The 72,089-nt window shown below is 40.7% G+C and overlaps 1 pseudogene across 1 annotated transcript; it reads right to left on the bottom strand.

The window, feature by feature from the left end:
- Nucleotides 1-15,331: 15,331 nt before the first annotated feature.
- Nucleotides 15,332-46,932, bottom strand: LOC310634725 (vomeronasal type-2 receptor 26-like; annotated as a pseudogene). The gene is made up of 6 exons: nucleotides 46,623-46,932; nucleotides 45,490-45,708; nucleotides 40,296-40,583; nucleotides 17,410-17,481; nucleotides 16,871-16,925; nucleotides 15,332-16,242 (listed from the first exon to the last, which is right to left on the bottom strand). The product of its transcript is annotated as a vomeronasal type-2 receptor 26-like (transcript).
- Between the last annotated feature and the right edge of the window lie 25,157 nt (nucleotides 46,933-72,089).

The raw sequence follows: 72,089 nt of genomic DNA, 5'->3' as shown, positions 1-72,089 counted from the left end.
GAAAGATTTAAACATTACAGTAAGTTACGACCAGTTTGTTTTGTCTCATGGCTATATTAACATAAATTCCTCCACTCTTCATGTACCCATGATTTTAACTATGATGGCCTATTCATATTCATATTTAGAATAAAATTTATTTTAGAAGATTTAGTTTATGCTCTTAGATTTATAAAAAAAAGACTGGTATCATGAGAAAACCTTTCTGAACTATGAAAAAATTGCTAAGCTTCTTGTTTTTGTAACAGCCTCCTATTTAACATGCCAAGGAACAATTCCTTTCAAATTAGGGCTGTCAATCTGAAAGGAGATGCTGTTTATTTGTATATGTATGGACATATTGAAATAGGACTAAAATTGGCTGCTTATTGTCTAGAACCCCAGTGAGATGAGATGGATGTGAGATCATGAGAACATATCCCACAAAAAGGGTTAGGTCAGGCATCTTTTGCTGCAGCATATGAGACATAAGTCATAAAGGGATATTTCTAAAGACCAGTTTTGTATCAGAGACAAGGCGTTTTCTGTTGAAAGACTACAACTAGGTGACACCAACTGGCATTGAAAGATAGATCCACATTTAATGTTACTTAATTTTTTAGCCTTCTTTTTGCCCAGCAAGACTTAAATTAGCTAGCAAACAAGATAAACAATTTCATGAAGTGTACCCTTACAAGCCAAAGGCCAAAGCAAATTATCATTTATTTTAAAATTTTCTCTCATTAGTTCTGATATCAGGAGGGACTTTTTTTTTTTTTTTGGTGGGGTGTTTGTCAAAGTCATGTTCCAGTGCTTGAATTTTCTTTATCAGGGCATTATCTAACATCCTACCAGTCATTATGATTACATCTGTTCTGAAAGCCTTGGATCTTCTTCCTAGGAGCAAAATGCTTACTATTTATCCCAATAAGGCAAAAGAGAGGAATGGATAACTCTGGCAAGGTGTGACTGCTTTAAAACTTCACAGACTATGGACCTCCCCTTTTAGGACAAGATAAAGCTTATTTCCCACTAGGATCAACAGCCCCTCCACCAGTCTTGATTCAATTCCATCTGATTCAATCCAGACATGAACTTGGGCACTGAACAAAAAATTGTGTTTTTCTCTGCAATTTGAGGACAAGGAATAAGCAAATGTGACGCTATTGGCAATACAATCCCTGGCATGTGTGGGCCACCCTCAGCAATTTTATGCAGTGGGAACACAAAAAGGCCACGATCTGCATCCTAAAAGAATAATTATCCAGCACTCCAGAACCCCATGTTGACACGGCTAAATCAGTTTCAAACTGGGTTCCGTATTATTATGGCATCTGAAGGACACTTTAGTCATTAGGACTGAAACCTCGCAAGTAGTCTAGTAGAACAATAATTATTTTATTATTCCCCACATTCAGTTCTCAGTGACAGTCATCCTTCTCGGTGACTAGGCTTAGCCTACTTGAAATGGGTCCTCAGGCTTTGGAAAACAGAAAATATGCCAATATTTCACCCACCTTGGTGAGCATCTTCAGCTCTGGCAGAATATCTTGGTTGATAACAAGTCTCTGTCTTTCAAAACTCGCTAGTGGCCTTCTGATAAGATACTTCTTGGGGACAACCACCCAGAGTGTAATATCCAGATCTGCTGCTATATCTCCATTTTCGTCCAAGTACAGTTTCATCTGAGAAATATTGCAAAAGTCATTCTTCTCCAGAAAAGGGTGGAACTGGAATTAAAACATCCAGGAATTTTAAAAGTAGAAGATTTGGTTTCCATGTAGTCTTTTCACATTGGAATGTTTCTTTTACAGTTGTCTAACTTGCAAATATACTTACAATATAGCGAGTGCTATCTTACAAAGTGAAAAATATTTTTTTATCATATACAGTATTATATATTATATATTATTATAAAATATATATTGAGAAAATATAATTGTAAAAATTGTCAATTATAGGGAAAATTCTTCCCACCGTAGCGGTCCCTATTTTTCTACTTGCATTTTTACGTGCTTTCGAACTGCTAGGTTGGCAGAAGCTGGGATGAGTAACAGGTGCTCACTCTGTTACGCAGCACTCGGGATTCGACCCACCAAACTGCCGACTTTCTGATCGACAAGCTCAGCATCCTAACCCACTGAGCCACCGCGTCCCTTCAGATATCATTACACCCCCTTAATAAATTGTAAGGATCCTGGTGAAATGTCTTGATTTCAACAAATTAATAAACTAATTCCTGATGAGGTGATTAGAAGCCTAGTTAGGTGAGGGTTGGATTGTGTAATAATGAAATTGATAAAACTGTCTTAGCATTTATAAAGGTAAACGTTTACAATTTTAATCACCAATAAATATATACAGGAATTTATTTAAAGCTGCATACATGTTTTATTTAAAGTAGAAGTGTTTAATATCAAATTATAGATGTCATGATGCCTGCACTGTGGAATATTGTACCCTAAAAAGATTGGCCTTCTGTAGCTCAGTGGGTTAGGACGCTGAGCTTGTCGATCAGAAGGTCGGCAGTTTGGTGGGTTGAATCCCGAGTGCCGCGTAACAGAGTGAGCGCCTGTTACCCGTCCCAGCTTCTGCTAACCTAGCAGTTCGAAAGCACGTAAAAATGCAAGTAGAAAAATAGGGACCACTACGGTGGGAAGGTAACAGCGTTCTGTGCGCCTCTGGCATCTAGTCATGCCGGCCACATGACCACGGAGATGTCCTTGGACAAGCGCTGGCTCTTCGGCTTTGAAACGGAGATGAGCACCGGCCCCTAGAGTCGGAAACGACTAGCACGCATGTGCGGGGGAACCTTTACCTTTACCTTTTGGCAAAGTAGAGTGAAATGGTGCTCCTCCTTTTTCCTATGGATTCTTTCTCCAAAGGAACTAAACCTGATGGATCCTTATCAGAACCCCATACCTGCCATGGCTTTAGCCTTAGATCTGCGATCCTCTCTTCGCCCTTCTCCCTTCTCCTCCTGAATCTGGAGAAATACACAGCATTCAAGGCATGGGCTAGAGTCTTAATGACACTGTAAACCGTGTGGTCATTTGTCATTTTATTTTTGTTTTGGATTTCCAGTGGTGCTTTCTGGGTGCATCTTCTCCGCCCTTTGACAGAAAAGAAATGCTTTGAAAACAAACAGTGAAAAGACCTATCTTGAAATTGGGCATCCACAAAGAAATTGGGTTGAAAGGCATCATCTTTTGGTCTTTTATTCTCCTGAAAAGCAAAGGTCAAAATACTATGGACATATTTGAAAAGACCATAGTAACTGATTTGCCAAGTCACAAAGAGTGTCATAATCCAGATTTTTTTCCCCAATGGGTCCTGGCATAGCTTCGAGTGCTAACTGGAAATAAAGAAGTCTGTCCAACCAGGAATGATGTTCTATAAACTGAACATAGACATTGACTTGTCTCCACTTAGAGATGGCCTCCCTGATGGGGGCTGTATTCCCAGTTGTTGAGAATCGTTGTGATAGAACAACACAAATTCCATTCCTGACAAGCATAGGAGTCAAAGTCTTCATGAAATTCTCTCCGTTTTCTGTGTCTGAAGTAAAGAGACCAATCAAGGTCCATCTGAAATGGAGAAGTAGTTGGACAATTCCTGGGAACTGAATCCCTTGTTTGGGGTGCATCCGGTGGAAAAATGGGAAATAAATTTTATCACTCAGAGCCTCTGAAACAAATCCATGACTGATCTGAAAAAAACAGTGAATAATGCTGTGTAATATTTGGGGTTAAGTAAAATATTGTAAATATAAATAAATAAATAAATAAATAAATAAATAAATCCAACTTGATTTGCATAAACATATCAGACTAGTTAACCATTAGGCCATTTCAAGATATTGAATATAAAACACAGAACTTTAATAAGACCATATATAAAACAGAAAGGAAAATTAAACTGAAAAGAAGAATAGAAAATCATACTTCTGTATCACTCCTGCAATTTACCAAAATGATATCCATATAGCATAAAGGTAAAGGTAAAGGTTCCCCCGCACATGCGTGCTAGTCGTTTCCAACTCTAGGGGCTGGTACTCATCTCCGTTTCAAAGCCGAAGAGCCAGCACTTGTCCGAGGACGTCTCCGTGGTCATGTGGCCGGCATGACTAGACGCCAAAGGCGCACGGAACGCTGTTACCTTCCCACCGTAGTGGTCCCTATTTTTCTACTTGCATTTTTACGTGCTTTCGAACTGCTAGGTTGGCAGAAGCTGGGACGAGTAACAGGCGCTCACTCTTTTACGCGGCACTCGGGATTCAACCTGCCAAACTGCCGACCTTCTGATCGACAAGCTCAGCATCCTAACCCACTGAGCCACCGCGTCCCTCCCATATAGCATATGCAGATGTAAATTAAAATAAAGGACCATATTATGTGTAATTTTTGAATTCTGACAAAAAAAAGAATATGTTATTTTAATATAAAGATCCCAACAGGTTGTTGATCTCATGTGAAGTCCAAGTTACTTATTTTTTTCATTCTTATACATTTCTAATAACAGATGTGCTATGACTTCTGTCTCTGGATCTTTGCAAATACAAGTGTGTTTATTTTAAGAGAGATAATTAAATCTTCCATATTTAACTATTGTGCACAGCTTCTAAAATGTTGTCCCAGGAAATACTGCCCTAAGATCTTTAGATATTTCTGTATTTAAATACCTGACAATTTAGTAGTTAAGTTTGTAGCCATTGATCAATTTGATGTGCCACAATGTCTCTTAGGATGGTTATATATTTCTCTGCTTTGATATGCTACGGTAATTCTTTCTGCAGCAATCCTTTTACATTTCTCTCCAGTTATACAAGAGACTACAGCTCCTAATATAATTTGCCAGCTGTATAATGCAAGAAGTCTTTGTTTGAAGTTTTGTCTGTTGTAACAGACACAATTTTGAGAGTCTATCAGTTTCCATAGCTTTAATTTTACACCAAGAATTATAAATCCTCATTTTATACAAAGATCAATTTTTGTAAATTCCTAATTTAGTTCTGAGGGCAGCAGCTGAAATATTTTTAACCACCCACAAAATATTTCTGACATCCTGTGATGGGGTTTATTCTAGTAGTTATATATATTTTAATCCCAAATTTCAGCTCAATATAAGAGCATAGGGATAATCTTGGCATTATATATTATATGAAGCTGGATTGATATTTTTTTTAAAAAAAATTAAGCCAGAAATTCACTAATTTTCTGGCTATAAATGAGCTAAATGGAAAGTTGTTAAGTTCCTATGTTAGTTCACATTGAATCTCCATCTATAGCTATCACATCAGTTTCCAAACACCATAACATTTAACTTTGATTTAATCAGAAAATTATTATGAGAGTAGGAGACAAGGGTTCTCAACAGCCAACTTAACCCAATTTATATGTATGATAATAATATCATTGTGGGTGCTCCATCACCGGAGGTTTTAAGAAGAGACTGGACAGCTATTTGTCTGAAATAGTATAGGGTCCCTGGCTTGAGCAGAGGGCTGGACTGGATGACCTCCAAGATTCCTTCTAACTCTGATGATGTTCTATGTTCTATCATATCATTGGTGTATATCGTTACCGTATGTATTTAAGGTCTGAGATATGTGCATTTCAGGATCCTTGATTAATCCAGGAAAGTCATTAATGTTTCAACTTAATAGCAATGGTTCAACTGTGCACCCTTTTCTTATCCATTGGTGAGTATCAATTCTTCTCCTAATAGCTCCTTTGGACTCAAACTGCACTCTCAAATAAGTACTTGTAAGGAAGCTTTGATCAGGGCCAAAAGACTGAGTTCCATTTTAAGGTCAATCAATTTTATCCATAATTTTCTCTGTTTATAACATGTTAAATGTTGCACTAAGATTTATAAAGGCAGAAAAGCCTATTTTCCCCCAGACTCCTATATTTTGTCATTAGTGGCTCAAGAGAAAGCAATTGCAGATTTCCTCTGTCTAAAACCTGCTTGTTCTTCTGCAAGAACTGAACTTGTCGTCTACCCACTCTCAACTCTAATCAAGAGGAACCTGGCATATATTTTAGCCACAATATCTATTAGACTAACTGGCCTGTAATTGATAAGGTCCTTTTTATTCCTTTTCATGTATGTAGGAAATACTATTGCCATCTTCTACTAAACTGCGTATGGCAAGTGTGATTTACAAGTGTAAATGAACTTGCCAATACAGAGCCCAACCAACTGAGATATTTTTTAAAAAAAAAAAGTTCAGATAGTAGACAGCTCTGTCCAAGTACCTTTAAGGCTTCTGTGATTAATTTGATCATGAAAATATTAGAACAGAAAAGAATAAAAGAGTTGAAAGGGACCTAGTCCAGCACCCTGAGCAGGAAGCACTGTACCATTTCAGACAAATGGTTGTCCAATCTCTTCTTAAAAACTTCTAGTGTTGGAGCATTCACCACTTCTGGAGGCAGGTTGTTCCACTGATTAATTGTTCTCACTGTCAGGAAATTTCTCCTTAGTTCTAGGTTGCTTCTCTCCTTAATTAGTTTTTATCTACAGTATTACTTCTTGTTCTGCCTTCAGGTGGGACATCGCATCAATTAAAAAACAGGATCCACAAACACTGGTTGGCTGTCAAATGTCACGATCCCAAATCCTTAAATCTCACAAATACCCACAATGACACCCAACAGCACCAGTTTGACTGGAGCAATATAAAAATTATCGGCCATACTACCACCAGCCATGCTTGTGAGTTCATTGAAGCCTGGCACTCCACTAGCAATTCCATCAACAGACACATTGACCTACAGCCAGCCTACAAACCCCTCAGAACCCACATCAACCACACAGCCAACCAGAGACAGCACTGACCCTCAACCAACCCACACAACCCCCCCAGCATTTCACCTCCCAATGACCCTCACCTGATGTAATCTCCTTAACACAAGACCCATCACACAACCCATCACAAGATCACTGCTGATTCATAGCTGACCCATCACAAGACCCTCAGTTGACACACCTACACCTGAAGCCCTTATAAACAGAATACTGACAGTGACATCCCAAACCTCCACTGAAGAGGTTACCTAGCCTGGTAACGAAACATTCGGAAACCAACACACAAGCTTGGAGAACAAACCTTCATCATCAAGGCTGATATTCTTAGCCACACAAACATTTTTTGTAAGAAGTACTGATAATGCTATTAGTTCTGGGTTGCTGAGGACAAAAATGTTCTGTATCAATTAACTCTCTATCCCCAATATTTAGTTTAAATATTTCTCCAGAAAACCACTGAATTTAGTACTAAGATTGAAAACAAGTTGATGTGTCAGCTAATATGGCTGTAATTTTCTTTAATAAAGTAGTTAATTAATTAAGTGGTTCCTACAAGTCCATAAGACATATACTTATTTTTGACTGTAACTAAGATAATCCATTGGGACTTTTCATGAATCTGGAATTTGAACACCACTGAAGATATTTTGGTTAAGACTATGTTCCAAATATGAGCTTCCCATCACTGTGCACCTTTCTTTTGTACAAAAGACCATTTGATTGGACCCAGAACTTCTCCTCACCCTCGCAAATATGTAGCAGAAAATCCTGAAGGAGATGGTGTCATGAGAGGACATACAGAATATGTAGTTAAGTCTATCGTTCACTCACCGTCACTCATTCTACTAGATAGATAAACACACAAACAAACCTGTGGGACTTTGTGGGTGCCTACTAATGTTGACATCTGGATGGAGATGTCCCTTTTAGCTGCATCAAGAAGAGCCAAGAGGTTGTCCTTCCTTCCACAGCTGTAGTTGGGAACATTGACTTTTCCTGTAGACAGCATTTCCAGCAAGGCATCTGAAGTGCCAAATGTGTTAAAATAGTTGTCATGGATATTATAGCCAAGTGTAAGATTTGGCAGGAGCCTTGCATTCTTGTTGACCACTTGAATATTCAAAATGAAGCATAGTAATTTTGACTTGTCAAAAGGTAAGCTAATGTAAAAAAAAAGTTTGTTTTATTATCGTCATCATCAACAGCAATAACAAAATATGTTTTCAATTTAATCCTCTTTGTTTCCGTAGGTCTTCTGAGTCTTAAGCAAATACTGATCCAAAACCAGAGGAAAATTATAGTCACCATTTTATTTGAACATTGGGAAAATGTCATGGTGATAGTTTTCTACCAAGGTTGATAATCACAAATTCATTTTATTTTGTAGTACTAATTCTCATCTGCCCAGTAATAGGATTTATAATCATTCAATCATTAAAGTAGCACCATTATATAAAAAAGGACCTTTTAGAACCTTGAAAAGCATCCTAAAAACAAGTCATCCTCTATTCCTATAAGGACAGAAAGTGATTATATATACTCAGAACGGAGTTCCGGCACCATTTTTGGATGGAACCTTGTAGGGTAGGCAAGGCAGGCTGTATGACATGTGTGAGTTCCGGCACCTTTTTCTTTTAGAAAAAAAGCACTGTATATATATATATATGTGTGTGTGTGTGTGTGTGTGTGTGTGTGTGTGTGTGTGTGTGTGTGTGTGAGTGAAATGTTTGTTAAGCATTCAGAATACACTTGCTTAGTCCCAGACACAGGACAAATCTTATTTCCTGTTTCAGCCTAGCCCTTTATTCTTTGTCAGCAAGCCAAAAAACACACACACACATATACATACATACATACATACATACATACATACATACATATGTATATGTATATATATATGTATATGTATATGTATATGTATATGTATATGTATATGTATATGTATATATTTATTTATTTTTATTTTAATTCCATTGATATCCTGCCCTTCTCTGAAGACTCAGGGCGGCTTACAAGCTTAGCAGTAGCCTTCATTCTATGTATATGCCTGCTTATTAGGGCTTTCATACACCCCCCAAGCGGCATTATTACAAAGTCAGCTTATTGCCCCCAACAGTCTGGGTCCTCATTTTACCTACCTCGGAAGGATGGAAGGCTGAGTCAACCTTGAGCCTGGTGGGATGTGAACCTGCACTAATTGCAGGCAGCTGGTGTTACTTAAGGAGGCATTAGCCCACCGCTCCACCAAGGCTCCTTGGTGGAGCCTTGTGTGTGTGTGTATATATATATGTGTGTATATGTATATATATATGTGTGTGTGTGTGTGTGTGTGTGTGTGTGTATATATATATATATGTGTGTGTGTGTGTGTGTGTGTGTGTGTGTGTGTGTGTGTGTGTGTGTGTGTATGTTAAGTATTTGTCAAGGCTTTTGAATGCACCTTGCTGCTTTGGCCTGACCCAAGGCTATCCACAGGATATAGTCAACTTATGACAGCTCATATTTGTGTAAATTATTCAAATTGCTAATAAAGAATTTGGGAGGCTGAGATGATGTTCAAATCTCAGATAAAGGGTATGACTGACTGACGAGAATATAAGAAGTTCGAAATGATCATCTCAGCCTCCCAAATTCTTTATTAGCAATTTGAATAATTTACGTACACACACATGTATATGTATATGTATATGTATATGTATATGTATATGTATATGTATATGTATATGTATATTTATTTAATCTTGTTTTAACTTTTGTAATCCTGTATTTTTATTCTTGCCCTGTTCACCGCCCTGAGTCCTTCGGGAGAAGGGCGGTACAGAAATATTATTAAATTAAAATTAAATTAAATTATATGTATATGTATATGGAAATGGAAATGGGCTGGGCAGGGGCAACCCATTTCAATCAAATCTTTAAACATTCGTCCCTAATAAAGTGATAAACTCAGAATTCAACAAGGAGAGGAAAATAATCTGGACTCCTTTAAGGTTTTTTCTGCACTGTATTTGGATTTCAGCATCTTCCACAAAATAAGACAGAGAGAAGCCATAGAAATTGAAATGGTTAGTAAATTAGACAAGTCCTGCAATATAGGAGTAAGTGAAAAAAGAAGGAAAGTTTTATAATTGCAAATGGAGAGAATACAACTCTATCACACTGAATGACTTACGAGTCAAATTGTGTATAAGGAGCCATGCTGAAAGGCAATCTTATACTAGATAATTTTCTTCCAGTAATGACTACCCCAATGAGATGGTCTCCTGGTCTGTAATAGCTCCATGGTTTTATTCCATCCTGCTTCTGAAAACTCAGTGGGCACTTTATTCTAAGCTTTCCACAGACTGGCTGGGACACTGGCAGCATCAGAAACAGAAATAGGAGGTCCATAATTCCACAACACGAAGAGTTAGAAAAATTCAAAGCAAGTGTCTTTCCTGATTCAGACAGAGATGAACTAAGCTTCACATGGAAAGGAGAGATAAGTACCTTCAAGAGCACAGATCCTCCCTGTCTCAAAATTTTTGTCACACAGAGTGTGATCTGAAGCATTTATTCTTTCCTGGTGCAAGATTCCTTCTATGTTTCTTCATTCTGATGTTTACTTCAAATACAGTGACTGCAAAATCAAAGCGCTCTCAAAGACCTGGATGATGGTAATTACAATGAAAGCAACTTCTCCCCTGGGGATCCTGAAATTTTACAGGACTCCTTGTGTGGAGGGGTAGCTGGAGAAAAATGGTGAAAAATCACTGATACACCCTTGAGGGAACTGTTTTATAGAGATTGTGGTTCTACCTGTCAGTACGTGTGCAGAAAGTGATGCTGGAGAAAGATAGTTCAGCATTCGGGAAATTGACTTCTCCTGTCCTTCAGTGTGGCATTTTGTCTGGAGACAATCTCTGGAGATTGTTAGGGAAAGTCACCATGAGCTATGGAGTTTGGTGACGCTCTAGTTTGGTGCCCTTATACTGCATCATTGTTTAAATTGGTGAAAAGCTTTAGGGTGGATAGAATTTGTTGTTGTTAGTGACACTCTATATACGTTCTTCTTCCATATTAATGCAAGATAGTGAAATCTTTCATATTTTGAAGTTTTCTAGCTTATTAAATAAACAGAGTACAGGCCTTGGTTTCAACTCTCCGTGCCTGGCTACCAGATCCTTGGTTGCTTTGGGTTTATCAGGTGCAAGCAACCAGAACCATTTGTGGATAGTCTCTTTGGCTTTCTTTTTATAAAATAAATGATGACAGGATGTAATATTTCATGTGTTGTTGTTCATCTGAAGTTGTAATTACTTACTTTTAAGAACTACTTAAGACCAGATGGCTTTTACTGTGTCCTGATGTGAAAAACCATAGAACTCAAAGAGGTGTACTTACTTTTTCATATGACTGTATAGTCCTAAAATAATTTTTTAAAAAGAAAAGAAAAGAAAAGAAACCAGCAGATATCTGATGAAAAACAATTGAAAAGAGCCATAATACAAAAAAGGGGTAAAATCCCCGCTAACACAATGACTGGGGATCCAATCAAAATTTAAAGAGTCCCTTGAAGAAGGTCAGAATTGGGTCTCAATAAGTCTCAGGAAGGATATTATTTTAAAGGTCACATGTGCTGTGATCAAGAAGGCCCACTTTCAAAGTCCTCCATTCACAAAATTGAGTGGTATAAATGACAGAAATAAAATAAGAATTTGAAAATGTGTGATAAATTTCTGGCTAGGGTTTGTGTTTCCTTCTGGAACCAGCCACCTTCCAGAATGGAAATGGTCCCTTCTGGACCAAGACCACAGTTGTAGTAGCAAATCTGTTTCCTTCCTGAGACACCTTAAAAAGTCCTGATGGGCAACTTTCCACCCAGCTGGATTTTGCTAAATAGGAAAATGAGGAGCACCAGGGCTTTTTTTGTCATAGAACACTCAGAACGGAGTTCCAGCACCTTTTTTGGATGGAACCTTGTAGGCTAGGCAAGGTGGGTTGTATGACATGTGTGAGTTCCGGCACCTTTTTCTTTTACAAAAAAAGCACTGAGGAGCAAAGGTCAGAGAAACTACACTGATAAACCGTAAGATCAAATTTAAGAAACCCAACCACATGTCTGACTGACACCAGATCTGAATCCGACCATGTTCAAGTGAAACAAGGCAAAAAGGAGTCCTGTTCATTCCAGATTTGCTTCTGGGTCTTTGTTGGTTGTCCTTGGTCCAGATTTTGGACAGGAACCTATTCTTTTCCACTATGCAAATTACATTCATGCTGAAGAATAATCATCTCTAAAGAAAAATAATATTTTAATAAATAATTAAAATAGGGGTTGGAATTTGCAGCGAATAAAACATAACCTTGTGTTTCATCAATAGAAACCTTGAAGAGGACAAGTTGATGAGAACCTTGACTTCAGTGTTTCTCTAAATTGAATTTGTGTTGTTTTCCCACACGGAATCTCAGTCAATAGGATGGATCCCATCCACCTTTCTGATTTTTCCTCAAATGAAGTCACCCTTTAGAATCATTATTTACTTCACAAAGACTATGAATGACTTCAGTTTCACAATCCCTCAAGTGTTCTTGCTTGATGCATAGTTAAAATCCATTGTACAATACTTGAGTGGGATTGACTATCCACATTACAAATGTAACTGATTGTATTTATAATACAACAGACTAGACTAGACTAGACTAGACTAGATTAGACTAGACTACAATAAATAGAATAGAATAGAATAGAATAGAATAGAATAGAATAGAATAGAATAGAATAGAATAGAATAGAATAGAATAGAATAGAATAGAATAGAATAGAATAGAATAGAATAGAATAGAATAGAATAGAATAGAATAGAATAGAGCTGGAAGGGACCTTGGAGGTCTTCTAGTCCAGCCCCCTGCTCAAGCAGGGCAACCTATACCATCTCAGACAGGTGAATGTCTAGTCTCTTCTTAAAAATCTCCAGTGATGGAGCACCCACAATTTCTGGTTGATTGTCCTCACTGTCAGGAAATTTGTCCTTAATTCCAGGTTGCTTCTCTCTTTGATCAGTTTCCAACCATTGTGTCTTGTTCTTCCCTCTGGTACTCTGGTGAACAACCTGACCCCTTCTGAAATCACCATGGGATAATTTAACAATTAAATTTAATTATTTAAAATAAGAACAAAATACTTTAGATTTTGTCATTAGCATTTCATTCTGTCCCTCCTTTTGCATCCTTTCTTTAATGATTCTATTCCACCATTTCTTCGATATTAGTGTAACTCTTGTGCTGCAGCGAGCTGCCCCATGGCGAGTTGGCCCACAGTGAGTTGTTCCAAAGTAAGTGGTCCATGGCAAGTTGGACATGGTGAACTGGTTGTGGCGAGTTAGCTGTGGTGAGTTGGCCATGGTGAATTGTCATAGACCCATTTTGAAGAGACCTTGCCACTGATGGAAACTCTAGATGGAAAATCAACATAAAGAGATGTTCTTGCATAAACCATCTGACTACACAAACAACCTTTATTTGAAATGCAGTTCCAACTATAACTAAAGTGATAGAGGGAGGGATCTTTCCATTTCTTCCTTCTTCTCAGAGTTGTTTTTTGAATTAAGAAAGGAAAGCAAAAATGGGGAATGTACCAACCAGTTTCCTTCCTCTCCTGTTTGGGCTTCAGCCTTTGTCCTTTCCGTACCATTGGATGAGGCAAAGACAGTTAGTTTCTAGGCAGATCCCAGAGAAGATGGGCTCTTGCTGCAACCGCCTAGTTAAGAGTGGATAATGAAGCTTCAAAGATGCTCTCTTGACATTTTCTATCATAATTTATTTTCCCATTCACATGGCAAAATGCTGAAAACTTCCCATTTGGAGACAATCAGATAAGAGACAAATGGGGGTCTCAGGCTGTTTTCTACATTCGTTCCTGGATCAAATTTTCACACATGGTGTTGAGTCTTCCAGGTGCTGCTTTGTAGTGGAGTCAGTCCTTTTGGGACATGTCTAGAAAGGGTGTTGGAAGAGTGATTAGTCAACACTGAAGTCATGGAATTCAGAGGCCCCACAAGGGTTATGAAGTTACCTAATAACTATAGAAGTAACTGGGGAAGATCATACTGAGTGTAACCACTGGGGAATCATTTGCATGTTCTTGATACCTAGCTCTACTACCATCATCTACTTTCAAGAAAAAGTCATAGAGAGAAAGAGAGCATGTTCACATAGACTTAGATTTTCATATTTATCCCACCTAAGGAAAAAGACTCCTTCTCCCTCTTTTGGGGGAGTCTCATGTCTTCTGCAGCTGTATTATGTTAATATAACTATCTCATCTCTTATCCTGTCCTTTACTAGCTGCATGACAGTTTTAATTATTAATTTGTTTATTTTACTGTTTAATTATTGTTTTGGAATTTAATTTCATTAATGCTACATTTTTATAAGGTTACTTCCTTTGATTTTAAATAATTTTAATTGTCAGATGAATGTAAGAAAGCCTACAAGTCCAATTATATATGGAATAAAAAAATAAATTTTATGAACCTAAGAAACAATTTTAATATTACATCCCAGCTTTTATCATTAGATATTCCTTAGTGTTGAGATCTGGCCTCAGAATGATAATGTAGCACTTGAGGAAGAAGATGCAGCCTAGAAGTCCAGCACTGGAGGTCAAGATGGAGAAGACCTGCACAGCCATCATGTATTTCCCCTTTTTGCTCAGATAGGTGGGCAGGAAGTTTTACAGATGGAAGTTGCAGGTCCTTCATTTCCCCTCCATTTTCTGTTGGCTCCTACACAGAAGCCAAAACACTTAAGCCAGGTCACCCACATCACTCTGGATATAGGATCAGTCATGCAGATTAAGGGGTGAAGGACAGAGGTTTTTCTTTTTTCCAAAATCTTAGTTTGCATTCAGACTACCCGAACAATCTCAAGTCAAAAGGATTTCCAATATGACCACATCTCTTCCTGTGAAAGTCCTCTCGTATTTTTTTCAATTTCCCAGTGCATGGCATGGGTTTCAATATTTCCATTTCTCCATATATATAACCACAACTGCTCCACGCCAGTGTTTCATAAACCAGCAGGTACACCTTGTGGATCCTCCTGCAAGATTCCTTAAGTTTGCAAATTTCCAATTTGCCTTCCTCCCAGAGATTCTGATATTTCTTGTTCAGATATACTTATCTGTATGATCTCTGTCCATGTGTGGAATTGGAGGGTACTTCTGGATGACATTTCCCTTTCCTTCCCTGCATTGATTATAGTAATCCTTGGATTTACATCTCAGGATGTTTATCTTCCAATGGAGGAGGAACAGTTTTGGTAAAACATACTGAGAAACAAAGGTGTCATGGTTGCCACATGTAATCCTTCTGTATTTCCAGCTGGTTAATACTCTCCCACTACTGCAACATCTAACTTTCCTCACAAAGCTATCTACCAGTTGCTCTTTAGTGATTTGAAGCAAAAAAAGATGGCCTAGTCATCCATGGAGAAGAACTTGGACCATTTTTGAGGTTTTGCCTCTTCAAACGTGTTGAGAGTTGACATTCCCCTGTCTCTAGATTTCTACATTTCTTCTAGTTGTAAGCTGCTCCTTTTTATTTAGGTCTGGCCTCAGAATGATTATGTAACATTTCGGGATGAAGATGCAGCCTAGCAGACCAGCACTGGAGGCAAAGATAGAGAAGACCTGAACAGCCACCATGTATTTCCCTTTGGTGCTCAGATAGGTGGGCAAAAATGTCACCCAGACACTGCAGAAGACCATCATGCTGAAGGTGATAAGCTTGGCTTCATTGAAGGCCCCAGGGAGATTCCTGCCTAGGAAGGCCACCGTGAAGCAAATGGCAGCTAAGAAGCCCATGTAGCTAAGGGTGGTGTAGAACATGACAACTGAGCCTTCATTGCATTGCAGAATGATCTCTCCAGGCTGGGAGTGGAAGTCAGAGTCAGGAAATGGGAGAGAAACTCCCAGCCAGATGGAACAGATGATAATTTGGACAGCAGAACAATAAAGGATGATGGAGTTGGCCAAGCTCTTCCCCAACCATCTCTTTCCTCGGTTGCCTAGTTTTGTGGCCAAGAAAGCCAGCACCACTGTGATTGTTTTGGCCAAGAGAGAAGAAATGGCAACTGAGAAGATGATGGTGAACATTGTTTGTTGGAGAAGGCAGGTGACTTTCTTTGGTTGACCAATGAAGAGAAAAGAAGACAAGAAGCAAAGCAGAAGGGAGATCAGAAGGATATAAGAGAGGTTCCTGTTGTTGGCTTTGACAATGGGAGTTTCTCGGTATTTAATGAATATGATTAACACAAACATTGCGGTTAGGAAAAAGAGCAGGGCAAAAGAGATCAGGATGATGCCCAGATTTTCTTCATAAGACAGGAAGGATATAACTTTGGGGATACATTAGATATGATCCTTATTTGGATATTTATCATCCGGACACCTGGTGCATTTTTCTGTATCTGCAAAACCCCAAAAGAAACATTTCTTTAATATTCTATCCTTTTACTTTCCAAGAAATAACTTTTTTGGAAAACACTTCATACCAGGAGGATTTCCTAAGATGCATTGCTTAACATCTCCAGATGTTAATAGCAAAATAGCAAAAAAAACAAAAACTGGAAAAACTAATCTCATCATTGGTAAAATTCATGTAAGGAGACACATCCATCAATGTACACATCACCTTACTATGGACCTGCAATTCCTTCTAGTGATGTTCAAGGGGAGACCTATATAGAATAAATTGCAAAGATCCTTCTGGAGGATGGACCTAAGACAATTCCTCAAGTTTCAAAGAATTCAAATATTCATAGAAAGATAAATGTGGAAAGAGAGATAAAAAAACCAAAAAAAAACCAGAATAGACATTTTCTTTGGCAGGAGTAAAATTTCCCCAAATGCCATACACTCTTATCTCTATCCAACCCTTCCTTTAAGGTCTTTTGGCTATTCCTTCTTTTAGATAAGAAATTGTGCAGTTTGGCAAAAAAAAACATTTGACCTTTAACACATCCTTTAACATTGACTTGCATAAAAATGTTCTAGAGGAATCCCACAAATCTGCTCTTTTTGTTTTGTATCACCAACCTTCCTGAGTGGAGATGGTCCCCTCTGGACAAGGAACACAGTCATAGCAACACACTCGCTCTCCTTCTCGCTTCCGCTTGACAAATCCACAAATCTGCTCTTTTTGTTTTGTATCACCAACCTTCCTGAGTGGAGATGGTCCCCTCTGGACAAGGAACACAGTCATAGCAACACACTCGCTCTCCTTCTCGCTTCCGCTTGACAAATCCACAAATCTGCTCTTTTTGTTTTGTATCACCAACCTTCCTGAGTGGAGATGGTCCCCTCTGGACAAGGAACACAGTCATAGCAACACACTGGCTCTCCTTCTCGCTTCCGCTTGACAAATCCACAAATCTGCTCTTTTTGTTTTGTATCACCAACCTTCCTGAGTGGAGATGGTCCCCTCTGGACAAGGAACACAGTCATAGCAACACACTCGCTCTCCTTCTCGCTTCCGCTTGACAAATCCACAAATCTGCTCTTTTTGTTTTGTATCACCAACCTTCCTGAGTGGAGATGGTCCCCTCTGGACAAGGAACACAGTCATAGCAACACACTGGCTCTCCTTCTCGCTTCCGCTTGACAAATCCAGGGTGACAACTTTCCACACATTTGGAATGAGGCAAAGGCTAGGGAGAAAAACAAGGAATGCCAAAGAAACTGTGTCTGGACTAAAGATCCATGGAAAATGTAGGTAGATATGAAGTTTAGAATTGGAATTCTCTAACTAGTTCCAAATGGTTGCAGGAGATACAATCATTCATATTGTTCCTGCCTTTTAATTACAGTATATCTTGTGGCAATAAAGGACTTTTCTACTTAATAAAGACTGGAAAGGAGGAACTGAGAAAAGATTTTAAATTAAATGACAATTAGTGGGTTTCTCTTTATGGTGGCATTAAGATACATTCTTCCATTCTTCATATATCCATGATTATAAAGTATGGTGATCTTGTATTAATTTTTAGAAAAAAATGTTATTATAATATTTTTTATTGTATTAGATTTTTTAAAGTACAACAAATCTCTGATGAAAGAAATTTTTGACTAGCTGAATCTGGAAAGGTTTCTTCTGGAGTGTATAAAACATTGCAAAGCCAATCCCCTTTGATAGTAGTTCAAAACTATCCTTCAATTAAGGTATAAAGGAATAATTCCTTACCAATTAAAGTCATTAACCTTAAAAGAGATGTTCTTTCTTTCTTTATACATTTATTTGTTTAAATGGACTTCTAATTTTTTCCCCTTGAAAATGTTTTGCTTCTCATCCAAGAAGCTTTTTCAGTCCTGATTGAAAGATTGAAAGGAATGCAAATTTATATTCTTTGCAGTCATCTAGTCATTAACACTCTGAGAATGGTTGAGGCCACTTGAGGGTTTATCTGTATCCTCAGAGTCAACTGAATCATTTTATTTATTTTATATTTTATTTTTATTACATTTATATCCCGCCCTTCTCCGAAGACTCAGGGTGGCTTACAAGCTTAGCAGTAGCCTTCATTCTATGTATATGCCTGCTTATTAGGGCTTTCACACACACACCCCATGCGGCATTATTACAAAGTCAGCTTAATTTATTTATTTATTTTTATTACATTTATATCCCGCCCTTCTCCGAAGACTCAGGGTGGCTTACAAGCTTAGCAGTAGCCTTCATTCTATGTATATGCCTGCTTATTAGGGCTTTCACACACACACCCCAAGCGGCATTATTACAAAGTCAGCTTAATTGCCCCCAACAATCTGGGTCCTCATTTTACCTACCTCGGAAGGATGGGAGGCTGAGTCAACCTTGAGCCTGGTGGGACTCGAACCTGCACTAATTGCAGGCAGCTGGTGTTACTTAAGGAGGCATTAGGCCACTGCTCCACCAAGGCTCAGAGTGCAAATGCATGTGAAATCTTCTGAAAGGATTGTATGGTGGATAGATAGGTGATGTTTTTATCTCTCCCCCTCTGTTGAGAGAGGGCTGTTCAATTTTAACATAGATGGTCTCTTTGACCCCTCTTTCAAACAAGTGATCCTCTCTGTCCAGAATGTGAATTTTGCTGTCTTCCAAAGAGTAAATTTTGTCTTTCAGATCTGCATCTTATTTCCCACATGGACCAACAGGACCTCCAACCAATAATGTTTATATTCATCTCATTCAGTCCAAACCTAATGCAGACACTGGTTAAAAGACTTTGAGGCTATTAACAACACAAATGCCAGTCTACAGGAGATTCTAAATTATATTCAAAAAGACCATGATCTGTTTCCTAAAGAATAATCAAACAGCATCTGATGTTGAACATGGCTGAACCAGTTTAAAAGAGTGTTCCATATCATTACATCTGAGTGACACCTTTGTGAATACTACTGAAGCCCTCCCCTCAAGCAGTCTAAGAAAACTGTTCATTTTCTCCTCCATACATTCAACTCCCATTGAAGATCATCCACCAGAGTGACTAGATTAACCCACTTGAAATGGGTCCTCATTTTTAGAAAAAAGAGAGAACACTGCAATATTTTACCTACCCTGTTGAGCAACTTTAGCAATGAAAGAGCCCTTTGGTTTATAATAAGTTTCTGTCTTTCAATACTTCCCAGTTTCCTTTTGATCAATTTCCTACTGGGCGAAACCACCAAGCACTGGATGTCCATATCTGCGGTTACTTCTCCATTTTGGTCCAAGTGCAGTTTCAAATGGAAAATATTGTAGAACTCATTCTTCTCCAGAAAGGGATGGAACTAGAATGGAAACATCCAGGGATTTTAAAAGTAGACACCTTTGTTTCTGACACCACCAGATATTTTCATATATGAATCTTAGTTATCACTAAGTTCATAAGTGAACAAAAATGATTCAGCAAAATTTGTAAATCATATATTTACAAAATATGTATTGAATTGAGAAGAGAAACTCCTCCCCAGAAACCAAATATTCCCTCCCGCCTTACAATTCCAAAGAATCCCGTGTAACACCTCTTCTCTGTCGCGGAACAATTAACAGTCCGACCAGAGGTGGATGGACCGTGGTTCATCTGCATGGTCAATATCAAAGAAAAGAAATCCAAGGCATAGTCTATAGTAAAACTTTTTAATGAGAAAATAAAAGACCTAGACTGACTTCATTCTCTCATCAGGCAGAAGAAGAAAGTAAAACAGAAACTGAACTTTTTTAGGCCTGCGCACAAAACAGTTTAAAACCAAAACATTGGCTGGACATAGCTGGAGTCACTATGGTTACAAGATAAGATAATACACAGTGCAGAGCAGAAAGAGATGTCCACTTAGGAATGAGCGAAGCTGGCAAAACTAAAAAACACGCAGTGACATTCTCCGTGAGCTGCATTGGCTTCTGGTTGCCCTCCGGGTGAGATTCAAGGTGCTGGTAATGACCTATAAAGCCCTAAATGGCTTGGGTCCGGAATATCTAAGGGAACACCTGCTGCCGGCATCATCTTCCCATCGTCCTGTGCGCCCCCACAGGGAGGGCCTTCTCAGGGTACCGCCGGTTAATGAATGCCGGCGGGTTATTCCCAGGGGAAGGGCATTCTCTTCTGGGGTGCGCCTGCCCTATGGAACCAACTACCCACAGAACTTAGGACTGCCCCTGACCTTCGCTCATTTTGCCGGGACCTGAATACTTGGCTCTTCGATCTGTTTGGTCCAGACTGTGGGGTTGTTAATTTAACTGGGTTTTAGATTTACTCTTGGGGCTTGAATTTAATTGAATTGTTTTATTTGTTTTTAATTTTTTGTATTCATGGTTTTAACTGCCCTGTAAACCGCCCTGAGTCCTACGGGAATAGGGCGGTATACAAATCCAATAAAATAAATAAATAAATAAATAAATAAATAAATAAATAAATAAATAAATAAATAAATAAATAAATAAATAAATAAATCTCCACAAGCAGGAAGCTTCCCGTCTTTTTCTCCACTAAAACATTCACCAATCTAAACATAGGGAAATTATGTTTCATTCATGAGATACAATGTTGACCATGAAGAAAAAACCATTCAGAAAATACTAAATAGTGAAGCCATATCCAAAAGGGCGGAAATGACCATGTAAGAGACAGAAACGGATCACCCAAGCTAGAACTAAATTAGGAAATCAAAGGCACCCAAATGTGCACTTCCCTTGGCCCTCAAGAATCAGCTACAACACTTTACACAACAAAAGGAAAACTTATAAGAAAGGTGAAAAATACTTCCCCCAGTTCCAAAACACAGAAAGAGCCCATCGTCACACCTACACCCAAACACCTTGGAACAAAGGACACAAACAATATTAAAACTCACTAGGTCTCCACCCTCTTTTGGCCAGCTCCCCCCAGTTGCTGATGCTATTACTGAGGAAATAAATGGAACCTCTTTTCCAAACAGCAGCCTGCTGCTTCTCTCCCAGTTGGAGAAAGAAACGGACCCTAAATGGAATCCACGCTCCATCACAGGAAGTTATGATGCAATTGCTACATCTCTTCCTCACAAAGGATGAGATCCTGAAACCGTTCGAAAAGATCAAGGAAATTGCCAAATTGCTGGTCATAATAACCACCGGGGATCTTGCCCCAGTGAGAGTCACCTGGCCACGGAGTCATCCTGACTGGGATTATAACATTATAACCCACTGGGATGAATATAATGGGGCCAAAGGGAATTCATTGGAGGCTTTGAAAGAAATTGGGCACATGCCATTAAACTGGTCTGAGTTCCAGCATACAACAATTCCAAAAACATAGAAAGAGCCCAGCATACAATGCAAAAAGGGAAGGGGGAAATAACAGGTGTCTTCTGGGTTTACTTCCTGGAAGGAGAGGTTGCTCTGTCTGTTGTTGTTGTTAGTTGCGAAGTCGTGTCCGACCCATCGCGACCCTATGGACAACGTTCCTCCAGGCTTTCCTGTCCTCTACCATCTTCTGGAATCCATTTAAGCTCATGCCTACTGCTTCAGTAACTCCATCCAGCCACCTCATTCTCTGTCATCCCCTTCTTCTATTGCCCTCAACCTTTCCCAGCATTATGCTCTTCTCCAGTGAGTCCTTCCTCCTCATTAGGTGGCCAAAGTATTTGAGTTTTAGCTTCAGGATCTGGCCTTCTAAAGAGCAGTCAGGGTTCATCTCCTCTAGGACTGACCAGTTTGATCGCCTTGCAGTCCAAGGGACTCGCAGGAGTCTTCTCCAGCACCATAGTTCAAAGACCTCAATTCTTTGGCGCTCAGCCTTTTTTATGGTCCAGCTTTCACTGCCATACATTGCAACTGGGAAGACCATAGCCTTGACTTTTGTTGACAGGGTGATGTCTCTGCTTTTTAGTGTGCTGTCTAGATTTGCCATGGCTTTCCTCCCCAGGAGCAAGTGTCTTTTAATTTCTTGCCTACAGTCCCCATCTGCAGTGATCTTGGAGCCCAGGAAAATAAAATCTGTCACTACCTCCATTTCTTCCCCATCTATTTGCCAGGAATTGAGAGGGCCGGAATTCCTTAGCCAGCACAATTTTAAGACAGTTCGACTTATTGGATTTATTACTGGCCACCACATGGATTTTTCCTTGGCTACCACAATACAAGCAAAGACCCTGTCTCCATTCCCATGACTTCGTAGCATCTTTCAAATGACTCCATGCTCCCACAAATCTACATGGGTTTCTCAGTGAAGGTTTTCTCAAACGAAATATTGGTGAGGTGTTGCAGGCATAACAACAGGTTTCTTAATATGGGCCCTGGCCTTTTGCTCTTACCGGTACCCATCTAGATGCAAGTGCAACTGAATTAATTCTTGCATTATACCTGGGCACTCAGTTTATCTTAAATTGTTGAAGAATCTCATCTGCTTACCTTTCCTGAAATTAGTCATTCAGGGCAATTTCATTCTGGAAAGCGTGTTTTCCAAAGAGGAGTGTGCAAACAAGCACCGAGGCTCAAGAACAGGGTCACAGTTCTCAGCCAGTCATATGGCCTAAAGGCCAAGAGTTAACTTCATATGCAGGGATCACCCTTGAGCATTAAATGTCATTTCCAGCAAAGAGACAAGAGGGAACAAAGTCTCTTCTATAGGCTGTCACTCCTCAGAATGTGGCTGCAGCCAACTGTCACTGATCGGAATCTTTTGTCTGTTGCTAGGCAACCAACCTAACGGAATCTCCCTTCTGCTCTCCTTTCTCTTGGGCCACGGCAAGTCAACACCTCAAGAGCCAAAATAAACATCAAAGGGGAAAAGGGACAACCTATATCAACCTAGATATAACTTGATTTAGTTAGATCACCATTAACTGTAATGTGAGCCTTCTGACACTATATTAGTTGAATAAAATTCTCAGCAATATTCATATCTTCCAGAACGTCAAGCAAAAAAAGCCAATCCAAATTATCAAAAGCTTTCTCTGCATTTAAGAAAAATTGTGGCTTCTTTTTATTATGTTGTTGTGAATCCAATACAGTTTTCACATTGTCTTTTCTCATTTAAGAGAAAAGCCACATTGATCTTCTTGAATAAACATTGCAAAATGTTTTAATCTGCCAGTCATATTTAATGTGAACATTTTATAATCACTACTCATAAGTGAAGGGTGATTATAAACATGCAATGAGCATTTCCTTGGAGGCAACTCTCTAGGACTCTGAGGAAGATGCATCCTGAGGGTCCCTCATGGCCCTTGCAGAGCCTCCAACCAGACTCTCCCCAGCAGCCGCTGCTCCCCAAGAGCTGTCAGTTGAACAGACTCTTTTCATAGCAGCCATTTCTGTGGCAGGAAGAAGAGAATGGCGTGGCCCTTTGAGGAATGAAGCCATCTCTCCTTCTGCATTTCTGGGATTTTTTGCCTCTTTTCCATCATGCTAAAACCTTTTAATTTTATTCTTTATTTTGACAATCCCATCTTCCCCAGGCTTTCCATTTGATTATTCAACTTCTTCTCCATGAGTCTGATTGGTGGCTGAGCTGCCAGGCAAACATTGTTTCTTCCCTTCTGTTTGATTGGCTGCTCCTGGGTTGCCATGATGACAGGGGCAGGCCAGGAACCACTAGGGAGAGAGAGAGAGAGGCTTTTTTTGTTTTGGTCTTCCCTCAGAACTGGAGGAGTTGAAGGTGAAATCTTCTCTCTTTTAGGAAGCTCTGATCAGATGCAGCCCAGAAAGAGGAATAGGGGGAAAATGAAAGAATGTTTAAAACATATTTTAAAACTGAAGGAAAAATTCAAGACTTTGACAGAAAGAAAATAGAAAACAGAAACTAAAAATAGATAAAAGGTAAGAAGGTGCAGTGAAATTTCACCCTCTTTGACTTCTATGTTTTTACATATCAGGACATAATAAAAAATCATCTCATCCCCAACAGTTCTTAAAAGTAGGTAAATACAAGCTCAAATGAATAACAATACATGACATATTACACTCTTCCATCATTTGTTTTACAAAAAGAAAGCCAAAATGGAGAAGCCATGTGTGAAAAGAACTCAAAAGAGGGTATGTTTTCTTTTTCACATGACTGTAGCATGGATACAGAGCTTATAGAAAACAGAGAACGGAAATAGAAAACAGTTTTAATATCAAGTTTAATGCTGGCATTGTTGGCAGGTTTCCAGTGATTTTGGAGTATTGAGTCTGTATCTACTTATTGGTGGTTCAAAAAATAAAAAATAAAACAAAAACAGCAGAATTTGCAACAAATGGGGGCAGAGACAGGATTGCCTCAGAGTCGGGTGACCTCTAAGTGCTGTTAGTGAAGAGGGAGAAATAATTATTTGTTATGGGGAGGGAATTTAGTCCAGGGAGATCTTGCACCCTCTAGGCACCAGCCTCAGAAATGACCTAAGCTTTGACTAGGTAATGGAAAATGGAAAAGCTGGAAGCTATTTTTCCTCACACTTGGCAAAAATACTGGCCTACAATTTAAAAATTACAAATTTCAGGGAACCTATCCTCTTTCAGAGGAATCTATAACCCTAGGTGGCTTCCAGAGAAGGTGTGCTCTTCCTGCAGCTTCCCAGTTAAGTCTAGACAGTGAAGCCTCCGGGATACCCTCCTGCAATTTTATATCTAAGATTATTCTCCCATTCACATAGCAGAATGCTGAAAGCTTCCCATTTGGGGAAAAGAGGATCATATCTGATTCATGGCTGTTTTCTATTTCTTTATCTGGATCAAGTCTTCACAGAGGGTATTGAGCCTTCCATGTGCTGCTTTGCAGCAAGATCACTACTTTTTGGACAGTGTGCAAAAAGGATGTTACTATAGTTATGACTTAACACAGAGTCATGGAATACTGAGGTCCCATAAGATATGTGATTTCACCTAACACCTCCAGAAATAACTGATGTAGATATCCAGTGTGTTGCAAGTGGGGTCATCTGCACGATTTTGATACCCAGCTCCACTGCTCATACCTACTTTTAAGAAAAAGTCATATAGAGAGAAAGTGACCATGTTCATACAGATTTAGAGTTTCTTGTTCAAGACACCTCAGGCTGCATGACAAGTTAAATTATTCTTTATTTTAATGTTTGATGATTATGTTGAAATTTAATTTCATTATTCTTGTACTCTTCATATTTTTATTTCCTTCAGTTTTAAATAACCTTAATTGTCACATTGCTGCAAAAGAATACAAAAGCCTGAAAACTGGAATGAAAAAAAATAAATGCTACGAGAAAAAATATCACAGTCATTTCTCTACTTTTATTATTAAATGTTCCTTAGTGTTTAGATCTGGCCTCAGGATAATAATGTAGCATTTGGGGAAGAAGATGCAACCCAGCAGTCCCGCACTGGAGGCCAAGATGGAGAAGACCTGCACAATCACCATGGACTTTCCTTTGGTGCTCAGGTAAGTGGGCAGGAAGGAGACCCAGACGCTGCAGAAGACCAGCATGCTGAAGGTGATCAGCTTGGCTTCATTGAAGGCCCCAGGCAGATTCCTGGCCAGGAAAGCTACAGTGAAGCAAATGGCAGCTAGGAAACACATATAGCCAAGTGCAACATAAAACATGGTGACAGAGCCTTCGTTGCATTGAAGGATGATCTTTCCAAGCTGGGAGTGCAGGTCACAATCAGGGAATGGAGGAGAAATTACAAGCCATAAGGCACAGATAAAAATTTGGCCAGCAGAACCAGAAAGGATGATGGAGTTGGCCAAGCTCTTCCCCAAATATCTTCTCACCCTGTTCCCTGGTTTTGAGGCTAAAAATGCCAACACCACTGTGATCGTTTTGGCCAACACAGAAGACACAGCTATTGAGAAGTCAATGCTGAACACTGTTTGTCGGAGAAGACAGGATGCTTTCCTCGGCTGTCCAATGAAGAAAAAGGAGGACAAGAAGCAAAGCAAGAGAGAAATCAGGAGGATGTAGGTCAGGTCCCGATTGTTGGCTTTGACAATGGGAGTTTCTAGGTATTTAATGAATATGATTAAAATGAATCCTGTTGACAGGAACAAAAGTAGGGCAATTGAAACCAGAATTATGCCCAGATATTCTTCATAAGAGAGGAAAATTATTCTTTTGGGGATACATTGGACTCTGCTCTTGGTTGGATATTGATCATCTGAGCACTTGGTGCATTTTTCAGTATCTGAGAAAACAGAAAGTAATATTTCTTTTATACCTCTTTTCACCTTTCAAGAAAGGTCTGCTATAGATGTCAGATGATACTGAACAACTATGGCAGGTGATAATATTGGAAAGAAAAACCAAATGGGGCATGTATGATAATACTAAATTTGACTGTGGGAACATCTCAAAAACGTTACCCTATATTTTAATAGAATGCCCCATCAGAAGGTTCCCTGGATCCCTGCAAGAACTACATTACCTCAAGGACACTTTTTGTGGGATGTTTTGTGTATTTGTGTGTGTGGATTTTATGCATTAATGCTGTATTCTGTTATACCCTAGAAAATACAGTAAATAATAGCTGATACTGAGAGACAGGTAAGCTATTTGTTGTTGTTAGCTGCGAAGTCGTGTCCGACCCATCGCGACCCTATGGACAACATTCCTCCAGGCCTTTCTGTCCTCTACCAACTTCTGGAGTCCATTTAAGCTCACGCCTACTGCTTCAGTTACTCCATCCAGCCACCTCATTCTCTGTCGTCCCCTTCTTCTATTGCCCTCAATCTTTCCCAGCATTAGGCTCTTCTCCAGTGAGTCCTTCCTTCTCATTAGGTGGCCAAAGTATTTGAGTTTTAGCTTCAGGATCTGGCCTTCTAAAGAGCAGTCAGGGTTGATCTCCTCTAGGACTGACCGGTTTGATCGCCTTGCGGTCCAAGGGACTCGCAGGAGTCTTCTCCAGCACCACAGTTCAAAGGCCTCAATTCTTTGGCGCTTAGCCTTTCTTATGGTCCAACTTTCACTGCCATACATTGCAACTGGGAAGACCATAGCCTTGACTATACGCACTTTTGTTGACAGGGTGATGTCTCTGCTTTTTAGTGTGCTGTCTAGATTTGCCATGGCTTTCCTCCCCAGGAGCAAGCGTCTTTTAATTTCTTGGCTACACTCCCCATCTGCAGTGATCTTGGAGCCCAGGAAAATAAAATCTGTCACTACCTCCATTTCTTCCCCATCTATTTGCCAGGAATTGAGAGGGCCAGATGCCATGATCTTGGTTTTCTTAATGTTAAGTTTCAACCCAAGTTTTGCACTCTCCTTCTTCACCTGCAACAAGAGGCTCTTTAGTTCTTCTTCACTTTCTGCCATTAGAGTGGTATCATCTGCGTATCTTAGGTTGTTGATATTTCTTCCGGCAATCTTAATTCCAACTTTTGATTCATCTAGCCCTGCCTTTCTCATGATGTGCTCTGCATATAAGTTAAATAGGCAGGGCGACAGTATACAGCCTTGCCGGACTCCTTTCCCAATTTTGAACCAGTCAGTGGTTCCGTGTCCAGTTCTCACTGTTGCTTCTTGACCCGCATATAGGTTTCTCAAGAGACAAATAAGATGGTCTGGTACTCCCATCTCTTTAAGAACTTGCCACAGTTTGTTATGATCCACACAATCAAATGCTTTAGCATAGTCAATGAAGCAGAAGTAGATGTTTTTCTGGAACTCTCTAGCTTTCTCCATGATCCAGCGTATGTTGGCAATTTGATCTCTAGTTCCTCTGCCTCTTCGAAATCCTGCCTGCACTTCTGGTAGTTCTCGATCCACATACTGCTGAAGTCTAGCTTGTAGGATTTTAAGCATGACTTTACTAGCATGAGAAATGAGTGTAATGGTGCGATAGTTTGAACATTCTTTGGCACTGCCTTTCTTTGGAATTGGAATGTAAACTGATCGTTTCCAATCCTGTGGCCATTGTTGAGTTTTCCAAATTTGCTGGCAAATTGAGTGTAGCACTTTTACTGCATTGTCTTTTAAGATTTTGAATAGCTCAGCTGGAATACTGTCACTTCCACTAGCTTTGTTGTTGCTCAGCTTTTCTAAGGCCCACTTCACTTCACATTCTAGGATGTCTGGCTCGAGGTCAGTGACCACCTCATTGTGATTATCAGGGACGTTAAGCTCATTCTTGTATAGTTCTTCTGTGTAATTTTGCCACCTCTTCTTAATCTCTTCTGCCTCTGTTAGGTCCCTGCCATTTTGGTCTTTTATCATGCCCATTTTTGCATTAAACGTTCCCTTCATTTCTCCAATTTTCTTGAAAAGATCTCTGGTCCTCCCTATTCTATTGTTTTCTTCTATTTCTTTGCACTGTTCATTTAAGAAGGCATTCTTATCTCTTCTAGCTATTCTCTGGAATTCTGCATTCAATTGGGTGTATCTTTCTTTTTCTCCCTTGCCTTTCGCTTCCCTCCTTTCCTCTGCTATTTGCAAAGCTTCCTCAGACAGCCATTTTGCTTTCTTACATTTATTTTTCTTTGGGATGGTTTTGGTTGCTACCTGTTGTACAATGTCACGAACCTCTGTCCATAGTTCTTCAGGCACTCTGTCTATCAGATCTAATTCCTTAAATCTATTTGTCACCTCTACTGTATATTCAACAGGGATATGATTTAATTCATACCTGAGTGGCCTAGTGCTTTTCCCTACTTTCTTCAGTTTAAGCCTAAACTTTGCAAGGAGAAGCTCATGGTCTGAGCCACAGTCAGCTCCTGGTCTTGTTTTTACTGACTGTATAGAGCTTCTCCATCTTTGGCTGCAGAGCATATAGTCAATCTGATTTCTGTGTTGACCATCTGGTGATGTCCATGTGTAGAGCCATCTCTTGGGTTATTGGAAAAGAGTGTTTGCTATGACCATCGTATTCTCTTGACAGAATTCTATCAGCCTGTGCCCTGCTTCATTTTGTACTCCAAGGCCAAACTTGCCAGTTATTCCAGTTATCTTTTGGCTTCCTACTTTAGGATTCCAATCCCCCATGATGATAAGAACATCATTTTTTGGTGTTAGTTCTATAAGGTGCTGTAGGGCTTCATAGAACCGGTCAATTTCATCCTCTTCAGCACTGGTAGTTGGGGCATAGACCTGGACTACTGTGATATTGAATGGTTTGCATTGGATTCGAACTGAGATCATTCTGTCATTTTGAGGATTGTATCCCAGTATTGCTTTTCCTACTCTTTTATTGACTATGAAGGCTACTCCATTTCTTCTGAAGGATTCTTGCCCACAGTAGTATACCTGATGGTCATCTGAATTAAATTCACCCATTCCTGTCCATTTTAGTTCGCTGATACCTAAGATGTCAATGTTCAGTCTTGTCATCTCTTGTTTGACCACGTCCAGTTTTCCTTGATTCATGGATCTTACATTCCAGGTTCCTATGGAGAAAAAATCTTTACAGCATCGGACTTTCCTTTCACCACCAGACACATCCACAGCTGCGTGTCCTTTCGGCTTTGGCCCAGTCGCTTCATTCTTTCTGGCGCTACTAGTACTAGCCCTCTGCTCTTCCCCAGTAGCATATTGGATGCCTTCCGACCTGAGGGGCTCATCTTCCAGCGTCATATCATTTTGCCTTTTGGTACTGTCCATAGGGTTTTCATGGCAAAGATACTGGAGTGGGTTGCCATTTCCTTCTCCAGTGGATCACGTTTTGTCAGAACTCTCTGCTATGACCTGTCCGTCTTGGGTGGCCCTGCACGGCATAGCTCATAGCTTCATTGAATTACGCAAGCCCCTTCGCCACGACAAGGGGCTATAGTAAATGGCTAATATGACCCTGCATACATATATAAAACATTTGTCTATCTGACCATCTTAAAGCAGACTTTGGACAGCTTAAAGCCCAGAAAAAACCCTATATATATACAGCTATAACAATTAGCACCAAAAGAGAAATACTTGTTGCCACAACTACCCTTCACTCATCCAACCCACCACATTCTCAGTCTTCATTAACCTTACCTTATCCCAATGCCTGGGAGAAGAACTAGGTCTCCAGAATTTTAAAAGGGAGAAGGGCCTGTTGGAATTCAAGGCTAGGACTTTCAATATGGCAGGACTTTTAACAAAACAGGCAGGCTTTCTAGGACCCACAAAGTAGCAATGCTTTAGTGAACAGACTGGGAGCCTGTCTATTGTATCTGCCCTAGTGGGAAAAGCAAATATCCTCAGGGAAAGGAAGTCTCATTGACACCCTGAATAACCAGGCTGAGTCTGAAAGAGAGGTCAAAGACATCATCAGTTTGGTTCTTGTAACTTTAATGCCTTCTATCATTTCATCTCTGTTAGTGAGAATTAAGTGCAGTATGGCTATCCCTCTATTCCCATCTCTACCTTTTGGGAATCAAAGTTGTCTGCTAGGTCTTTTAGGAATATTTTTGACCTACTACTAGGTGCAGAATTACTTCATTTTGTACAAGCAGATATCCTCAAGGAGAGGGAGTCCTGTAGATACCCGATCCTATGTTGTGTAGAACTTTAAAAGTGAATTGGAAAGCACTTGGAGAGACCCTGAGAGATTGTGCAACTGAAACATTAGGCATGAATATAGGGAAACCCAACTCTATCACTAAACATTTAGGGGGGCAAAAAGAGAAACTCACTGTATTTTGCTAGGATTGAATCAATTTTGCTTCCTCCCTGTCCAGTCCATTGTCTCCTGATACTCAGCATCACAAGACTACCGTCTACCTAGCCATGGATGGTGTACTGTTGGTACCAAGCTTGTTGTGGCAAATGACCTCACCTAGCAATATCATGTAAAAGATAAAGAGGAAAGGAGCAAAACTCCAGTCCTGAGGGATGCTCCATTGCAGGGCCTAGGTTTTTACCTGTTTCACAAGAACACCAATTGAAATCATCCATGAGTGAAGGAAAACCTTTGGAAAACCCTGCCTCCCATACCAAACTGTGAAGTCAATTCAGAAGGATGTAATGATTTATATTATCAAAAGCCACTGAGAAAACTAGAAAGGTCAGGATGTTTTCAGGACTCCCATTGAGAAGTCAACTATGAAAGCAACCAATGCCATCTTCGAACTGTACCTCAACCATCAATATTGTACCTGATTGACAATTATGCTGTAACAAACTTACTACAGGTATTGTACACAGACAAAAGTTATCATGGTTGGATCCATAGAGAGCCTCTTTAGAATGAGATGCATAATCACATCCTTCAAGGCAAATGGTGGGACCACCAATTCCTGGAAAAAAAAGCATTAGCTAGCCACAAGGCCAGATTAGCATTATCCTTGGAAATAATTCTTAATTCTTCCTATTATGGAAGAAATTGGGCACCTTGAAAATTAAGAACCACAGAATTGTCAATCTTAGATGTGTCTCTTTAAAAATGGACATTGATCAAAATGCTCTTGTTGAATCCAGTACTTTTTTCTTTGGTGTCACCCACCTTCCTGAGTGGAAATGGTCCCCTCCGGACAAGGAATACAATCGTAGCAGCAAACTGGCTCTCCTTTCCGAGCCTGCTTGAAAAATCCAGGATGACACTTTTCCCCACATTTGGACTGAGGCAGAGACTAAGAAGAAAAAACAAGTAATACCAAACAAAGTATGCTAGAAATAAAAATTAATGAAAAACAGAGGTAGACATGAACATTAATCAAGAAGTTGCTGGACTTCACTTAGGTAAATAAAAAATCTTTAACTCCCACAGGAGTTGTAGGGAATATAACTACTAGCAAATTCTTCATTTAGTTCCTCCCTTTCGCTTTTGCGCTATCATGTGGCAAGAAAGGAATATTTTACTTAATAAATTCTGGGGAGAAGCAATTGAGAAAAGATTTAAGCATGAAGTGACAATGAGTGGTTCCTCTGCATGGCTGTATTAACCTGCATTCCTCCTTTCTTCATATACACATGAATTTAAAGTCATATTAAAGTTTAGAAATAAATTTATTCTGAAAGATTTATGAAATTTTCATTTTACTAGATTTATTAAAACAGAATAAAATTGATGAAGAAAGAAACTTCTGGCCAGTTAGATCTCAAAGATTTTCTTCTGGACTACATGTTCCATTGCAAAGCCACCCCTATTTGAAAGTGATCCAGGACTACCCGCTAGTTAAGATATAAAGGAAAACTTCATTACACACTAGGGGTGTCAACCTTAGTAGAGCTGTTCTTTAGTTCAGTGGTTAGAATGTAGTATTGCAGGAAAACTCTGCCCACTGCCCGGAGTTTGATCCTGACCATCTTAAGGTTGACTCAGCCTTCCATCCTTCCGAGGTCAGTAAAATGAAGACCCAAGGTTTTTGGGGCAATATGCTGACTCTATAAACCAATTAAAGAATGCTCCAAAGCACCATGAAGCTATATATGTCTAAGTACTATTGCTATTTCTTTGTATATTTATTTGCTAATTTTATATGGCTGCCATACTGTTGAACTATGATTAAAAATTTCTGCATAGTTTTTACAAGTATAGAGACATGAGATGCAAGTGAGGTCATGAGAATGTGTCCCTCAAAAGGGTAAGTAAGGCATTTGTTGCTGCATCATGTGTCACTGTGTAAGAAATTTTATGAACTGAAATAGCCATACCAACAAACCAGCCAATGAGAACAGTTTTTTTTATTAAGACACAGTATTGTCTGTGTGAGGGATGTGATCCAGCCTAGATCCTGGTGTGTCTTAGTCTTCTCTATGCTTTTCTGATTTCCAAGTTAAGAGTTGTTGATTTTCCCCGGAGTTGAATGAAACTGTATCTATCATGTTTACATATATTTTATAGATAACATTTTTCTAAACTATGCTTCCTGCTCATTTTGAATGTGTGCTTATTTTTTGCACATAGTACAGGAAAGTTCACACTGAAGAAAAAAGATTGAGGCTCAACATGGAGCTGTAATTAAGCTGAAGGAGTGTCTGAGTTAAATAAGAAAGAAAAAGGCAGAGACTCAGCTGAAGGCTTGCAGGATGGCTGACTTAAAGGAGAGCTCTCTGCCTTAATTGGGACAAAAGAATTATCTTATTTGGGCTGCAAAATGGGAATGGTTTCTGAAGGCTAAGGAGCTCTGGAATATTGTGATTAATCCACCCCAGGGGCTGACGCCTTAGTGGATGCCTGGGAAAGGGCTGCCACTGAGGCGCTCGACTGTGTTGTTCCCCTTGCGACCCCTAACCCGGTGTAGATCCCGGTGGGCTCCATGGTTTTCTCCAGAGCTCCAGGAGATAAAACTTCGGAGACGGGGTCTAGAGTGCTGTTTGGAGATCCAGCCGGTCTGAACCTGACCAATTGCGGCTAAGAGCCTTTACAAGGTCTTATGTCACTGCGATGAGGATGGCGAAGTCTAATTACTTCGCTGCCCTCATTGCGTCCGCAGATAATCGCCCAGATGCCCTGTTTTGGGTTACTCACTCCCTCCTTCATTGGGAGGAGAGGGAGGAGCCCTTACAGGGGCAGGCCGAGGAGTTTAGTCGTCATCTTGCAGATAAAATTGCTCAGATTCAGGCCGGCTTGGACTCTGACTGGACAGAGTCTGATGGGGAGGAAGTGAGCAGTCTTGAGAGTGTTATCTGGACTGAGTTCGATCCTATGACCCCCAATGAGGTGGACAGGATCATGAGGAGGCTGAGCTCTACCACCTATTTATTGGACCCGTGCCCCTCCTGGCTAGTTTATGCAGCCCGGGAGAAGACACGAGGCTGGTTCCAGGCAGTAATAACTGCTTCTTTGAGGGAGGGTGTTTTCCCTGTCTCCTTGAAAGAGGCAGTGGTGAGGCCCCTTCTCAAGAAGCCTGCCCTGGACCCGGCGATTTTGAATAACTATCATCCTGTCTCCAACCTTCACTTTTTGGCAAAGGTTGTTGAGAGTGTGGTAGTGCATCAGCTCCCTCTGTTCCTGGAGGAAACTGATTATCTCAATCCGTACCAATCAGGTTTCAGGCCCGGACATAGCACGGAGACGGCTTTGGTCATGCTGGTGAATGATCTCTGGCGGGCTCAGGACAGAGGTTGTTCCTCTGTTCTAGTCCTATTAGACCTCTCAGCAGCTTTTGATACCATTGACCATGGTATCCTACTGCGTCGTCTCAGGGGGCTGGGAGTGGAGGGCACTGTTTTACAGCGGTTCTCCTCCTACCTCCTGGGCCGCTTGCAGTCAGTGTTGACGGGAGGACAGAGGTCCACACTGAGATCTCTCATTTGTGGAGTCCCTCAGGGGTCAGTCCTCTCTTCCCTCCTTTTCAACATCTACATGAAGCCGCTGGGTGAGCTCATTTGTTGTTTTGGGGTGGGGTATCACCAGTACACTGATGATACCCAACTTTTTTTTCCCACCCCTAACCAACCCAGTGATGCCCTTGCCGTGATGTCCCGTTGCCTGGAGGCGGTCTGAGTTTGGATGGGGAGAAACAGGCTTCGTCTCAATCCTGACAAGACTGAGTGGCTATTCATACGGGCATCTCGGGCTGACCAGATTTCCCCATCATTAACAATAGGGGATGAGGTATTACCCCCCATTGATAGGTCTCGCAACTTGGGCGTCCTCCTGGATTCACGGCTCAGTTTTGAAGATCATATAGGAGCCATGACCAGGGGGGCTTTTGCCCAGATTCGACTGGTGCACCAATTGCGGCCCTATCTGGACCAAGATGCCCTATGCACAGTCACTCATGCGCTTGTGACCTCCCGGTTAGACTACTGCAAAGCCGTCTACATGGGGCTGCCCTTGAGGACCACTCGGAGGCTTCAACTGATGCAGAATTCAGCCGCGTGAGTTGTGATGGGAGCTTCCCGATACTCCCATGTAACACCTCTTCTCCACGAGCTGCATTGGCTTCCAGTTTCCCTCCGGGTGAGATTCAAGGTGCTGGTAATGACCTATAAAGCCCTAAATGGCTTGGGTCCGGAATATCTAAGGGAACACCTGCTGCTGGCATCATCTTCCCATCGTCTTGTGCGCCCCCACAGGGAGGGCCTTCTCAAGGTACTGACGGTTAATGAATGCTGACGGGTTATTCCCAGGGGAAGGGCGTTCTCTGTGGGTGCACCTGCCCTATGGAACCAACTACCCATGGAACTTAGGACTGCCCCCGACCTTCGCTCATTTTGCCAGGACCTGAAAACTTGGCTCTTTGAGCTGTTTGGTCCAGACTGTGGGGTTGTTAATTTAATTGGCTTTTAGATTTACTTTTGGGGCTTGAATTGAATTTAATTGTTTTAATTGATTTTAATTTTTGTATTTCATGGTTTTAACTGTCCTGTAAACCACTCTGACACCTACGGGAATAGGGCGGTATACAAATTTAATAAAATAAAATAAAACAAATAAATAAATTAGCAGCTGCAGATGAATGGAGGCATGATAAGGCACTGGCTTACATCATCCTAAGTGTTGAAGATGAAGAATTCTTAAATGTAGCTGACTTTAAAACTGCAAAAGAAATTTGGCTGAAGTTGAAAAGCTTGCATGTGAGTGAGTCAGCATAGAGTGCAATTATCAAGGCAATTGTACAAAGCCTGGCTGCTGCCACATGAGAGCGTAGAAGAACATTTGTTCCACATGCAGAAACTGTTTGTTGAATTAGCAAGGAATGCAGATTCCTGAATCTCAGAAACTGCTGTTGCTACTAAAAAATCTTGATGAAACATGAGCCATCAGAGCAGAGAGAAGAAAGGAGTAGACCAACTGTCTACAGAGATCAGATTACATCTCTGCAAAGAATTCCCAAGAGGAAAGAACAGGAGAAAAAGACATGATTCATTTATGGGGCTGAAACTTATTTAAAGAAAAACTGTTTACAAGGAAGAAAAACAGAAAATAGACAAGCTGCTTTTGCAAAAGCTAGCTATTGTAATAGTAGAGACAAATGGTTAATAGATAGTAGGTGATAGAAGTAAAGGAAAGGTCTTCAGAAATTTAATATTTAATATTGAAAGAAATTTAAAATTGAATTTGAGAAGATGGGAAACAGGAAACGATAGCATAAAGAAAGGATGTAAGAGAAACATGTAGGCAAACATTAGCTGGGTACTAGAGTGATAAAAGGAATTGAAAACAGGAAAACAAGCTGAATAAAATAAGAAGAAAGGCCTACTGAATTGAAAAACAGGAAAGAACCTATTGTTTTAAAAGGGGGACATAAATATCCACAGAGCTCAAAATAGCTATTTAAATGTCACTTTTTTCTTCTTCTTATTGTATACGTGAATATAATTTAATATGTTAGCAGGAAATGTGTAAGAAGCGGACAGAAAGAGTGTAACCTCATAGTACCTCAACCAATGGGGAAAGAGGATGGATGTGTGGCTGGGACAGGGTTGTATAAAGAACGGAATATTTTGGGTCGAAACTTTGGAGAGAACCAAGGTTTGATAGCTTCTCTCCCCGCTTATTGCAATAAACAAAACAAAAGGCCTTCACTGTGTCTTGGCTGGCTATTAGTCTGGCGAGCTTGCCTCTGGTCATGAAGGAAAGTAGCCAGGAGCACATAACAGCATTGAGGGGCTCGTCCGGGATTTGCATCTGTTCCATCTTTGGCAGCCTGGAATATTCGAAAGGGGAGTGAGCACCTGGGTAAGTTTTTCCCAGCCCTACGGTCGGATTGCCCATACTCAAACAAAGAACAAACAGAAATCCCGAGGCAAAAAGCCAGGACCCATTGAAAACCTAAGGGAAAGTTGGCTGACTCAAGGAAGAACTTCAACTCAACTTGACAGGTAAGATACCAGAGGTATCCATACCCCTTCCCTTTTTCACTCCACTGGGAGCTTGGACACTGGTCAAGAGACTTTATTGTGTTTTGCTAATCTTAGGCAAGAAAACAAGACAGGTTAATGCTATCAGCACCAAAATCTCCAGCATTTGATGTCCCCTTTCACCAGTTTTATACAGATACCAGGTTGCACAGAGGATACAAAGTAGCCATAATTTGTGTCCTAAATCAATTTAAGACAGTGTTCTATATTACAGCATCTGGGGACACCTTACCAATTGTACTGAAGCCTCCCAAGCCATTTAAGAAAACTATAAGGATTCTACTTCCCACATTCAATTCTCACTGAAGGTCATTGTATTTCATGCATAGGCTTAGCCACTTGAAATGTATCTTAAGGCTTTGGAAAATAGAGAAAAGACACCAATATTTCACCCACCTTGTTGAGCAACGTTAGCTGTGAAAGAGCATCTTGATTGATAATAATTCTCTGTCTTTCAAAACTGCCTAGTTGCTTATTAACAGGATCTTCCCTGGAAAGAACTATCAAGCTTCTGATGTTCAGATCTGCTGCTACATCACCATTTTGGTCCAAGTACACTTTAAGCAGGGAAAGATTGTAAAATTTATTCTTCGCCAGAAAGGGATGAAGCTAGAATGAAACATCCAGGAATCTTAAAAACAGAAACCTTGGTTTCTTATCCCACATGGTCTTTTCACATTTGAATCTTTCTACTAAAATTGTGTAACTTGCAAATATCCTGAGTTGAGAGAACAAGTGTTATCAGTATCCTCAAAAGAGAAAAAGAAAGGTTCAGCAAACTTTGTCAATCATACATAGACAAAGTATATATTGATAACATAAATAATTGATCAAATTGGTAAAGTAAAGGGATCATTTTAAACTAAGTCACAAATAAATTGAACAAACAAACAAACAAATGCAGAGATTATTAATAAAGCCTTTGAAAACAATAGGGTAATTACTGGAAAGCATGGGTTTGTCAGGAAGAAAGTTGCCAGGCTAATATTGTCCCAGAACCAGATGTTGTCCTACAACCAAATGTGAAAAATGGCCAGATGAGCTAATTCTACTTTATTGTGATGCTACATTAGCAGAATTTTGAAATTCTGAAAGTACCGGATTTATGGCTGTGGAGTGATTTCACACCCACCCAGTGGTGTGATCTGGGCTCCGGAGGTCTAGAAAAGATCTCCAAAGCCCAAATTTATAGCTGCAGAGTGATTTTCTAGCCCTCAGTGGTGCAATCCAGCTTCTGGAGGTCTTTTCCAAGCCTCCAGAGACCAATTCCATGGCTGTGGAGCAATTTTGCGGCCCCTCTGCCACTTGATATGGGCTCCAGAGGCCTGGAAAAGGCCTCTGGAGCTCAAATCGAGCTTCTGGAGGTCCACAAAATCTCTCTGCAACCATAGATCTGGGGGGCAGAGGTCTTTTTCAGGCCTCTGGAGCCCCAATCCAGCATCTGGAGGCAAGTCGAAGCATCCCCCGGCTTTGTTTGGTTGTCTGTGGCAGAGAACAGAGGCTTAAAGAGCCATGAGATAACATGAGATCAGTAGTGTGAGATCTTGTTCCACTGATCTTGCATCATCTTGCATTATTTTAGGTCTCCATTCTCTGCAAACATACCGAAGGCCTGGAGCAGCCAAGAAAATAAAGATTCTTCATCTTTGCAGGGTGAGTACTGAAGGCCTGGTATCTAGGGAGACCCACCCCGTGGGTGGGGAGGGTGGTAATAACCTGGTGAGTATTGCAGAGCCTCTGCAGTTGCTCATAAGGATGAACAACTGCTGTGCTGCTGTATTACTTGTAATTTTGGGAGTTGCTCATAAGCACTAGGGGGCGCTCATCATGTAACTTTGAATGAGCATTAAGTGAACACTCATAACTTGGGGATTACCTGTACTCTTCCAATAACTGAAAGATACTACACAGGAGTTTGCTGTTATTCCAGAGTGTTAGACATGGAAAAATGGAAAACTGAGCTCAGTCACAAGAGAGGAGATTCTGGCTGAATGAGGTGAAAAATACCCTAAAAAGAGAAGCAGTTTTAGAGCTAATCCTGTGAACTGGATAAGTTCAGTGTCCTCTTCATTGTTGTTTTCATGCAAAGATCCAGCAGCCATCACTTAAAGAAGCTTTAAGTGGGATTTTTGTAAAGAAGGGGCAAAGTGCTAGATGGTCCTATAAAATCCTAAAATGCTCATCACAAATTCATAAAGACAGATTTTTTTTAAATTTCACAGATTATAAAATGCTGATTAATATCAATATATATCTCAATATACATCTCAATATACATATCCACAAGAGATTGGGTTTGCCAATCTTGGCTTGGCTCCGGATTATCTGAGGGAACACCTGCTGCCAGCATCAATTTCCCATTGTCCTGTGTGCTCCCACAGGGAGGGCCTTCTTAGGGTACCGCCGGTGAAGGGTTGCCGGCGGGTGACTCCCAGAGAGGGGGCCTTCTCTGTGGGTCTGCCTGCCCTCTGGAAAAAGCTTCCAATGGAACTTAGGACTGCCTCCGACCTCTGCTCATTCCGCCGGGACCTGAAAACATAGCTCTTTGTCTGTTGGGCCTAGACTGAGGGGTTTTTAATTGGTTTTTAATTGGTTTTTAATGTTTTTTAACTTTTAAATTTTGGACTTTAAATTTAATTAAGTGTTTTAACTTTTTCTAATTTTTGTATGTTAGGATGTTATGATTTTAACTGCCCTGTAAACCACCCTGAGTCCTACGGGAATAGGGCGGTATATAAGTCAAATAAATAAATAAATAAAATCTTGTTGACACAAAAAGGTTGAGATGGTTCCAGTCCTCCCTTGTAATCCTTCTCCAAAGAAAATAATCATTGTCAGGACCCCATACCTGCCATGACTGCAGCCTTTGAACTCCCAGCCTCTCTTCTCCATCTTTCTTTCTCCTCTTGAATATGGAGGAATATGCAGCAACCAAGGCATGAGCCAGAGTATTAATCAAAGTATAAACATGAAGGTTATGTTTCTTCCAGATCTTGTTATTTTCCACGTTGGTCTTCAGTGGCAATTTCTGAGTGCATCTTCTCCGGCCTTTGACAGAAATGATGTCTTTTGAAAAAGAACAGTGAAAAGACTGATCTCCAAATTGTGGTTGCACAAAGAGATCTGGTTCAAAGGAACTGTCATTTGGCCTTTTTTTCCACTGAAAACTATAGGTCCAAACACTATGGACATATTTGAGAAATGGTTGTCTCCTTATTTGCAGTTCCCCAAAGCTTGCAAGTATCCAGACTTTCCCTTCAATGGGTTGTGGCAAATTTTTAAGTGTTGAATGGAAAAGATGAATTCTGTCCCAAAGGAAATGATAATCTATAAAGTGAACAAAGACATTGACCTGTCTCCACTTAGCGATGGCATCCCTTAACATTTTTGTAGATGTAGTGGTTGACAATTGTTGTGATATAAGAATACAGATTCCATTTCTGACAAGCATAGGAGTCAATGTCCTCATGAAATTCACTCCATTCTCTGTGTCTGGAGCAAAAAGACCAATCAAGGTCCATCTGAAATGGAGGAGCAGTTGGAGAATTCCTGGATAGACAATCCCTTTTTTGGGGAGCATGTGGTAGAAAAATGGGAATTGACTTTTATCACTCAGAGCTTCTGCGGCACTTGAACGGATCTGAAAAAGCAGTGAAGAATGCTGTATTTAGGGTCAGTTATTGGCTTTCAATAATCCAACTTGTTTTGTCATGAACATATTAGAATATTGTATTGTTAATTAGCCAGAATATTAAACACAGAACACGAGCAAGACCAGAAAATAATAATAATAATAAGTAACAAAGAATCAGAGTAAAGAATGCAAATCATATTTCTGTGTCACCCTTACCTTTTCCTGCAATCAGACCCACATTTGCAGATTTCAACTGAACTGTTTTGTTCAAATGAAGACACAGTTACAGCATGGAAATGGCATTGGTCGCACTGGCTGATGATCTCTGGCGGGCCCGGGACAGGGGTTGCTCCTCTGTCCTGGTCCTACTTGACCTCTCAGCGGCTTTTGATACCATCAACCATGGTATCTTGCTGCGATGGCTCAAGGGGTTGGGAGTGGGAGGAACTGTTTTATGGTGGTTCTCTTCCTACCTCTCGGGCCATTCGCATTTTGTAGTGGCAGGGGGGCAGAGATCTACCCTGAGGCCCCTTTTTGTGGGATACCTCAGGGGTCGGTTCTCTCCCCCCTCGTGAAGCCACTGGGTGAGATCATTCGTGGCTTTGGGGTGAGGTATCTCCAATATGCGGATGATACCCAGTTGTTTATCTCCACCCCGAGCCAACCCAGTGATGCCCTTGACGTGATGTCCCAGTGTCTGGAGGCGGTGCGCATCTGGATGGGAAGGAACAGGCTCAGGCTGAACCCCTCCAAGACCGAGTGGCTGTGGATACCGGCATCTCGCATTGTCCAACATGTTCCATCTCTTTTGATGGGGGGAGAGCTCTTGCCACCCTCAGAAAGGGCTCGCAACTTGGGTGTCCTCCTGGATTCATGGCTTAACCTGGAAGACCATCTAACCGCCGTGACCAGGGGGGGCCTTTGGACAGGTTCGCCTGGTGTGCCAGTTGCACCCCTTTTTGGACCGAGATGCCCTATGCACGGTCAACCACGCCCTTGTCACTTCTCACCTGGATTACTGCAATGCTCTCTACATGGGGCTGCCCTTGAAGTGCACCTGGAAGCTTCAGCTGGTGCAAAATGTGACCGTGCAGGTGCTTATGGGAGTATCTCAATACTCCCATGTTACACCTCTCCTGCATGAGCTGCATTGGCTTCCAGTTGCCCTCCGGGTGCAATTCAAGGTGCTGGTAATTACCTTTAAAGCCCTACATGCCTTAGGCCCGAGGTACTTGCGAGACCACCTGCTGCTAATGTCAAACTCCCATTGCCCAGTTCGCTTCCACAGACTCGGCCTCCTCAGGGTTCCGTCAGCCAGGCAATGTTAGCTGGTGACCCCCAGGGGGAGAGCCTTTTCTGTGGCCATGCCGACCCTCTGGAATGAGTTGCCTCCAGAGCTGCGGATGGCCCCTGACCTTCAGTCCTTCCGCCGTGACCTGAACACATGGATGTTCCAACAAGCAGGCCTGGACTGACCATGGTGTTTTAATTTGGTTTTTATTGTGTAAATTGTCCCATATTTCTTATATTTATTGTTTAATTCTTTCTTAATTTTTGTATTTTATGTCTCTTAATTTTTATTGTTGTGAGCCTCCCTGAGTCCTTAGGGAGAAGGACGGCATATAAATTTAATAAATCCTAATCCTAATCTTGTATTATTTGCAAGTTTTAAGTTCTGTCAGAGGAAATAACATTTTTTTTAAACATACGGATAGCAATAAGGCATTCATTTAATTGTTAATCCAAGATACTGATCTCTCTCTTATACCATTGCCATTGAAGTAATAGGTGTGTTATGTCTTCTATCTCTGGGTTTACAAAAATACAAGTCTGTTCATTATTATAAGGGACTTGGCTAAACCTGATCAAGTGTTGCTTGTGTAAATACCCACCCTAAGATGTTCAGCCATTTCAGTATTCAAATACTTTTGGAAGGGGCATTATTAGATGCTCATCCTCTTCAATGTGCCAGACTTATTGAGAATGGCTGCATCTTTCTCTGCTTTGGTATCCCAGATTCTTTCTGCAACCATTTTTTAAATTTGTACTCCAGTTGTTCAAGACACAGAGAGATCATATCTCTTAATATAATTTGTAACTTATACAGTCCAAGCAGTCTTTAATTGAAATGTTGTCTGTTCTAAAAGAAGGAATATTGGGAGTCTGTCAGTTTCCAGGGCTTTAATTTTATACCAATAATTATATGTCCCAATGTTAGACAAAAAAACCTCCCAAATCATCTCTAAGGCAGAAGCGGAGAGACCTTTTGTCCACCTCTGAGATACTTGTCAGATGGTGTGATTGGGCTGTTTCTAGTAGAAATATGTTTTAGGCTCAATACGCCAGCTCTGTTTAAGAGCTTGGTGGTAATTTTGACATTATACATTTTAATAAAAGGGGCTAAAGAAGGTGGATAACTATGATTTTTTTTAAAAAAAAAAGTGCCCAGATTTTAGATAAAGAAGTTTATCTGAGGTCCTTTTATTCACCACAAAGATATTTCTCGGGTGGTGTGATTGGATTTGTTCTAGTAGTGATACATTTTAATCCAAACTTCAGCTTGATATCAGAGCACAGAGAAATCTTGGCTTTATATAATTTATAAAATGGGGCTAAAGAAATGGGATAGTTACATTTTTTAAAAATCTAATCAGTAAATTCCCTTATGCCCTGGTCCTAAGTGAGCTCTTTTGATGATGAGGGAGCCAAGTTGCAGTCTCAGAAAAAAAAAACTAATTCTAGCTAAGGAATGGGGTTACTTGCTCTATTGTCTTATACCATCAAATAGCAATGCATGGCTGTCATGTCACTTTCCAAAGACCATAACTTTTGAGTTCGATTTATTAATAAGCATTAATAAGGTTTATAGGGACAGCAAATCTTTGTTTTCCGACTGACATATTGCGCAACTAGATGGGTTCATGACAAAGTAATTGTTAATGATGGATTGTCTGTGTCTAAAGCCTTCTTATTCGTTCTTCTTCTTCAAAGATACACTCTTTATCTTCTCACCCTGAATTCTATTCAAGAGAAACAAGATATTGTTTTAGCCAAAATATCTACTCGTCTAATTAGGCTTTAATTGATTAGGACATTTCTTGAATAGTTCAGCTACTAAAAAATCCTTTCTGGGGCTTTTTTGCTGTTCCAGTTCTTTATGATGAATTTGATCATGAACCGATTAGAAACACCAATAGCACTTAGACTTATGTAGAATACAAACAGCAAGGTAATATAATCAGTGTATATACAAACATACAAGCAACAAAAAAGTATACATATAAACAATAAGGTTATCTAATTATAAGATACCAAAAGAAGAAAGTAGTAGGAAAGATAAGGATAATAATAATGTAGCCATACTAGATGAGTAAACCCTGACTGCTTTTTACAAGGCAAGATCCTGAAGCTAAAACTCAAATACTTTGGCCACCTAATGAAAAGGAAGGACTCACTGGAGAAGAGCCTAACGCTGGGAAAGATTGAGGGCAATAGAAGAAGAGGACAACAGAGAATGAGGTGGCTGGATGGAGTCACTGATGCAGTAGTCGTGAGCTTAAATGGACTCCAGAAGATGGTAGAGGACAGGAAGGCCTGGAGGAACGTTGTCCATAGGGTCGCAATGGTTCGGACACAACTTCAAAGCTAACAACAACACATACAAACATACAAACAACATGTAGATACAAAAAAGTATACATATAAACAATAAGGTTTATAAGATACCAAAAGAAGAAGGTAGTAGGAAAGATAAGAAGGATAATAATAATATAGCCATACTAGATGAGTAAATAGCCTTAGAGATAAGAGAGTACTGTGGTAATTAGGTATTCAAGCAGAGTGATGGAACCAGGAAAAAAAACTGTCCTTGTGTTTTGGCATGCAATGCCCTATAGCAGCCTCCTGAGGGTTGGAGTTGAAACAGTTTATGTCCCGGGTGTGAAGGGTCTGTAGATATTTTCTCGGCCCTCTTTCTGACCCATGCATTATACAGGTCCTCAAGGGAAGGCAGGCTGGTTGCAGTTCTTTTTTCTGCAGTCCTAACTATCCAATAGAGTCTGTCCTGTCCTGTTTAGTTGCTGTACCAAATCAGATAGTTATAGAAATACAAGTGACAGACTCAATAATTCCTCTGTAGTATTATATCAGTAGCTCCTTGGACAATCTGAACTTTCTGAGTTAATGCAGATTATAGAACCCAGAAACTAGAAGATCTCTAATTTTGATACTGTGTTGGCTAATATTGTAAGACATGGTAGAATAGGAGGGCTCCTCCTAAAATCCACTTTCATCTCTACAGTTTTAAGTGTTTTCAGGTCCAGATTATTCCAGCTGCAGACAGAGTATATACCACCTCCTAATGCTTGACAGCATCTCTGGATTGTTTAAAGAGTCAACCTATTGCCCCCCCACAATCTGTGCCCTCATTTTACCAACCTTGAATGGATGGAAAGTTGAATCAACCTTGAGCCCTGTCTGGATCAAACTCAAGATTGTGCGCAGGAGTTTGTCTTATATGTATAACAAGTTATATCTCATATAAACTAAGATAAGCCATTGGGATTCTTTTCATGAATCTGGTATTCAAAATATCATTAGTTTGATTAGGATGATGTATAAAACAAGAGTTTTCTATCAGTGCTTCTTTTTCACGGAAGACCCTTTGATTGAACACAGAGCCTCAAGTGTGCAGCAGAAGCCCCCCAAAGCAATAGGGATGTGCCATGAGATGATACGGCTGCTTTGATGCTTCCCCTCTTCCCAATGCCAATCCCATCACTACACAATATACCTAGAGTGGCCATGGAGAAAAGTAGCTCTTGAATTCCATACAGAAGATAAGGTTGGATTTATTGCTTACATGTCCCACCAATCCACTCACTTTATTAGATAGAGGGGCACACATACATACCTGTGGGACTTTGTAGGGGCCTACTAATCTTGAGATCTGGATGGAGATGTCCCTGTCAGCTCCATCAATAAAAGCCATAGGTTTATCCTTCCGTCCACAACTGTAGTTGGGAATATTGGCTTCTCCAACAGAGAGCATGTCCAGCAAGGCTTCTGTAGTGCCAATGGTGTTCAAATAGTTGTCATGAATGTTGTAGCCAAGCGTGAGATTGCGCAGGAGCTGAAAATTTGTATTGATGACTTGAATAGCAAAAATGAAGCGTAGCAGTTTAGACTGATCAGAAGATATTCTACTGTAAAAAATGTTCATTTTATCATCACCATCATCAATAACAAAATATATTTCATATTTTATATATTTTGCTTGACTAGTGAAAATAAAGCATAGTAATTTTGCATGCACTGTAAAGTCATGTAAAAATGTTGTTGTTATCATCATCAACAGAACCAACAACAAACTTTTTTTTTAGCCTAATCCACTTTGTCTCCTGAAGCCTTTAAAGTCTTAAGCCAATACTGACTCCAAACCCAGAGACAAATGATACTAATCATCTCCATTTAATTTTAATGAATGTTGGGAAGATGGAATTGACCTGGGTTAAGAATCACAAATACACCATTCTTTCTGGCAGTACTAATTTTCACCTGCCCAGTAACGAGATTTCAAAATAATTGAATAATTAAAGTAGAACCAACATTTATTTATTTATTTTATTTTATTACATTTATATACCGCCCTTTCCCGAAGGACTCAGGGCGGTTTACAGGGTAATTAAAAAACCAAGATACAAAAGTTAAAAATGATCTGATCAGGGAAAACTATAATAATCACCAATTTAAACAAAAGTCAGTATTCAAGTAATGAATTCAAAATTGAACAGGGAGAGGAAAATAATGTAGACTTCTTTCAGATTTTTTTTTCTGTCCCATCTTTGGATTTGAATCTCTTCCTCAAAATAAGACTAAAAAAGCATGGAAATCAAAATGATTCAGGAAATTAGACAGGACAAATGCAGCAGTATAAGTGCAAGTGGAATAAGCAGAACAAAATGAGAGTGTTAGAATTATAAATAGAGGGAATGCAACTCCATTAACCTGAAATACTTACAAGTGAGACTGACTAGAAGGAGCTACATTGAAAGGGAACATTATATGAGAAATTTTTGTTGCAGTGATGACTATACTAATGAGATGGTCTCCTGGTCTGTAATAGCTCCATGGTTTTTTTCCATCCTGGTGTTCCAAAGTCAGTGGGCATTTCATTCTAAGCTTCCCAGAGATTGGTTGGAACAACAGTAGCAACAGAAGCAGAAGCAGGAGGTCCATAATTCATGGGGCTGAATCAATCCCCTTCCTGTTTCTTAACAAGAACAAGAAGAGTTGAAGAATTAAAAGCCTTCTCACAAAAGCAGTAATTTTCCTGACTGAAATAGAGACCAAACAAGCTTCATCTGGAAAGGAAAGAAAGGTAGATTTAACAGCACAGCCCCTACTTATCCTAAAAATCATACAACAGAGAGAGTGGCCTGAAGCATTTATCCTTTTCTGATGCAAAATCCCCTCTATGTTGCTTCAGTCTGATGTTTACATCAAAGGCAGTTACTTGAGAAGTAGAAGGAGACATGTCAAAGAGCAGGATGGTGATAATTACAGTGAGAAGCAACTTTTCCTCTGGGGATACTGAACATTTTCCTTGGCTCCATTTGCAGAAAGGAAGCTGATGTACAGCATATTAGTGAAAAATTACACATACACTCCTGAGGGCCATGTTCTGTAGTGGTTGTGGTCTTTGCTGTGAGGACCTTTCCAGAAAATGATGCTGGAGTAAAATGCAACATTTCAACACCTATGTTATTGACTTCTGCTATCCTTCAATGTGGTATTTTTTCTGCAAAGACTGCTGAATAAGGTCACCTAGAGCTATGGAGTTTGATGCTACTCTAGGTTGAGGATACTGAATATTTTTGGATTGTTGTTGTTGTTAGTTGCGGTCGTGTCTGACCCATCGTGACCCTATGGACAATGTTCCTCCAGGCCTTCCTGTCCTCTACCATCTTCTGGAGTCCATTTAAGCTCACGCCTACTGCTTCAGTGACTCCATCCGGCCACCTCATTCTCTGTCGTCCCCTTCTTCTATTGCCCTCAATCTTTCCCAGCATTAGGCTCTTCTCCAGTGAGTCCTTCTTTCTCATTAGGTGGCCAAAGTATTTGAGTTTTAGCTTCAGGATCTGGCCTTCTAAAGAGCAGTCAGGGTTGATCTCCTCTAGGACTGACCTGTTTGATTGCCTTGCAGTCCAAGGAACTCGCAGGAGTCTTCTCCAGCACCATAGTTCAAAGGCTTCAATTCTTTGGCGCTCAGCCTTTCTTATGGTCCAACTTTCACTGCCATACATTGCAACTGGGAAGACCATAGCCTTGACTATACGCACTTTTGTTGACAGGGTGATGTCTCTGCTTTTTAGCGTGCTGTCTAGATTTGCCATGGCTTTCCTCCCAAGGAGCAAGCGTCTTTTAATTTCTTGGCTATAGTCCCCATCTGCAGTGATCTTGGAGCCCAGGAAAATAAAATCTGTCACTACCTCCATTTCTTCCCCATCTATTTGCCAGGAATTGAGAGGGCCAGATGCCATGATCTTGGTTTTCTTAATGTTTAGTTTCAACCCAAGTTTTGCACTCTCCTTCTTCACCCGCAACACGAGGCTCTTTAGTTCTTCTTCACTTTCTGCCATTAGAGTGGTATCATCTGCATATCTTAGGTTGTTGATGTTTCTTCCGGCAATCTTAATTCCAACTTTTGATTCATCTAACCCTGCCTTTCTCATGATGTGCTCTGCATATAAGTTAAATAGGCAAGGGGACAGTATACAACCTTGCCGGACTCCTTTCCCAATTTTGAACCAATCAGTTTTGGATTGTATCATGGTGTAAATATGGAGAAAGATATAGCACCGATAGATTTTAATTTTTCCCCTTGACACCAATGCCTTGCCACACCCACCAAAAAACTGGTTTGAAGGGACATGATTGCCCTTCCTCTGGTTGTCTGGATGCACTTCATGGTAGTGGTGCTCTTTGGCCCTCACATCTGTGAGGATGTGTGTGATTCCCCTCTCAAAACTGCCAAGATTTTGAAAGGGATGGTTGATATCCCTGTGTTCCTGGTTTATGTGGCTCAGTTGTCAAAAAGATTATGTTTCTTGTTTGGAGAGAAGGTACATTAATATACATACAGAATAACAGAATAAAAGTATAACAGAATAACAGAGTTCAAAGGGATCTTGGAGGTATTCTAGTTTAACCCCTGCTCAAGCAGGAGACCCTATATTATTCTGGACATGTGAAGCCCCAGGGGAAAAGAGGAGGCATGACTGTTGTCATCTGTGGCTTGTTACGTGCTCTTAGGAAGCTGCATCCAGATCCCTTTTTGTCTCAGGATGGTTGAAAGTTGATAGGGTAGTGCAGGAAATGGAAGTCTGTTGCAAGGGAAAGATTGCTTTTGGGCTCTTTTTGGTTCACTGGTATCACATCTCCCTGCAGACATGCAGTGGCTATTGGATTGAATTGTTTTGATGGAATTCTCTTTAACAAGACTGAGATGAAATGGAAAGTAGATATAACAATTTTCAATTTAGAAATATGTACACCTGAATTTCTTTGATTCCTGTACATAATCAAAGTGGACATAATTAATACCTTCTATCAAATACAAAGGGACGCGGTGGCTCAGTGGGTTAGGACGCTGAGCTTGTCGATCAGAAGGTTGGCAGTTTGGCGGGTCGAATCCCGAGTGCCGCGTAACAGAGTGAGCGCCTGTTACTCGTCCCAGCTTCTGCCAACCTAGCAGTTCGAAAGCACGTCAAAATGCAAGTAGAAAAATAGGGACCACTCCGGTGGGAAGGTAACAGCATTCCGTGCCACATGACCACGGAGACGTCCTCGGACAAGCGCTGGCTCTTCGGCTTTGAAACGGAGATGAGCACCGGCCCCTAGAGTCGGAAACGACTAGCACGCATGTGCGGGGGAACCTTTACCTTTACCTTTATCAAATACAAGGAACTATTGTAATTCTTCCAATATCAAAATGCTCATGTCTGTACATAATATAAATAAATATACATTTGTTCTATAGCTAATATTTGAATGTTTTTCTTCTCCATTTCAATTTTTCACAAAGTTATTATCTTTTTTTTTGGAGTTATACCTTGCTTTTAGTCTATGTGTCTGTTTGTCTCTGGAGTTCTGCCATGTTTGAACATATGTGTCATTTTGCCCCTATACTATAGAGTCATGTCTTGATTAAACTCTAGCTGTCCTTTTGTCCCTAGCTATGGATTCTGCTGCTTATCTTCTTGTTGACAAACCTTGTCATTTCCTGTCTAATCTGACTTAAATTTCCTTTATTTCAAACTGACACGTTTATGTAGTCACATTTCTCTCAGCTATTACTTCCTCCCACAATGGGGATATATTGTTTGTTAGGAGGTGATCCATCACTATTATTTATAAATATGGATGGATGGATCATTTCCCCCTTTTTTGCATCATTTCCCATCTTTTCTGAAATACATAACTAGTTATATATTTATCTAATAAACAAATTTATGTGGACACCCAACTCACACTTAGGTGACTTTGGATGGCTTACACCTTTAAACATCACAACATAAAAACTCATAAAAAGCACATCACATTATGAGTGGGGATGTTATAGTATGATAGAAGTGTATCTCTTTGTTTGAAGAAGTTTCTAACTATTCTTTTGAAGAATACTCCATTCCCAGTATATTTTACTTTTTTTCAGCACCCAGCAGGGGTTGACACTATACCTTTAACGTTAAATTTATGTGATACTTGGATTAGATTTTTATTCTTTTTGTTGATGTTAGTGCTGGATGTATCTTTTTTGTTTGTTTTTTTCTCTTTTCTCTTTTATTTTTTTATGATAAAACATACTGTCTAATACACACTGCAGTGAGGTCTGATTATTTGCTTTTGGTCCTGTGTTTTGATTCCAGAAAACTAGCGTCAGAAGTGGAATTCATAAATTTTCACCATGACCAGGGATGACAAAAGGGAATACGTATGTGTTGTAGTGAGCTTGATCCCATGTCCTTTCTGCTGCCAAAAAGGGGCACATTTAGGAATACATTTAAGGCAATCGTCTGTGTCTAAAAGTTTATTTTGGCTAAGGAGGTTTGTTAAATGTGTGTGGCCCTTTATCATTGCATTTCTTGGCCACCCTCGGCCATGAAGTGAGTTCAACTGAGCAATGACTGGAGGTGTCTGGAAAGGGGAATTTGGCTTTGGAGTTGTGAGCATGACCCTTCTTTGCTTATATGGTTCAGTTTGAGTCTCAGGCAAAGATGAGCAGCGATCAGGCTATCTGCTATCAATTTTCAGAGGACTTTTCGAGACATAAAGGTATAAGAGGCAAGAGAACTTTGGCTTGGATTGAGAGGCACAACCCCTTGATCAAAAGGTCAGTCCATATGCTTGTGTGAAGTTATTTTATAGGGATTCTCTAACTAAGTCAAAAAATGGAAAACCTGGTGCATACATATTTAGCCATGTTATTCTTTGGAGATTGGAGGACATGCAGTGCTTTCAGCTCCTCCACTTTCTTAACAAGTGGTGCCTTCAGCTACTTCACTCTCTTTATTTAGCAAGTTTCTCTGTTCATAGCTACTGTGCACCCTCCACCATAGTGAGTTCCTTATTGTTTGGGTGTTTAAAAGGAAGGGCACAGAGTGGGGAATGAAGAGGACTATTGATGATGGATTGTCATCTCCCCTTTTCTGGCATGAGAGGTTGGAGTCAGGAAATAGGCCTGCTCCTTTGGCTCCCTTCCCAGGAAGGAGATTTTAACCAGGACAGTCTCACCAACCTAATTTGCCCACCAGTGTTAGGTTTCATGAATGGGGTTTTTTGAGCCCACAAAAGGAAATATTTTACCTCAAAAGAGAAGTTATATGGCATGCAGGGCAGTCTACCACACCCACTGCTACTCAGATCTCCATTTTGTTGTGCCAATTTACTTTTTCTGGGATGGATGCTTGGATGGAGATACCAGCATTTGGAAGAGGCAGTTAAGGTGTCTCTGCTTGTGACAGTAACAGGGAAGAATTCGGAAAGACTTTTTGAGGGAAGAAATTGGAAGTGGTTTAAAGGAGGGAATTTGAAGGAGTTTGTGAGGAATGTTTTTCAGGGAAGGAAAAAATCCCATGGATGGCAATGGATATCAGCAATTCAGAAAGAGAGGAAAGGAACAATTCCTGCCTCCTTCCTCCAAGTCTCTGGTTAAAATGAAAGATGAGAATGAGAAAGACTGTTATTTTTTGTAGCAAGTTTTAGCATTGAAAATGTTTTCTTGTTGGAGCACTGAGGTTGTGCATGTAAGGATGGACGCTGTGTTGGGATTTTTTTAATGGTGCTGCTGCAAATCAAGATTCGTCTTCGAGGGAATTGAATTAAAAGATTGAATCCCCCCACCTGGGGAAAGGGGCAAAATCAGCACACTCTAAACAGCCCCCTCTTTCATAAATCCTGGAGTACCTGAGAATTGGAAAAGGAAGTACCTGAGTATTGGAAAAGGGCTAATGTGGTCCCCAGCTTCAAGAAAAGGAAACAAAAAACAGACCCAGGAAACTACAGACCAATCAGTTTAACATCAATACCTGGGAAGATCCTAGAAAAGATAATAAAAAAACAGATCTCTGAACAAATTTAAGCAAACAAAGTCATAAATAGTAGCCAGCATGGGTTTGTTAAAAACAGATCATGCCAAACCAATCTTATTTCATTCTTTGGCAAAGTGACTAAACTAATAGACCAGTAAAATACTGTAGATGTAGTATACTTAGACTTCAGTAAGGCATTTGATAAAGTAGACAACAACCTAATCTTTGGTAAGCTAGGAAAAGCTGAGATAGACAACACAACCACCAGATGGATCTGTAGCTGGCTGGCAAACCATACTCAACGAGTAGTCCTCAATGGCACTACATCCACATGGAGAGAAGTAAGCAGTGGGGTACCACAAGGTTCCATCTTAGGCCCACCACTCTTCAATATCTTCATCAATGACTTAGGTGAGGGAATTGAAGGGGAACTCATCAAATTAGCATATGACGCGAAACTAATAGTAGTAGCCCAGGGCTTTTCAACCAGTAGTACGCGTACCACTAGTGGTGCACGAGCACGTGGCTGGTGGTATGCGGCGTCGCCTTCCTCCACCTGCCTCCCCCCGCCTCCCCTCCACTTTGCTCCTTCCCGGCTTGCTTGTGGAAAACATGCTGCTTGGTGGCAGCCTGCAGGAACCCTACCGAGGTCGCACAAAGAATGCAGGTAAACAGCAAGGCCCTGCCCTCCCCAGGGAGTCATTGTGCAACAACCAGATTGACTTCCGGTGCTGCCTGCTACCAGAGACGGCCTGGCTGGATGGAGGCTTCTGACCAAGCCAGCACAGTCTCCCCCGCAGTTCCAAGGACGACTGCCACCAGCTGTGGGGTTGACCCCTTGTAGCTGCCAATCCTACCATGGGGTGGAGTGCCAGCAGCCACGAGGCCATGCCAGCCCGGAGTGAGTGAATCAGGTATGAGGCAGGCAGCTCCTTTGGCCATAACCACCCCTTCCCCCTGCCCTGCACTGCCCTGCCCCGAGAAACTGAAAGAGATGCCTCCCTTTGCGCTCTGCTCGCTCCCCGCTGAAAATGTTTAGTTTGGATCTGGGGCCCGCCAATGAGCCAATCAGCTTGATCAAATTCTGAATGAGTGATCGCGGCTGGAGGTGCCCAGCCAGCAGGGCCTCGACCGGTCTCTCAGGGAAAGCCATCAGAGCGCTGATTCACCTTCCCAGGCTACACAGCTGGAGCGGGCTCCCTTAACCCTCCCCAAAAGAGTCAAAAACAGAATACAAAGGAGGCAACGGGGGGGTTGCCACGTGTGTGTGCAATCTGGACTCTGTGATTTCCCACTGCCCCCGCCGCACCTGGGGGAGGATCGTGGGTGTTTTGCAGGGGTGTTGCAGCCAGTTCCTGCCCTCACCCTCGTCCTGAGCAGGATAGGATGAACTTTCCTCCTGCCCACTCTGCTTTTGCCCAGTTTAGCACCTCCACCTGCATTTTCCCCCTATCTCTGGTGCTAGCCCCCTCTTGCTCGCTTGCTCACTTACTGCCACGTCGCTTCCAAACGCTTCCAAACCCCTGTTGCTCGTGAGCAAGTGGTGTTTGGAAGCGATGGGGCAGTAAGTGAGGGAGCGAGCATGAGGCCTTTGAAAGAGACAGTAAGCAAGCAAAAACCAAGAAGCAGAAACCTGGGCATCTCCTGGAGAGTTGGGGCTGCTTTCCCTTACTGGAAAGAGCCTCTCCTCCTTTGGATCCATCCGGCTTTGCAGTCAGTTCATGACTGGAAAGGTGAATCATTAAAGAATCCCAGCACTCTGACAGCTTTCCCTGAGAGGCCGGCCCCTCCTCTCAGCTCGGGCAGGTCTGCATGGAGGATCTGGGGAGGCCAGCATCACCAGTGCCTTCTCCCTCCTCCTCCTCTGGCGGCTGCTGTGGAGGAGTGTGGGTGGTTGTGTCGGGGACAAGCAGGAAGAGCCGGCACAGTATTTTAGAATGGGACATTGTTAGCAGCACTTGCTCCATTTCAGCTACCGCAAGCGCACTACAATAAAGTAATTTTGCTTGATCATTGTAATCTCGGCTCTTTTGGAAAATCTTAGGCTTTTGTCTCCAGAAAGGGGTGGGGCGTGGAAACACTAGCGCACATGTTGCTGTAGTGCCTGGTAAAAAGATGCAGCAGTTCATTCACCTTCTCAAAGAGAAGCTGCATCTCCGCTTCTGCTCCATGAGTGGTGAATTAAATGTGGACACAATCGCTAACCGGCTCGCATTCTACCACCTTTTAAATTGTTAGACCTCAAGGCGCATGTGCCTTGTTGCCTTGGGAGTGATGTCAACTTGCCCAAATCTGGGGCCAAAGGAGCGTTCCTTGTGTGGGGGAAGGAGTCGGAGCTGCTCCGATGGGCTGCTTCTGTGGCAGTGGGGCATGCTTGTACCCTGCGCTGCGCTCCGTCTGTGGGGGCTGTCCTGGGAAAGATGGAAGCACAGCTGTGATCCGGGATGGTCAACCGCTCCAAGTCCTGTCTGGCCGGCTTTGTGCCTCCGTCCCCCAAGAGCAGATGGTTGTGAGTTGCTGCCGTGTGCTTCCCCGAGTGTGCCTCAGCCCCGGATCACCCCCAACCAGGGACTCCGGCTGCATCTGCAGAAGGCAAGTGGGATGAAGGATGTCCATGTGAAGGGCACGTTCCTGCCCCGCAGTCCACAGCAGCATTGTTGGCACGTGTGGATCAACTCTGAGCGAATGTGAGGTGTTTCTGTTGCTGGAATAAAGCTTATTTAATGAGCTGGCAACCTCTGAGTATTGTTGATAGATCTTCCCCAACTTTCCTCTGATGCTTCATAAAGAGTTAAGTGGGCATCATGTTTCTTGGTAAAAATGGATTTGGAAGGAAGGAAGGAAGGAAGGAAGGAAGGAAGGAAGGAAGGAAGGAAGGAAGGAAATGACAATGGGAAGGAGGAAAGGACAAAGAGGGAGAGAAGGAAGAAAGGAAGAAAAGAAGGAAAGGACAATGAGAGGGAGGGAGGGAGAGAGAGAAATAGAGAGAGGGAGAGAAAGAGAGGGAGACAGAGAGAGGGAGAGAGAAAGAGGGAGAGAGAAGGAGAAAGAAATACAGAGAGGGAGAGAGAAATAGAGAGGGAGAGAGAGAAGGAGAAAGAGGGAGGGAAATAGAGAGAGGGAGAGAGAAAGAGAGGGAGAAAGAGAGAGAGGGAAAGAGAAAGAGAGAGACAGAGAGAGAGAGAGAGAGAAAGAGAGGGAGAGAAAGAGAGAGAGAAGGAGAGGGAGAGAAAGAGAGAGAGAAGGAGAGGGAAAGATGGAGGGAGAGAGAGAGAGAAAGAGGGAGAAAGAGAGAGAGGGAGAGAAAGAGAGGGAGAGAAAGAGAGAGAGGAGAGGGAAAGATGGAGGGAGAGAGAGAGAGAAAGAGGGAGAAAGAGAGAGAGGGAGAGAAAGAGAGGGAGAGAGAGAAATTAAATTAGTAACATGGTTGTTAAGTGAATCTGGTTTTCCCACTAACTTTACTTGTCAGAAGGTTGCAAAAGGTGATCACATGACCCTGGAAAAATGTGACCGTCATAAATATGAATCGGCTGCCAAGCATCAGAATGTAAATCACATGACCCTTGGGATGCTACAACGGTCACAGGTGTGAAAAATGGTCATAAGTCACTTTTTTCAGTGCCGTCATAACTTTGAACAGTCACTAAGTGAATTGTTTGTAAGTCAAGGACTACCTGTACTTTGTCATTTTTTTTCCTTTTTTGGGGCGGGGGTCAAGTTTTTGACACCTTGCCCGGCGTCTGGTGGTACTCTGACATTGCCTTATCCTAAAAGTGGTACTTATTGGATTTATCACTGGCCACCACATGGATTTTTCCTTGGCTACCACAATACAAGCAAAGACCCTGTCTCCATTCCCATGACTTCATAGCATTAAAGAGGAAGGGTACTAAAGTCACCCTGACTCCTTGGGGAGAAGGGTGGCATATAAATTTAATAAATCTAACCTAAAATCTAAATCTAAAGTCATTATGTAAACAAACCTATTCCTGTCGTTACGGCAGACACTGATCAAGGTAGCCATAATCCTGTTTGTGTAACTACACATACTCCCCTGCAACTGTCTTATGCAAACTGTATTCTGATAGGAATGTGTAGAATGTAACCATGTAAGGAACAATGTATAACCAGAAATAGGGAGGTATAAATATGTCTGTCCGTATGCCCCTCGGGGTTCAGACCCTTTGCTTTGTTTAAGTCCTCTGAACCTGTGCAATAAACCTTTCCTTTCCTGAAGAGCTGGCGTGAGTCTTTCCTTTCTACAACAGTTTCATGGCAACTCTGGTGGGACTTCATAGCAAGGTGATGTTTTGCTGAGGGCAGCCCGACCCCTCGGACCCGATGAGAGGCCACTCCTGAAACATTCTCCAGGTGCTACAGGGGAAAGCACCTCCAGGAGACAGCAGTGACAGCTCTACGGGGCCGACGGTGCAGACTGCTAGCCCAAGATCCCTTGAGGGAAGGAAAGGAGGTCTGAACCGAATCCTGGCCAGGACGAGTGTGAAGACGCCTCAGGCGAGTATGTGTTAAAGCAGTAAAGTACCTATCTCACTTGAAGATAGAAGAGGGGGACTGATCACCCTCCTGGATTCGGGACGTCGATCCTAAAGTAGTCCGTGTTAGGCTGTGTGGGAGGTTAAGCCATTGCAATTCCTATCAGTGACTGTTGGAACATCCAGCACCGTAGGTCAGTGGCAGTGTTCTTAGAATGGGGGGGGCGAAGCAGTGTTCCCAGCACACCGCTGGAATGCATGCTGAAAGGCTTTGATGAGTATTTTAATCGTACGCAGTATAAAGTCTCCTATCCTAAGGTGACGAAAGAGAGGCTGAGGTTCCTATGCGTGGAGCAGTGGCCACATATGGGGGTTGGGTGGCCGCCAGAGGGTACATTTAAAAACCAACTCATTGATGACCTCCGGGCCATGATAGCAGCAAATGAGGCGAAGTACCCCAATCAATATCAGTATATAGACCAGTGGTGGAACGCGGTAGCAGAGAAGGCAGACGACTTATTACAGTGTCAAGCTGAGATGACTCGCCTCTGTATTGCCAGATATAAGGGAAAGAAGCTAGGGGTTGTGCCAAAGAGATTTAAAAACGTGAAAACATCCGAAACCAAGTTGTCCGATACCAAGAAAGAGGTGCTGGCTGAGGAAGAGGAAGTGAGTTTTAGACCCCCTACCGGCGTCTCAGGGGATTGGGAGTGGGAGGCACAGTTTTGCAGTGGTTCTCCTCCTATCTCCTGGGACGTTCGCAGTCGGTGTTGGCAGGGGGGCAGAGGTCGACCGCGAGGTCTCTCGTTTGTGGAGTTCCTCAGGGGTCGGTCCTCTCGCCTCTCCTGTTCAACATCTACATGAAACCGCTGGGTGAGATCATTCGTGGTTTTGGAGTTGGGTATCATCAGTATGCTGATGATACCCAGCTTTTTATTTCGACCCCAAACCACCCCAGTGATGCACTCGACGTGATGTCCCGTTGCCTGGAAGCAGTTCGGGTCTGGATGGGGAGGAACAGACTTCAACTCAACCCTGACAAGACTGAGTGGCTGTGCATACCGGCATACCGGGATATTCAGAATATTCCATCTCTTTCGATGGGGGGTGAGCTATTACCCCCCGTAGATAGGTCTCGCAACTTGGGAGTCCTCCTAGATTCACGGCTTATTTTGGAAGATCACATGGTGGCCGTGACTAGGGGGGCCTTCACCCAGGTTCGCCTGGTCCGCCAGTTGCGGCTCTATCTAGACCGGGATGCCCTATGTACGGTCACTCATGCGCTCGTGACCTCTCGCCTGGACTACTGCAATGCTCTCTACATGGGGCTGCCCTTGAGGACCACTCGGAGGGTCCAACTGGTACAGAATGCAGCTGCAAGAGTTGTGTTGGGAGTCTCCCGATACTCCCATGTTACACCTCTGCTCCGTGAGCTGCATTGGTTACCAGTTGTCTTCCGGGTGAGATTCAAGGTACTGGTAATGGTGTTCAAGGCCCTACATGGCATGGGTCCGGAGTACCTTAGGGAGCACCTGCTGCCGGCATCAACTTCCCTCCGCCCTATGCGCTCCCACAGAGAGGGCCTCCTCAGGGTGCCACCGATCAGAGAATGTTGTTTGGTGGCCCTCAGGGGGAGGTCCTTCTCTGTGGGCGCCCCAGATTTATGGAATCGGTTGCCGGTCGAGCTCCAGATGGCGCCTGACCTTCGCTCCTTCCGACGCGATCTGAAGACGCATTTATTTGAACAAGCCGGCTTGGCCTGATGGGGGGTGGGTTGGGTTTTTATTGTCATTTTTAATATATGTATTTACTGTTTTTAGCTTGGGCATATGTTTAATTCTTTTTTAACTTTTGTATTTTTTGTATTTTTATATGTCTGCCCTGTTCACCTCCCTGAGTCCTTCGGGAGAAGGGCAGTATATAAATAAAATTATTATTATTATTATTATTATTATTATTATTATTATTATTATTATTATTATTATTATTATTATTATTATTATTATTATTATTATTATTATTATTATGTGTCGCATCCGCCCCTGCTGGCACCACATTGATTTTTCCTTGGCTACCACAATACAAACAAAGACCCAGTCTCCATTCCCATGACTTCATAGCATCTTTCAAATGACTCCATGCCCCCACAAATCTACATGGGTTTCTCAGTGAAGGTTTTCTCACACAAAATATTGGTGAGGTGTTGCAGGCATAACAACAGGTTTCTTAATATGGGCTCTGGCCTTTTGCTCTTACCGGTATCCATCTAGATGCAAGTGCAACTGAATTAATTCTTGCATTATACCTGGGCACTCAATTTGTCTTAAATTGTGAAGAATCACATCTGCTTACCTTTCCTGAAATTAGTCATTCAGGGCAATTTCATTCTGGAAAGCGTGTTTTCCAAAGAGGAGTGTGCAAACAAGCACCGAGGCTCAAGAACAGGGTCACAGTTCTCAGCCAGTCCAATGGCCTAAAGGCCAAGAGTTAACTTCATATGCAGGGATCACCCTTGAGCATTAAATGTCATTTCCAGCAAAGAGACAAGAGGGAACAAAGTCTCTTCTATAGGCTGTCACTCCTCAGAATGTGGCTGCGGCCAACTGTCACTGATCGGAATCTTTCGTCTGTTGCTAGGCAACCAACCTAACAGAATCTCCCTTCTGCTCTCCTTTCTCTTGGGCCACGGCAAGTCAACACCTCAAGAGCCAAAATAAACATCAAAGGGGAAAAGGGACAACCTTGATTTGTCCCCATCTAGATATAACTTGATTCAGTTAGATCACCATTAATTGTAATGTGAGCCTTCTGACATTATATTTGTTGAATAAAATTCTCAGCAATATTCATATGTTCCAGAACTTCAAGCAAAAAAAGCCAATCCAAATTATCAAAAGCTTTCTCTGCATTTAAGAAAAATTGTGGCTTCTATTTATTATGTTGTTGTAAAAATACTATGACATCCAATACAGTTCTCACATTGTCTTTTCTCATTTAAGAGAAAAGCCACATTGATCTTCTTGAATAAACATTGCAAAATGTTTTTAATCTGCCAGTCATAGTTAATGTGAACATTTTATAATCACCGTTCATAAGTGAATGGTGATTATAAACATGCAATCAGCATTTCCTTGGAGGCAACTCTCTAGGACTCTGAGGAAGATGCATCCTGAGGGTCCCTCATGGCCCTTCCAGACTCTCCGACCAGACTCTCCCCAGCAGCCGCTGCTCCCCAAGAGCTGTCAGTTGAACAGACTCTTTTCATAGCAGCCATTTCTCTGGCAGGGAGAAGAGAATGGCGTGGCCCTTTGAGGAATGAAGCCATCTCTCCTTCTACATTTCTGGGAGTTTTTGCCTCTTTTCCATCATGCTAAAACCTTTTAATTTTATTCTTTATTTTGACAATCCCATCTTCCCCAGGCTTTCCATATGATTATTCAACTTCTTCTCCATGAGACTGATTGGTGGCTGAGCTGCCAGGCAAACATTGTTTCTTCCCTTCTGTTTGATTGGCTGCTCCTGGGTTGCCATGATGACAGGGGCAGGCCAGGAACAGAGACAGCCACTGGGGAGAGAGAGAGAGAGGCTTTTTTTGTTTTGGTCTTCCCTCAGAACTGGAGGAGTTGAAGGTGAAATCTTCTCTCTTTTAGGAAGCTCTGATCAGATGCAGCCCAGAAAGAGGAATAGGGGGAAACTGAAAGAATGTTTAAAACATATTTTAAAACTGACGGAAAAATTCAAGACTTTGACAGAAAGAAAATAGAAAACAGAAACTAAAAACAGATAAAAGGTAAGAAGGTGCAGTGAAATTTCACCCTCTTTGACTTCCATGATTTTACATATCAGGACTTAATAAAAATCATCTCATCCCCAACAGTTCTTAAAAGTAGGTAAATACAAGCTCAAATGAATAACAACACATGACATATTACATTCTTCCATCATTTGTTTTACAAAAAGAAAGCCAAAATGGAGAAGCCATGTGTGAAAAGAACTCAAAAGAGGGTATGTTTTCTTTTTCACATGACTGTAGCATGGATACAGAGCTTATAGAAAACAGAGAACGGAAATAGAAAACAGTTTTAATATCAAGATTAATGCTGGCATTGTTGGCAAGTTTCCAGTGATTTTGGAGTATTGAGTCTGTATCTACTTATTGGTGGTTCAAAAAAGAAAAAAAGAAAAAAACAGCAGAATTTGCAGCAAATGGGGGCAGAGACAGGATTGCCTCAGAGTCGGGTGACCTCTAAGTGCTGTTAGTGAAGAGGGAGAAATAATTATTTGTTATGGGGAGGGAATTTAGTCCAGGGAGATTTGCACCCTCTAGGCACCAGCCTCAGAAATGACCTGAGCTTTGACTAGGTAATGGGAAATGGAAACGCTGGAAGCTATTTTTCCTCACACTTGGCAAAAATACTGGCCTACAATTTAAAAATTACCAATTTCAGGGAACCTATCCTCTTTCAGAGGAATCTATAACCCTAGGTGTCTTCCAGAGAAGGTGTGCTCTTCCTGCAGCTTCCCAGTTAGGTCTAGACAGTGAAGCCTCCTGCAATTTTCTATCTAAGATTATTCTCCCATTCACATAGCAGAATGCTGAAAGCTTCCCATTTGGGGACAAGAGGATCATATCTGATTCATGGCTGTTTTCTATTTCCTTATCTGGATCAAGTCTTCACAGAGGGTATTGAGCCTTCTATATGCTGCTTTGCAGCAAGATCACTACTTTTTGGACAGTGTGCAGAAAGGATGTTACTATAGTTATGACTTAACACAGAGTCATGGAATACTGAGGTCCCATAAGATTTGTGATTTCACCTAACACCTCCAGAAATAACTGATGTAGATATCCAGTGTGTTGCAAATGGGGTCATCTGCATGATTTTGATACCCAGCTCCACTGCTAATACCTACTTTTAAGAAAAAGTCATATAGAGAGAAAGTGACCACGTTCATACAGATTTAGAGTTTCTTGTTCAAGACACCTCAGGCTGCATGACAAGTTAAATTATTCTTTATTTTAATGTTTGATGATTATGTTGAAATTTAATTTCATTATTCTTGTACTCTTCATATTTTTATTTCCTTCAGTTTTAAATAACCTTAATTGTCACATTGCTGCAAAAGAAGAATATAAAAGCCTGATAACTGGAATGAAAAAAATAAATGCTATGAGCCTAAGAAATAATATCACAGTCATTTCTCTACTTTTATTATTAAATGTTCCTTAGTGTTTAGATCTGGCCTCAGGATAATAATGTAGCATTTGGGGAAGAAGATGCAACCCAGCAGTCCTGCACTGGAGGCCAAGATGGAGAAGACCTGCACAATCACCATGGACTTTCCTTTGGTACTCAGATAAGTGGGCAGGAAGGAGACCCAGACGCTGCAGAAGACCAGCATGCTGAAGGTGATCAGCTTGGCTTCATTGAAGGCCCCAGGCAGATTCCTGGCCAGGAAAGCTACAGTGAAGCAAATGGCAGCTAGGAAACACATATAGCCAAGGGCAACATAAAACATGGTGACAGAGCCTTCGTTGCATTGAAGGATGATCTTTCCAGGCTGGGAGTACAGGTCAGAATCAGGGAATGGAGGAGAAATTACAAGCCATAAGGCACAGATAAAAATTTGGCCAGCAGAACCAGAAAGGATGATGGAGTTGGCCAAGCTCTTCCCCAAATATCTTCTCACCCTGTTCCCTGGTTTTGAGGCTAAGAATGCTAACACCACTGTGATCGTTTTGGCCAACACAGAAGACACAGCTATTGAGAAGACAATGCTGAACACTGTTTGTCGGAGAAGACAGGTGGCTTTCCTTGGCTGTCCAATGAAGAAAAAGGAGGACAAGAAGCAAAGTAAGAGAGAAATCAGGAGGATGTAGGACAGGTCCCGATTGTTGGCTTTGACAATTGGAGTTTCTAGGTATTTAATGAATATGATTAAAATGAATCCTGTTGATAGGAACAAGAGTAAGGCAATTGAAACCAGAATTATGCCCAGATATTCTTCATAAGAGAGGAAGATTATTCTTTTGGGGATACATTGGACTCTGCTCTCGGTTGGATATTGATCATCTGAGCACTTGGTGCATTTTTTAGTATCTGAGAAAACAGAAAGTAATATTTCTTTTATACCTCTTTTCACCTTTCAAGAAAGGTCTTCTATAGATGTCAGATGATACTGAACAACCATGGCAGGTGACAATATTGAAAAAAAACAACCCAAATGGGGCATGTATGATAATACTAAATGTGACTGTGGGAACATCCCACAAACTTTACCCTATAGTTTAATAGAATGCCCCCTAAGAAGGTTCCCTGGATCTCTGCAAGAACTACATTATCTCAAGGACACTTTTGTGGGATGTTTTGTTTATGTGTGTGTGTGAATTTTATGCATTAATGCTGTACCCTGTTTTACCATAAAAATAAATAATAGCTGATACTGAGAGACAGGTAAGCTATAGTAAATGGTTAATATGACCCTGCATACATATATAAAGTCAATCCAGAAGGATGTAATGATTTGTATTATCAAAAGCCATTGAGAAATCTAGAAAGGTCAGGATGTTTGCAGGACTCCCATTGAGAAGTCAACTATGAAAGCAACCAATGCCATCTTCGAACTGTACCTCAACCATCAATATTGTACCTGATTGACAATTATGCTGTAACAAACTTACTACAGGTATTGTACACAGACAAAAGTTATCATGGTTGGATCCATAGAGAGCCTTTTTAGAATGAGATGCATAATCACATCCTTCAAGGCAAATGGTGGGACCACCAATTCCTGAAAAAAAAGCATTAACTAGCCCCAAGGCCAGATTAGCATTATCCTTGGAAATAATTCTTAATTCTTCCTATTATGGAAGAAATTGGACACCTTGAAAATTAAGATCCACAGAATTGTCAATCTTAGATGTGTCTCTTTAAAAATGGACATTTATCAAAATGCTCTTGTTGAATCCAGTACTTTTTTCTTTGGTGTCACCCACCTTCCTGAGTGGAAATGGTCCCCTCTGGACAAGGAATACAATCGTAGCAGCAAACTGGCTCTCCTTTCCGAGCCTGCTTGAAAAATCCAGGATGACACTTTTCCCCACATTTCGACTGAGGCAGAGACTACGAAGAAAAAACAAGTAATACCAAACAAAGTATGCTAGAAATAAAAATTAATGAAAAACAGAGGTAGACATGAACATTAATCAAGAAGTTGCTGGACTTCACTTAGGTAAATAAAAAATCTTTAACTCCCACAGGAGTTGCAGGGAATATAACTACTAGCAAATTCTTCATTTAGTTCCTCCCTTTTGCTTTTGTGCTATCATGTGGCAAGAAAGGAATATTTTACTTAATAAATTCTGGAGAGAAGCAATTGAGAAAAGATTTAAGCATGAAGTGACAATCAGTGGTTCCTCTGCATGGTTGTATTAACCTGCATTCCTCCTTTCTTCATATACACATGAATTTAAAGTCATATTAAAGTTTAGAAATAAATTTATTCTGAAAGGTTTATGAAATTTTCATTTTACTAGAATTTAAAGTCATATTAAAGTTTAGAAATAAATTTATTCTGAAAGTTTTATGAAATTTTCATTTTACTAGATTTATTAAAAGAGAATAAAACTGATGAAGAAAGAAACTTCTGGCCAGTTAGATCTCAAATATTTTTTTTTCTGGACTACATGTTCCATTGCAAAGCCACCCCTATTTGAAAGTGATCCAGGACTACCTCCTAGTTAAGATATAAAGGAAACCTTCATTACACATTAGGGGTGTCAACCTTAGTAGAGCTGTTCTTTAGTTCAGTGGTTAGAATGTAGTATTGCAGGAAAACTCTGCCCACTGCCAGGAGTTTGATCCTGACCATCTCAAGGTTGACTCAACCTTCTATACTTCCAAGGTCAGTAAATTGAAGACCCAGGGTGCTGGGGGCAATATGCTGACTCTATAAACCAGTTAAAGAATGCTGCAAAGCACTATGAAGCTGTATATAAGTCTAATTACTATTGCTATTTTTTGTATATTTTTTGCTAATTTTACATGGCTGCCATGCTGGTGAACTAAGAGTAAAAATGAGTGCTTAGTTTTTACAATTGTAGAGACATGAGATGAAGGTGAGGTCATGAGAATGTGTCCCTCAAAAGGGTAAGTAAGGCATTTGTTGCTGCATCACGTGTCACTGTGTAAGAAATTTTATGAACTGAAATAGCCATAGAAACAAACCAGCCAATGAGAACAGTTTTTTATTAAGACACAGTATTGTCTGTGTGAGGGTTGTGATCCAGTCTAGGTCCGGGCGTGTCTTAGTCTTCTCTATGTTTTTCTGATTTCCAAGTTAAGAGTTATTGATGTTCCCCAGAGTTGAATGAAACTTCATGTATAATGTTAATATATATTTTATAGATAAAGTTTTTTCTAAACTATGCCTCCTGCTCATTTTGAATGTATGCTTATTTTTTGGGCTTATTTTGCGCTGGGTGAGCTGTAAACTCTAACAGCTTATGGGCCCAGATCCCACTCAGCCAGCCCTTGCACACAGTACAGGAAAGTTCAGACTGAAGTAAAAAGATCAATTACATTTCAGCACAGAATTCTCAAGAGGAAAGAACTGGAGAAAAATACATGATTCATCTATGAGGCTGAACCTTATTTAAAGAAAAACTGTTTACAAGAAAGAAAAACAGAAAATAGACAAGCTGCTTTTGCAAAAGCTAGCTATTGTAATAGTAGAGACAAATGGTTAATAGATAGTAGGTGATAGAAGTAAAGGAAAGGTCTTCAGAAATTTAATATTTAATATTGAAAGAAATTTAAAATTGAATTTGAGAAGATGGGAAACAGGAAAGGATAGCATAAAGAAAGGATGTAAAAGAAACACGTAGCAAACATTAGCTGGGTCTTAGAGTGATAAAAGGAATTGAAAACAGGAAAACAAGCTGAATAAGATAAGAAGAAAGCCATACTCAATTGAAAAACAGGAAAGAACCTATTGTTTTAAAAGGGGGACATAAATATCTACAGAGCTCAAAATAGCTATTTAAATGTCAATTTTTTCTTCTTCTTATTGTATATGTAGGGACGCGGTGGCTCAGTGGGTTAGGACGCTGAGCTTGTCGATCAGAAGGTCGGCAGTTTGGCGGGTCGAATCCCGAGTGCCGTGTAGCAGAGTGAGCGCCTGTTACTCGTCCCAGCTTCTGCCAACCTAGCAGTTCGAAAGCACGTAAAAAACGCAAGTAGAAAAATAGGGACCACGGAGACGTCCTCGGGACAAGTGCTGGCTCTTTGGCTTTGAAATGGAGATGAGCACCGGCCCCTAGAGTCGGAAATGACTAGCATGCATGTGCAGGGGAGCCTTTACTTTACCTTTACCTTATTGTATATGTGAATATAATTTAATATGTTAGCAGTAAATGTGTAAGAAGCGGACAGAAAGAGTGTAACCTCATAGGGGAAAGAGGAGGGATCTGCGGCTGGGACAGGGTTGTATAAAGAAGTGAATATTTTCCAAAGTACTTGGGGGACACACAGTGGCTAAACATGAAATTGTACTCTGACTTTTTCTTCAAAAAAACCAAGAAAATACCTAAGAAGAACAAGATAAGAGTAACCTTGAATACCAGGTGTAAATTTTCACGATGGAAGAGTTTCAAAAACAAATTCATGCCATGTGGGAAATAGCTTACCAAACTTAGCAGTTCCTTTCTACAGCTGGCAATGAAATAAGAGCTTTTGGAAAAGAATTAGAAAGCATCTCGATGAAACAAACTCAAACTGTGACTACAATTAATATCTTATTGGGACAGAACTTAACAGAAGAAGAAATTGAACAACCAAATACATTGGCAGAAGAATTAAATATTCAACAAATACAGGTTTTTGAAGATTGTAATGGAGAAAATACGGAAGGAAATTTATTTGGATCAGAACAATTATATCAAGAGGTGAAAAGAACGAGAAGATTTGGTGCTGTTGGCAGATTCTTCAATCCCTCAAAGGTGGAGACTGTAGGGCCACTTCAATATGATATAGCAATACAAGAATGCTTTGATGACCTTGAGGCAAAGAAGCGTAAAATGACATGGCAAAGGAAGAAAGCAAAAATAAGATTGAAGAAATATGAACATTTTAAGAGGCCTGAAATACATAATATCAAAATTGATAGGATTGTATTGGGATTACGAGAGATTGTTTTGATGAGTAGATAAAAATATTGATTAACTAAAAATAAATAAATAAAAATTAAATAAAAATAAAGTACAGATGTATGAATATTAACATTGAAGTATTGCATTTTTAAATGATATGGGTTAAGATGTATATATGCTAAAAACGATAGAATGTAACTTATATGCTTGGATATAGAGACATGAAAGGATATATTAAATGTTGAATTGGAAGAAACTGTGCTTAATTGTTAATATGTGGAAACTACAAATTAGAAATAAGAATATTATATTGTCCTCCCTTTTTTCTTTTTCTTTTTCTCTTCTCCTTACAAAGTGGTATTTTAATGACTCCTATTTTAAATATTATATAATTGATAAGGATATGGAAATAAGATAAATATGAAATGAATTACACCACTAGACATGGAAGAAAACTGTGTAAAGGGAAAGGAGTGTATTTAGCAATATGGAAATGAGAAATCTTAAACGTTTTAATTTCAATATCAATATAAAATTAAAACTAGAAAAATAGATAAGGTGTTTGATGTGTTAAAGAAGAAATGTTAAAATATGAAATATAACTAAAAGATGGATATTCTGAATGCTTAACAAACATTTAACACATATCTCCCTTGCTTCTCAGCTAACAAAGAGAGAGAGAGAGCCTGCGGCCTAGGGGTTAAAACAACTACTTAAGACGCAGTCAGCACAGGTTCGAATCTCAGAAGGATATGGCTGACTGATGAGAACAAATAAGTTTGAAATGATCATATCGGTCTCCCTTTATTCTTTGTTAGCAAGCCAAAATATTTACACAAATATGAGCTGCCACTGCTGTGGCTACTGCCTGTAAGATGGCCTTGGGCTAGGCTGAAACAGGAAATAAGATTTGGCCCATTTCTGGGACTAAGCAAGTGTATTCTGAATGCTTAACAAATATTCTAAATATTAACAAATATTCTGAATGCTTAACAAATATTTTAACATATATATATATATGTTTTATCTTTGGTCATTTGGGTTTTCTCCCACGTAAAATTGGAGGTATCAGGGCAACGTTTCGATGAAATCTCATCTGTCATCCTCAGGCTGTTGGCTTCAGGCTGACTACCATACCAAATTATCCAACCTACTCCGAGACTCCACATACAAACTCCTCAAGACAGATCCCACCACCTACCTAGAAAAAAACCACAAAATCCAAAATAAAAGCCCCCCCATCAGTGAAGAGATCCAGCAAACAATCATTCCCAGAGAAAAATCATCCAGATGTCTCAAACTCTATGGTCTCCCCAAGATACACAAAGAAGGAACCCCAATCAGACCCATAGTCAGCTCGATAGGCTCACCTCTACAAAATCTAGCCAAATTTCTTGCCAAACAACTACAACCTTACGCAAATTCCATCACCTCACACGTACAAAACTCATTCCAATTCATAGAGATCATAAGCAACATAAGCTCTGTGACCTACTCGTGAGCTTCGATGTCATATGCCTCTTCACCCAAGTGCCAATCAAAGAAGTCTTGACAGCTATCCTAAAGAAATACAACCACCCTAAACACATCCTAGATCTGACCAACCACTGCCTATCAAACACATATTTCATCTACAATGGACAGAGATACAAACAAATGGAAGGAGCACCCATGCGATCACCCCTTTCACCTGTCATTGCAAACCTCTACATGGAACACTTTGAAACCCTCGCTCTAGAAAAATCCAACCACAAACCCAAACTCTGGCTCAGATACGTAGATGACACCTTTGTAATCTGGCCACACGGCAAAGAAAAACTGGATGACTTCCTCACACACCTCAACAGCCTACACCCCAAAATACAGTTCACCATGGAAACAGAAGCTAACAATCAACTTCCCTTCCTTGATGTCTTAGTCTACAAGAAATCCAATGGCTCCCTAGGACACACTATCTACCATAAGAAAACACACACAAACCACTACCTGAATGCACTCTCACACCACCACTCAGCACAGATCAACTCCGTAGCCAAGACACTCATCTCCAGAACAAAACACCTAGCTGACAAACAACACCTAAAAACCGAACTACACACTCTCACCAACGTACTAACAGCCAACAGATTCCAAAGAAATATGATTACCAACTTAATCCGAAGAGAGACACCCACAAAAATCCAAGACAGAGAACAAGAAAATGGCAAAGCCCTCCTCCCATACGTAAAAGGGATCACAGACAGAATCAGCAAGATCCTCCAGAAACACAACATCAAAACAGCATTTTGCACAGGCAGAAAAATATCCACCATCCTAAGGAACCCCAAAGACATAATTGAGTTAGAAAACCAAGGAGTATATGAAATCCCATGCTCCACCTGCCCCACCACATACATTGGACAGACCAACAGAAGAATAAGTGCATGCATTGAAGAGCACAGGAACTCAGTCAAAAAGGGAGAACAAACTTCATCCCTGTTCCAACACTTTAAAGCCACTGGACACAAAATTGATTTTAAAAAAACCAGAACTATCGCCAAAATTGAACACTTTAACAACAGAATAATCAGAGAAGCCATTGAGATAGAAAAACGCCCCCACAGCATGAACAAACGAGATGATACCTCTCGCCTACCAACCATTTGGAAACCCGCCTTGATTAACAGATGAGTCCCAACCACCAAGAATGATACCAGACCCAAACTCATGATAACATCACATGACATCACCGCCACACAACCATCCAAAAAGCAAATCCAAACCCACAACGATAACGAGACACAACCACAAAACAGAAACCTAACTACAGCTGCAACATTAGCCACTTTAAACCCCTCCAAACCACACAATAAGCAAACTGACACCCACTATAAAAACATGACACCACCACAAACACGGAGCCTAACAAAAGCAGCACAACTCACCAGTTCAGGTCTAAGGCTGGCAGCTGAGACCAGCCCATCCACTCAAAACACATCCCCACCCAATCAGAACACAGCCCCGATTCAAAACACACTCTCACCCAATCAGAACACAGCTACGCCCCCACCCAATCAGAGCACACCTCCACCCCATCAGAACACAGCCAAGCCTCCACCCACAGAACACACCCCCTCTGGCAGTTTAAAAAAGAAAAAAAAAACAGCCACTATCACACACTTCTCCCAGAAGAAGGAAGCTGAAGCCAACAGCCTGAGGATGATGGATGAGATTTCACCGAAACGTTGCCCTGATACCTCCAATTTTACGTGGGAAAAAACCCGAATGACCAAAGATCTACATACAAAAACCCATTACAATGACTGATGGGTAGCAATAAGAAATATGTTAATGTAGATAAGAGACATGCTGTGTTAAAGGGAAAAAGAGAGAGGAAGTATGGATTATAATAACTTGGAGATTTGTAATAATATATATGTGTATGAAGTGAACTATTGTAACCTGGACACCACGTTGCTTTTTAATGATATTATTGTAATATTGGAAAACCAATAAAATATATACTAAAAAAATGAAATGTATCCTAAGGCTTTGGAAAATAGAAAAAAGACACCAATATTTCACCCACCTTGTTGAGCAACGTTAGCTCTGAAAGAGTGTCTTGATTGATAATAATTCTCTGTCTTTCAAAACTGCCTATTTGCTTTTTAACAGGATCTTCCCTGGAAAGAACTATCAAGCTTGTGATCTTCAGATCTGCTGCTACATCACCATTTTGGTCCAAGTACACTTTAATCAGGGAAAGATTGTAAAATTCATTCTTCGCCAGAAAGGGATGAAGCTAGAATGAAACATCCAGGAATCTTAAAAACAGAAACCTTGGTTTCTTATCCCACATGGTCTTTTCACATTTGAATCTTTCTACTAAAATTGTGTAACTTGCAAATATCCTGAGTTGAGAGAACAAGTGTTATCAGTATCCTCAAAAGAGAAAAAGAAAGGTTCAGCAAACTTGTCAATCATACATTGACAAAGTATATATTGATAACATAAATAATTGATCAAATTGGTAAAGTATAGGGAACATGTTAAACTAAGTCACAAATAAATTGAACAAACAAACAAACAAATGCAGAGATTATTCATAAAGCCTTTGAAAACAATAGGGTAATTACTGGAAAGCATGGGTTTGTCATCATCATCATCATTATCATCTTTATTGATTAGCCCTTGGGCCATATCAAATTGCCTAATTCAAAACACAAAATATCACTAAAACTTGATAAAAAAAATCAAATGAAACTGGATAAAATACAATTTAAAAGAAACTAAAACAAAATACAATCTAAAGTAAAATCAAGATAGAATACAATGATTTAAGATACAAGTTAAATATACTTAAAATTTTATTGCAATGTCACCCCTACGTCTACCCCGAACAGTCTTAAAACTACTTTTAAAATTACATTTTTAAATCAAGTGGTCTTTCCTGCAATCTACCACACTCTGCTGCACCAACTTTGTTCTTATTTCCATCAACTTCACAGCAAATTTGGCAATCCATTTCACCAACTGCAAATTAGAACCTAACAAACAATGATGCAAGAAGCGCTCTTTAGACATAGGGGTACTACTATAAAAGATCCTGCCCAACTGTTGTTCCCTCAAATCTGAATACAGGGGACTCTTTTGCTTACTGGAATCCCCCTATACCTGCCCCAAAGCATATTTGTTTGAAGTTGGTCCAATCTCAATTTGGTAAAAAATCTCCTTATAATGGGAGATAAAGGCAAGGTTAAATATTTTTCTATTTTAAAAATTTGTTTATTAGCCGATAACCAGGGGAAAACTTTTGCTACTGACACCTGTGTGATGTCTGATTGTGCACTTATGTCCTGAAATCTCTGTGCAATCCAAGATCGAATCTGCCTAAGATCATGCTGCTGCCAGTTTAACGAAATACCAAAACTAGATATCTGCTTCAGAACTCTTGATAACCAATTATTTTTGTTACTTGAAATAATCTGATCCATTAGTTCTAGCTTAGGTAACCTCCCTTCTTCCTTCTCGAATATTCTTAGCCAATAATAAATGGTCTGAGAATTAATGTAGAGAAATCAAAGGTAATGATATTTAGCAGGCAACAAAAGATGAGGAGATGGGTTTTAAATGGCAGAAGAATAGAACAAGTTCACTCATTTACCTATTTAGGGTTAGTATTCCAGACAAATGGTAAATGGGATAAGCATGTAAAAGCCGGAGCTCAGAAGGCTGTGGCTCGGATGGCCCAATTAAACAAACTTATTTTAGAGAAAACTCCATCTTCATTAACCCCAGTGTT

Source organism: Vipera ursinii (assembly GCF_947247035.1).
Source record: "Vipera ursinii genome assembly, chromosome: 2".
Classification (NCBI taxonomy): domain Eukaryota; kingdom Metazoa; phylum Chordata; class Lepidosauria; order Squamata; family Viperidae; genus Vipera; species Vipera ursinii.
The sequence above is the reverse complement of the archived record's forward strand: the minus strand, read 5'-3'. Positions and strand labels throughout refer to the sequence as shown.